The sequence below is a fragment of the Lepidochelys kempii genome, chromosome 7 (genome assembly GCF_965140285.1).
Source record: "Lepidochelys kempii isolate rLepKem1 chromosome 7, rLepKem1.hap1, whole genome shotgun sequence".
Taxonomy (NCBI): Eukaryota; Metazoa; Chordata; order Testudines; family Cheloniidae; genus Lepidochelys; species Lepidochelys kempii.
In genome coordinates, this window is record NC_136386.1 from 23,929,800 (window position 1) to 23,990,747 (window position 60,948).

The following is a 60,948-nucleotide window of genomic DNA, read 5'->3' on the forward strand; positions in this document are numbered from 1 at the left end:
CAGATTTATGCTGGCAAAGGATAATGATTTATTCTTTGTACTACAGTGGTGCCTAAAGTGTGTTAAGCTCTACTCACAGAAGCAGTCTCTGTCCAAGTGTGTACAACTCAAGAACCTGAAAGCAAAATTTAGATCAAAGCAGAACCTGATCCTTTTTGAGTTTCAGTGGAGTTCTACTGATAATCTCTACTATTATTAAATCCCAACTGTATTTTTAAAGCATTAGGCTATTATTCTAATGCGTTGCCCTTTTATGGTATACACCAGGAAATTTCAAAGGCTTAACACTTACATTACAAGCTCTGAGGTAGGGCATTATTATTTATCCTTTATGGTAGGGGAAAATGAGGCAGAGTGGTGAAGTGACTTTGCAGAAGGTGATACAGTAAGTCAGTCGCAGAGCTGGAATCAAAGCCCAAAAATCCTAGCTCCCAGCTCCTTGAACTAACAGCTGCTTTTCAGAATCACTCACCACTAAATACTGTAAGTGGTTCAAGTGCTTGAAGAAGATTATAAGTGGATGAAGGGCTAGGCAGCCATCTGACAGTTGCCCATTCAGACTCAGGGCCCAGCTTGTATTTATATCTTTCACTCTCCCATTTATATGGGATCTCCTTCTAAACTTAAAGCCACACCAAGCTGAACCAAAGAACTGCAAGGAAATGAATGTTAACTGTCAAATCACTCACCAACCTACCCAGGGCATAACAAAACCACCCTCTGCCAAAAATAAAAACTTAAATCTACACTATAAGAGCAGGCGGGGTCCCTACTACTAAAGGCATCCAGAAAGGGCAGAGAAATAATAAGGTTTCAGAAGCTGGATGGATCTCATGCAGGTGGCCTGCAATAGCTAGCATTATGCCTTAGGGAACACCCATGTAGAGGTTCCTACTAAGACACCCCTCGGATTTCTCCCTCTCCCCCACGGTGTGGTTAGTGGTTGCATTGCAACGCCTCCGGCACTTTTGCTTACGTGTCAGTATCTGCCAGGCAGGGAAGTAGCTGTCACGGCACCATCAGGTCAGAGTCAAAAGCGGGAGAAAAATCCACGGCCACCCGAGGGGAAAGAAAGAAGCGCGGGGCTGGGGCCGGCCGGGCGCTGCCCTAGCTTGGCAGGACGGCCCGCAAGGCCGCTTGCCCGCCCCGGAGGTTTCCATGCCTGCAATGAGTGACCCAGCCCCGAACCGCTCACACGCGAGGGGGGCCCATGCAGGGGCGGGGGCCCCGCCGCGCGCAAGGGGGAGCCAGGGGGCTCCCGCCACGCAGAGGCCGCGCCGCGGAACGGGCCAGGCCGAGGGTCGCCGGGGGGATGGGGACGGGGACGGGGCCGCTGCGGAGGAGCGGGCGAAGCGCAGCCGGGGCGCGCACTCACCTGCACCCCGAGGTAGGCCAGGTGGCTCTCCAGGCCGGGGTCCAGCGCCAGCAGGAAGGAGCTGGCGCCCCCGGAGCCCCCCGCCGGGTTAGCCAGGCTCAGCTCGGCCGTCACCTTGGCCAGGTGGGTGCTGAGATCCACCGTCCGCTTCACCTCCTCATTGAGCAGCTCGGGGGCCGCTAGGGCACAGCCCAGGCAGAGAAGCAGGCGGCAGGCGAGGCCCTCCATGGCCGGCCAGGCAGCGGATGAAACCGGATGGACTCTCACAGACAGCGGTGGGGGCGCCCATCCATCGGGGAGGGCACAAGATGGCGGCGCCCAGGCCGAGGGAGGGACAAGATGGCGGCGCCCAATCATGGACCAGGGCACAAGATGGCGGCGCGCACGACAGGCAGGACCCCGTCAGGCTCCGCAACCAAGGGGGCTACGCCGATGCCTAACTAAAAATGCTGTGACCAAAGGCAGCGCTGAGCATGACAATATTCCTGTAGGATCAGAATCCTAAGTTAGTGAGAGCTCAGACCTCATTGCAGAGAGCAGAGATTGTCCATATATTGTGCAGGGGGTGGATACTGAGTCTGTTCTTCACAGCTCCCAGCTTCCTCTGGGAACCTGGATAGATCTGGGCAGAGCCTGGCCATGAGGCTTACAGTGATGCCAACCCTCAGAAACCACAGACCAGGCTCCAGTATCATGAGAGTTCATTCAAACAATACATGTGGGTATTTCCCCATTTACCATCTAGTTTCTGAGCCATCTTTAGGGTACACTGGGGTCAAGCTTTTCAACCATGAGGGCTAGAGACTTTTGTTTAAATTGAAAGATGAGCCTCTCATCATCATGACTCCAAGAACTGGGGCTTTAAGAAAACCACCAAATATCATAAGAGGTATGATAAAATCATAAGAACAGGCAACACTGCTGTCAATATCACTAACCCTTAGCTGCAAATTAATTAGTTGGGCCCAAAAATAAGATTGGCTTTAAAATAATGAGATTTTTAAAATATCTTTTTGTTTTCCAGTTTCTGAGCTATTTTGGATGCCACTGGGTCATGTTTTCAAGCTCTTTTCTCTATAATCATGGGAGCTAGAAACTTGGAAGGACAAGAAAAAGACAGCTGAGATTCTCATGTAATGGCAGGATTCCAGGAGCTGGGGCTTTACGAAAAGCACCAAATAATGCAGGCCTTGTAACAATATTGTGAAAGTTGACAAAAAGCTAAAATAGAATAGCTAAAATAGACTGATGAGCCCAGCTGGAGAGCTGAGACAACTCAACGGCCTTTGCCAGATTTTGGCTGGAAACCGTCCCCAGAGATTTGACCCTAAATCAGCCATGAAGCTGTAAGCATTGTGTTTTAGGGCTGAAGCAGGGGAATGGGCTGTTATGTTTTCCAGGAGTCAGGGAAGATGTGTTTTGGGGCTGGTGCAGGAAATCGGGTGTTTGTTCTGTGGCTATCAGGGAGGGCAAGGAATGGAAAGTAGTGTTGAAGGTGTTTCTGGAGGGCTCTGAGCACTGTTCCCTCTAAGCTGTGTGCGCGCACACAGATCCTAAACCCCGCACGCACAGCGAAACACAGCGCGCACAAAAATTTGCACAGAAGCACAATTTGCCCAGAAGAAATTTTTTGTGCACACAGCCTGTCAAAAATTAGAGGGAACGTTGGCTCTGAGTAGGGGTTTTAGTTGTCGGGTGTGGATATGATTATGATGCTCTTTACATGGGGTTCTGGTGCTTGTTTCACTGTATCTTCCATTCTGAATTTATGAGCTGTACCTGTTGAGAATTGCCTTGTTTTTTTGGCATGTGACATTTTGTTTATCCAGGAGAAAGAGAATACCAAAGGAAAGTTTAAACTGAATCAAAATATATGTTCTTTAAAGGGAGCAAAATTGCCTAGTGCTAGTGCTTAAAAAAGAAGCCAATAACTTAACCAATGGTGAAATAAAGCTGAAGTTTGAAAGATCCAAGACAGTCAAAGACATAGTAACCACAGCTGTCTTAACCCAGGCAAAGAGAAGTTCTAACAGTAAATTTTTTACTGCTTTAACAGTGCACTGGGGTGACTGGCACCTTATATAATAAGCACCTAAAATAGGTAATGGCAAGAGACTAGCATTTTTTACTGTGATTGCAGGATTGGGGCCTTAGACTGCAATTTCTATGGAGCAACAATCATCTTTTTGTTCTGTTGGTACAGCACTAACAGAGTGGGGCCCCTACGTGCTACCATAATACAAATAATAAATCCTAATTTATCTGAGCTGAGACTGCAAAATATGAGAAGGGTGTTAGCTAAAGATAGTCCTAAACTGCAACGTTTAGATCCGGAGGCAACTCTCCCGAAGTTTGGGGGAGATTAGATCAGATCCAGGATTCCAGGTGAGGCCCTTTCTAGTACAGAATAGGAGGGTGAGCCATTTTTAATTCTCCGCCACCTCCATGCTTTTGATCCCTAAACAATGTTTTTTCTTACCAAACATGCTACCTCAATATTTTTACTTTACTTTGATATTAGTGCTGTTGAAACTTATAAGATTGACAGCCTTGGATACTGAATACATTGAACACCAGAACAAGTATAGGATTGGCCAGCTTCCCTCACCCAGGCCAGCCAATGTGCCTCAGACATGCAGCCCGGACAGACCACACCTTTGTCACTGTGTCTCGTGACATTTCTGGACAATACCAGCAACAAAAACGTGACATAATTTGGGTTGGTCTCATATGCAGTCTCAGGCTCCCCTCTTGTGCTCTGGGGAGCAGGCCAGATAAGGAAATACATAAGGTTCCCTAAACAATTCAGATGAGTTTTGCTTACCATGCCCCTGTTCTCCAGAGCCATCCGAGAGCAGTAATTTTGTAAATGGGATCATCCTTCCTGCTTTGGGAAAGCAAGAACAGAGCAGGAGGATCATGGGGTGCAGAAATGTGATGTATGGGATCCAAAACAAAGTTGCTGTTGGGTCTAATTTAAGGCCTGTCAGCCTGGCTGATGTTCTTGGGAGTTGCGGATGATTTATGGTGATATTATATGCATGCAGTTTATTTTCCTCTGAAAGTTAATCTGCTCAAGATTCTCATTTCACCTTTCTGGCCCTCAGCCCAAATCTCTGTTTTTTGCTTCCGTTTCAACTGAAATAAATCCGCTCTTAACTGTGGATTCAGTGACTCCAGCTCCAGTCACTATCCACCCGGCTTCCGAGGAACAATTCATCCTTCCAACATAGGACCTTCACTGCTACAAAAGCAAATTAACATTTCTATGTATATTAGAGATGGATGGGCCCAAACAAAACCCCATCTTTAATCTTTGGATCCAGAGCCAAAGTTCTCTCTCTTGAATGGGCACAATCCAAACCCCAGATCAACCCTACTGAATTTGGAGATTCAAATTCCGAATCCAAATTTGAACTATCCCAAAGTCTGACGTGTTCAGAATCAGATGTTACGTACTATAGCTTCAAGGTGCTACTCAGATCGGACTCCATTGTTCGGATCCTGGCCTTTGGCCCATCTCTAATTTAAATCACTAAGTCACACTTTAATATTAGTATTAATGCTGCCTCTGATGCAAATTAAAAAGATTAAATCCTGCCGATATGGACCTAATTCATTCTTAGTGTGACCGAGTTGTTTTCAGAGATCTTGCATCAAGGATCAGTGTGGCCCTGTCGGCCCAATTCACTATTGCTCTGCACTTTGTGTAGTCATTTACACCTGTGCAGCATTGACTTAAAATGACACCTTTCTGGCATTGGAACCTCTTGCACATATGTAAATTAATACACAAAATGCAGGGCATCAGAGAATGGGGTTTACTCACTGTGTCTGTGAGTAATTTACATACTGCACTTGCACAGGAAGGGAGAGGCTGTTTTTTTAAAATAAAAAACATTATACGTCACTTGCCAAATAGTGCATCAGATAAGTTTTCCTTGCTAGAGCATGTTTGCATAGTTGCAGATTTCTCAGCCTTACTATCCCTGACCAGACACTGCCCTGCTTCCCCCTCTTTCTTTCTTGTACTATGGGAGTCACCTTAAAATCATCTGTTTTGGATTAAAATTTATGAAATAAAGTCAAGGAGCAAAGAAAAGAGTCCCAGCAGATGTGCTGATAATATGCACTGAGTGGGAGGTTAGTTGCTTGTTAAAAGTGCTTTGAAAATCAGATGGCTGGTGACAAAGCATTACAGAAAGGCCAGGCGCAGGCATGCATCATCAGTGCTGTCCTCTCTCTGAGTGATGTTAGATTAATAAGGGGGTTTTGGCTGTACTTCTGAGTGACCCTAGGACCCAAGTCTCCCCCCAAGGGACTTGAATGGAAGCAGGATTAATCCCTAAGAATAAATCTCCTCCATGTTACCATAGCAAAAATTCCAATTTTATTCATGGACTAGAGACAGCAGCTGTACCCTGCTGTCACGAGGGAGCCTTTCAGAAGCCTGTGTACTACAAGTGGCCTGTGGCCAGAATTATAAATCCTGCATGCAGCCAGAAGAGTGCCAGAGTTTAGCAAACGACTTCAGAGTCCACACATCAGAATCAGGACAAGACACTATCTCGTTGTGGATGTCACATCCTAATCCCCTTTGAGCCCCTGACTGGCCTTTCTTTGGCCAGAGAAATGCCCAGTGGCAAGGCATCACTACACTTTAAATGCTGAATATTGAGCACTCTGTCCCTCTCATCTCCAGGTGTGTGCGTAGCCTGGATCACTCTGGATTTCCCACCTGTCCTGGAATTATGTCAGTTCATTGTTTTTAAAGTTTTGTTTCATTCAAAATAGGAGCTGGATTTTGTAAAAACAATGCAACGCATAAGAAGTGTCTTGTCCAAAAACCCCAACGCTGATGACAATGTAGCGATGATGCTAATACTCTGCCCTTCTCTGGCACCTTTTAGCCAAGGCTCTCAAACTGCTCTGTAGTAACTATACTTGACTACACCACAGAAGATCCAATAGGTCCACATGCTATTGAAATAAAGGCAACCCTAGGGTAGAATAAGGCACTTGTTTAACAGTCACACAAGAGTGCTACAAAGGTATTGGACAGGAAGTGAAGAAGAATCCTGTATCCCGATGAAACTGCAGGGGGAATTTTGATCAGCCCATAGTAATTACCTGAGATGGAGTATGATTAGGATGTATAATAATACAGCTACTCCTTAGCACTTCTAGATCAGTAACATTTTACAGCTGCATAAACGAATTCTCACAATGCTTTTCTGCAGTAGGTAGGATCCCTTATTTTACAGAATCTGTTTTGAAGAGATGCAGCGACTTGCCCAAGATCACGCAGGAAGTGAGTGACAGCCAGGATTAGACCCTTGGATATCCAGCGTTATAACAGTTAATGCTAACAAAGTAGCAGCAAACAGATAAAACCTCCTCTTTCAGGATTTCACTCAGACTATTAGGGATTAGGATGAGACCTTGTGGGGGTCAGAAACCCCTCATCTGCCTATGGTGGGATTTCTTGCAACTTGCTCTGAAGATTGATTCTGCCCACTGTCAGAGACAGGTTACTGGATTAAATGGGCCATGGGTGTGATTGGGCATGGCAGTTCCTATATTCATGTAGCTTCTCTATAGTTAACACCCATATTTTGGTGCAAAATGACATGAGAGCTTAGTGACTATCACAAGACTTGACATTTTTAAGCTTCAAAAGTCAGTACAAGCATTAGCTCATTGATCCTCCCAAAGCCCCTGAGAGAGAGAGAGAGAGAGTTTAGAGAATAAGTGGCCTGGCTTCTCTTTCATATCATATTTGCATAGATGATGACCAATCTAGCAATACAGTGGTCCCTCACACCAGGCTGGGGCATCAGTTTCTTGCAGAGATGGAAGAGCACCACGTGGTGTGTTACCCATATTACTTCAAAGTGCTCCTGGGCTATCCTTGGAAATCTCCCATCTAAGTGATAAAATTTCTTAGATTGTGGCATGTGATCAATAATCCTGGGTGGTGGGGCGCAGGTGCTGTGATATACTGAGAAAAAATGAATTGATGGACTTAGCATTATCATGGGCCTCATTTTATTCCCATTGGCGACAAATAATCCTGCTGGTGATGAAATTGGACTAAGTACTACCCCATCCAGAATATTAAAGAACCAAAATCGTACTGTACCCCCAGTGTAACTGTGCCCTTTACCCTTTTAGGAGAGATGACTCAAAAACTGGAGGACTGTGTTGAAGTCCACAAATATTAAACATACAGGACCAAATTTGTCCCTTGTGTAAGCCCACTGACTGCAGTGAAGTTACACCAGAAATACCCATGGCTCGTTGCATAATGTTTTGTTCTTTCAACAGTCTAGGTAAGGAGGACACACTAAATAGTAGCACAGTATACTGGATCAGTGGTGATCAACATTTTAAAACTGGGCCCAATCCTACACCTAAGAAGTCATTGGGAGTGTTGCTATTGGTTTGCTACTTGTGAATGGCACTTTGAAATATTTTTTACTCTGTGATGTTGGCAATACCAGTAATTGTATTGCTCTCTGAGCTAATAATATAGTCTGCTTTAGACTTTAATAGTTTACTGTATGTACAGTGTTATACTGCAAAGCAGCCTTTGGGATCTGTCAGTAGCAGTTAGCAATAAACATCTCCTTGCTTCTAGCCCATATTAAGGCCTTCTGAGGTTTTGAAATATCCACCAATGAGAATGTAGGTAAGACTTGGTCAACCAATGGCAAAGTTTGTTTGGTAACTTACTGAAAATCAACAGGAAGACAAGACCTTTGAAAAGCTGCTGAAAACCCCAGTCTCTGAGTTTCAATATTTTCACAGCCCTAGTTTTCAGCCAGTCAGCAAATCCAGTTGTCGAGTCTTAGCCAATCAAAACATCATGTAGGTTTTTGGTTTGGCTTAGTCACTGATTTTCATGAGAAATGCACAGGAGTGGCAGGCATGGAGTGTGATTGTTGAGGATTTCATATACAGTGCTTTCTTCTGTATCCTGAAAATTCATGCTGAAATCACACAAGGATATTGTTAAAGGGACATCATCAACTTGAGCTCTAGTCAGTTTCAAAACAAAACAAAAAAGGTAAAGTTGATTCAGGTACCTATCCCCGAGTCTCCCTCACAATTTTTGTAGTTTTAAAAGCACATTTTCCTGGAGTATTTAAAAATGTTTTTCCCTCCCCGTTGCTATGTGAAAGATCCAAACTGAAGGGGGGGGATTATTTTTCTGTAATCTTTTTCTGTCGCAGTACTAGGCACAAACAATATTTTACAGGGACTATAACAATGGTAGGTAAAAACTTACAGCAAGAAGTGTGGGGTTTATGTTGACAGTATCCTTTTAACTCACTGTATAGACTAGAGCTCAGGGAACTGCCATTTATGCAGTGGAAAGAGCTCTAGAGAGACGTTGCCTGGGATGTTGCTGTTGGAAGCATGAGGAGGGTGGTGAAGCACTGGAATGGGTTACCTAGGGAGGTGGTGGAATCTCCATCTTTAGAGGTTTTTAAGACCTGGCTTGACAAAACCCTGGCTGGGATGATTTAGTTGGTGTTGGTCCTGCTTTGAGCAGGGGATTGGACTAAATGACCTCCTGAGGTCTCTTCCAACCCTAATATTCTATGATTATATATATAATACAGTTAAAACACTGGCACCAATCCTGCAATTTGATCTGCATAGCATTGTGCATGCAAGGAGCCCCACTTCAGTTAAAGCTAGGAGGAATCCAATTGTAGAATCAGGCCAAAGTTTATTTTTTCTGGGTAGAGGGGCCTGAATAGAGTTCTGATTGTGTCATGGGATTACAACAGGCTGCAGCACTGAGGGGTGAGGAAGGGAGCATAGTGGGACCACTTTTTGGCTGGGCCAAACCAGAGTAGTGTGGCAACACTGTGCACTAGATTGCAACACCACTCACTCAAATTTGGAGGGGAAAGGTGTAGGGGCTCATGGGCTCTGTATGTGTGTGTGTCAGACTGCTACTATGTGTATGTTGAGGGGTGCCTGAGAGGGGAAGAGGAGTGTCAGGTGTTTGGGGGTCAAATCTTTGGCCACCTCATTCTTTTGTAGCGTGAATAGCGTAGCTGCAGGAAGGAGGCTGTGATTATTACTGGCACTTTGACACCTGAAAATACTCTGCAAACAATCACTGTCACATCACACATTCCATTTTACAGAAGGGGGAACTGAAGCAGAGAGAGATGCAGAGCAGGGGCATAGCCACCTATATCCTAGCCAGAGGGTATGTCAGAGAGATACTCCTGCTAGCTCACTAAAAATAGAATGTGGCCCTGGCAGTGCCTGTGGCTAGCCACACTGAATGCATGCCCAGCAAGGACACTAGGTACATACTCAGGGCGGTACACTAGGTATATGCTGCCGTGGCTACAATTCTGATTTTAGGCACCAGCTTAAGCAGAACTAGCATGGGTATGTCTACACAAGCTGGGGATCACACCCTTGCAGCTCAAATGCAAACATACCCAAGGGCGTGTCTACACTGCACCTGGGAGTGTGCTTCCCAAGCTTAGGGAGACAGACACATCCCTGAGCTAGCCTGCCTGAGAGTAGCATGGGCAGCAGTTCGGGCTAGCCACCTGAGTACCTACCAGGGGGTCTGAGTGGGTTTGTACTCAGGAGGAGGTTGCCCAAGCTGCCATCTGGGCTACTCCAGGCTATAGTGCACGGCTGTTTTTATAGCACTAGCTGGAGCAGAGCTAGCATGTCTGTTTATTCCCATAGGGAAGCAGAATCACACTTCCAGCTACAGTGTAGACATACCCCAGGGCTCTGGTCCCGTCCTAGTGCCAGACTCCCGCCGTGGCAGATGTCCCTGCCCTGCTCTGCAGTATGGCTGGAGGGGAAGATGTGGAGCAAAGACAGGAAGGAGCATCTGTCCGACTTCTGGGACTGAACGGATCCTACGACTAGCTCCTGAGTGAGTCCTGTCCATGAGTTTGGGGGTGGGAGAAAAGGGCAACATCCTCTTAACCACAACGTGCAGGGTGCAGCCTGGCCAGGGTGTCAGTCTGCACGTCCCCAGACTTGCCCCAGGGACAGAGCAGGGATTTACTCCGGGACAGACACTTCCCAGCCATTTCCAGAAACAGTAATGCCACCCAGAACATGTCCCTTCCCCATGTCCACCCCATTCCCCTCCCCTCCCCACTTCCCACCAAGATGCACCACCTCATGCAGGACTTGTTCGGTCTCCCCCACATCTACAGATAGGTCATTGCCTTTTCACCATACTTTGGGGCCCACCCACATTTCCACCCCTCTCTGGCCCTGCTGCAGAGCCTTGCCCAAAACGCACAGGACTCGGGTTGGAGCAGGAGCATGCCTGGCTCCCGAGTGCTCAACCTGCCCAGCACAGACCCATGTCCCCTGCCCATGGGGCCCACATGTGTCACCCACAGATCTCTCTGCCAGGAGCCTCTGCCCCCTGGGCTGTGGGGCTGCCAGTTGCCGAGCGCCACCACCAGCGGCAGCAGGGCTCCCTTGCAGCCTGGCCGGCAGTTGCTGCCTGGCTCAGCCCCTAGCCCAGGAGGGCAGAGAGAAGCTGTGATGCCAGATAATGGACCCTGGCATACACCAGCCTCTTGGGCCCCCTCCCTGCCAGGAATTCAGTGGCCCCAGGCTGGTTCCCCTGCCCTAGGCAAGGACACTTGGGCTGCCCCTGGTGCATCTCAAACCCCCCACATCCCTGCCAGCTATGCTAAGCAGTGACTCACCCCTGCTCCTGTGGAATAACAAGCCCTGAGGGCCAGGGCACCAGCCCTATCTCCGCTGGAGGCCAGGCTCCAATTTGGCAGGGGACCAAACTCAAACTCTGGGTCCAAGTTGGCCTGGCAAACTCATCTCTGTAACGAGCCCAGCCCAAGAACCTCTGCACTCCAGGCTGGGGCTGGCTTTAGAGCCAGTTCCTGTGATCTGAGTTCAGAGCCAAGTTTCGGTTTGGGCTCCTCGGAAGCTCAAATCCTCACTCAAGCTGTAAGTGAAAATGTGTCGGGGATGCATTGCTAAATCACTGCATGGGTTGCCCTGGACTGGGCTAGCTGAAGGGCTGCAGATCAGGGTTGAGGGGCATCCACAGAACTGAATGAGGGTTCCAAGACTGGCATAGCAGGGAGTGCTGCAGGTCTGGCCTCAGGTGCATTGGCTAAGCTGGGGTCTAGGAGTGGAATAATCAGAGGTGATGCACATCAGGATTGTGCTGAAAGCTTGCTCAGTACCAATCCAGTCCACTGCTATTTAGTCCTTCGCTTTTATAAATTAATGCAAAAAAGAGAAATTATTAATCATGGTTCACTTCTAATATCTGGCTTCAATTTCATCCTCGTTTTGTCAGATCTATAAATATCAGATGCTGAAGATGGACAAGGGGGGTGAGGTAATATCTTCATAGAATCTTAGGACTGGAAGGGACTTGAGATGTCATCTAGTCCAGTCCCTTGCACATGTGGCAGGACTAAGTATTAGACCATCCCTGGCAGGTGTTTGTCTAACCAACTCTTAAAAATCTCCAGTGATGGAGATTCCAAAACCTCCCTAGTCAATTTATTCCAGTGATTAACTACCTTAACAGTTAGGAAGATTTTCCTAATGTCCAACTTAAACCACCCTTGCTGCAATTTAAGCCCATTGCTTCTTGTCCTATTAAGAAGAACAATTTTTCTCCCTCCTCCTTGTAACAACCTTTTACGTATTTGAAAACTGTTATGTCCCCCCTTAATCTTCTCTTTTCCAGACTAAAGAAACCCATTTTTTTCAATTTTCCCTCATAGGTCATGTTTTCTAGACCTTAACTCATTTTTGTTGCTCTTTCTCCAGTTTTGCACATCTTTCCTGAAATGTGGTGCCCAGAACTGGATACAATATTCCAGTTGAAGCCTAATCAGCGCAGAGTAGAGCGGAAGAATTACTTCTCATGTCTTGCTTACTACACTCCTGCTAATACATCCCAGAATGATGTTCAGTTTTTTTGCAACAGTGTTACACTGTTGACTCATATTTAGCTTCTGATCCACTGTGACCCCCAGAATCCCTTTCCACAGTACTCCTTCCTATGTGTGTATGTGTGCAGCTAATTGTTCCTTCCTAAGTGGAGTACTTTTCATTTGTCCTTATTGAATTTCATCCTATTTACTTCTGACCATTTCTCCAGTTTGTCCAGATCGTTTTGAATTTTAATCCTATACTCCAAACCACTTGTAACCCCTCCTAGCTTGGTATCATCTGCAAACTTTATAAGTGTACTCTTTATGCCATTATCTAAATCATTGATGCAGATATTGAACAGAACCAGATCCAGAACTGACCCCTGTGAGACCCCACTCATTATGCCCTTCCAGCATGACTGTGAACCACTGATAACTACTCTCTGGGAACATCTCTGGGAACGGTTTTCCAGTTATGCACCCATCTTATAGTAGCTCCATCTAGATTGCATTTCCCTAGTTTGTTTATGAGAAGATCATGTGAGACAGTATCAGAAGCCTTTCTAAAGTCAAGATATACCACTTCTACTGCTTCCCCCCATCCACAAGGCTTGTTATCGTATCAAAGAAAGCTATTAAGTTGGTTTGATGTGATTTGTTCTTGACAAATCCATGGTGACTGTTACTTATCACCTTGTTATCTTCTAGATGTTTGCAAATTGATTGGTTAATTATTTGCTCCATTATCTTTTCAGGTACTGAAGTTAAGATGACTGGTCTGTAATTCCCTGGGTTGTCCTTATTTCCCTTTTTAGAGATTGGCACTATATTTCCCCTTTTCCAGTCCTCTGAATCTCTCCTGTCTTCCATGACTTTTTGAAAATAATCGCTAATGGATCAGATATCTCCTCAGTCTGCTCCTTGAGTATTTTAGGATGTATTTCATCAGGCCCTGGTGACAAAGACATCTAACTTGACTAAGTAATTTTAACTAGTTTTTTCCCTATTTTAGCCTCTGATTCTACCTCATTTCCACTGACATTCACTATGTTAGACGTCCAATTGCTACTAAACTTTTTGGTGAAAAACTAAACAAAAAAATCATGTAGTACTTCTGACATTTCCACATTTGTTTCCCCGCCTCATTGAGTAATGGGCCTACCCTGTCCCTGATTTTCCTCTTGCTTCTAATGTAGTTGTAGAATGTTTTCTTGTTACCCTTTATGTCTCTGGCTAGTTTAATCTGGTTTTGTGTCTTGGCTTTTCTAATTTTGTCCCTACATGCCGTGTTATTTGTTTATATTCATCCTTTATAATTTGACCTAGTTTGCACTTTTTGTAGGACTCTTTTTTGAGTTTCAGATAATTGAAGATCTCCTGGTTAAGCCAGGCCATACTTCCTATCTTTCCTACGCAGTGGGATAGTTTGCTCTTGTGCCCTTAATAATGTCTCTTTGAAAAACTGACAATTCTCTTGAACTGTTTTTCCCTTTAGACTTGCTTCCCATGGGATCTTACCTACCAACTCTCTGAGTTTGCTAAAGTCTGCCTTCTTGAGATCCATTATCTTTATTGTGCTGTTTTTCCTTCTACTATTCCTTAGAATTATGAATTCTAATATTTCATGATCACTTTCACCTAAAGCTGCCTTGCACTTTCAAATTCTCAACAAGTTACTCCCTATTTGTCAAAATCAAATCTAGAAAAGCCTCTCCCCTAGTCGCTTTCTCCACCTTCTGACATAAAAAATGGTCTCCAATACATTTCAAGAACTTGTTGTCATAGGCGCTGATTCCATGAGTGCTCTGAGGCTGGAGCACCCATGGAAAAAAATAGTGGATGTTCAGAACCTACCCCCCACAACTGTTTGGCAGCACTCCTGGTCAGCTAATCGGGGGCACTGCCAAACAGCCCTTCCGCAACACTGCCAAACAGCTGATCGGTGGCTTGGGAGGGAGTTTGAGGGAGGGCAGAGGGCAGTGAGCAGGCAGGGGCCTCGGGGAGTGGGTGGAGCGGGAGTGGGAAGAGGTGGAGTGAGGGTGGGACTTTGGGGATGGAGCAGGCGCAGGAATTGGTGGAGCAAGTACAGGGCCTTGGGGGGAGGGGGTGGATCACCCCCTGGGAAAACGAAAAGTTGGCACATAGGCTTGTTGGACCATCTGTGCCCTGCTGTATTATTTTCCCAACAGATGTCTGGGTACTTGAGGTCCCCCATCACCACCAAGTCCTTTTATTGGACCAATTTCTCTTGGTGAAAGAAACAAGCTTTTGAGTTACACAGAGCTCTTCTTCAGGTCTGGTGCTGAAGGGTAAGCTGTTCTAAGCCTTCTGTAATTAGAAATGAAAACTAAAGTCTTTTAAAGCCAACAAAAGTCACACTTAAACCGCTACAGTCACACAGTTGCACTGCTGCAGCACTGTAGTGTTTCAATGTAGACACTACCTGTGCCGACGGGAGGGGTGCTCCCACTGACGTAAGTAATCCACCTTCCCAAGAGTCAGTAGCTAGGCTGACGGAATAATTTTTCCGTCGAGCTAGCACTGTCTACACCAGGGGGATGTAAGTTTCCAGTGTAGACCAGCCCTTAGTCTGATAAGGTTGATTCCCCGCCTTTCGCTCCTCCCATCCTTATGGTTTACAAATCTCAATACAATCTAACCCTCAATTGCCCACTTCATTTTTAAGTGGTTTCCTACAGCACGTTTGAACCCTTTATGCTTAACAATGTGTCCCAGTTTGTCATTAGCTTGGACACTCTGGCTCGTAGTTACCTACCCTCCCCAGACCTGAAGAAGAGCTCTGTGGCGCTTGAAAGCTTGTCCTTTCCCCCAACCAAAGTTGGTCCAAAAAAATAGTGTTAGCACACCTACTTTGTCTTTCTCATATCCTGTGGCCAACTGGCTACAGCAACACTGCAAACACTAATTACTATTGTGCTTTTGAAAAGTTGAGGTGAACTGCAGGTATTTTGTTCTAAACAAGTGGTATGTGAATTACCAGTTTTCAGTGCATTCACTCATAAATTATAATATGTATATACACATAGTCAATCTGGCTCTAAACATACGCAACTTCCCACTACACATGCAAAACAGGAGCAGGAAATTGGGCTGGGCAGGGGAACTATTTACTTCCTAAATACACACCCCTTGCTCATTAAATGGTTCAAATTTTGGGTCCAAGTACACTGTTCTGAATTTTGCAGAGCAGTACTGATTTCACAGGTCTTCGGAACAGCCAGACTTTCAGGATGTTTGGAGAGCCCAATGTGACTTCAGGTTAGATTCAACATCATTGTGTTACAACATTGCAAGGGAAAGATTTTGGCTCAGATCCTCAGAGATATTAGGCTCCTAACTTCCACTGAAATCAATCAAGTTAGATGGCCAAATATATTTTGAAGATTTGGGCCCTTGTTCCTTAGAGAAAGGGCAGAGCAAAAATGCCTCTATCAAGAGGAGAAGTAATGAGGGTTGCCACTTTTCCCTGCTTGACAAGACAAACTCCTGTATAACAACATGACAACTTAATGTAAGAATGTGGTGTGCCAAACATTGCTGTGTTTATTTTGCTTGATGGCTCAAATTGGTTATTTTCTGATCCTTTAACATCCTGCAAATTAGGATGCCAGATCACAGTTCACAGCTAATGCAGTCCCAGAAATGCAACCCTTCCTTGTTAGTAAAGCCTGTGGAACAATTGCTACACTATTCTGTTTTTCTGTGGAATATGTGAGTTTCCATTTTCTAATGGAATCTTTTTCATTGAGAGAACAACTCTCATCTGTCATAGTTTTATATTTGTTGAAGGACAAGAGGTTGCTGTTGTATTTACCTTGGAACACAGCATATGCATGTAAAGCAGTGGTTTTCAAAGTTTTGTACTTTCACACAGCAAGCCTCTGAGTGCAACTCCCCCTTATAAATTAAAAACACTTTTTTATATATTTAACACTATTGTAAATACTGGAGGCAAAGCAAGATTTGGAGTGGAGGCTGACAGCTCGTGACCCCCCATGTAATAACCTCGCGACCGCCTGTGGGGTCCCGATCCCCAGTTTGATAACCCCTGATATAAAGAGGGTGGCAAACCTGTGCTGTTAATGCATTACAGTAGGCTATAGTTGTTGGCAAGGACTGTGCCTAACCAGAATGTTGTAAGGGATGCTCAAGCTTGCAAAACCTACTCTGGACTGCATAGAAAGTTGTGGGTTTCTTTACAGCAGGAAAGAGAGGGTGTAGTTAACTCACTTACAGTTATTGACTTGCTTTGGGTCTCATTAAGGAAAATTGTGGCTGTACTGTTTTAAGTCTGACTGAGATAATGTGAAATTCATGCCAGATTATTAAGTAGTGTGTTGTTCGTTATTTGGAAGCAACAAACAGTGGATTTATTAGATAGTACCATTCAAATTATTTATATTTCGCTAGGAAAGGGAGACCTAGTTCCTATGAAGGTATACAATTAAAACCTCTGGACTGAGCCTGGCTATTTGCCAAGAAGACCTCTTCATGGTCCTATCAATATGTTTGTCCTTCGTGATCTGCAATAACCCTTCTCCTGGGGGAGACTTGGCTGAGTCATGTCAAATGTCTGATAAGGATTCCATAGAGACTATCAAACAGGAGAGCAAAAAGAAAAGGAGTACTTGTGGCACCTTAGAGACTAACCAATTTATTTGAGCATAAGCTTTCGTGAGCTACAGCTCACTTCGTCGGATGCATACTGTGGAAAGTTACTCTGAAACAGGAGAGTGTTAACTCTCTGTGTACACAAGCCACCTTTCAGTGTTGTCTGGCACTGGCAGAGTGTCGTATACCATTTCCTGATTACAGAAACTGTTGATGGGCTGTGAAAATCAAAACTGAGTGCCAGAAAAAGGTCTTCTTTTTTTGTCTTTGCAGGTGTGGAGATCATCATGGACAACTCACCTATACCACTGCCACATTGATAACAGATGTATTTCGTGAAGTTTGTGTTGTCCTTTTCTGAAGCATTTGGTATTGGTCAATGGACTGATCCAAGGTAACAGAAGGGCTGTTAGGATAACCCCATTGTTTGCAACAATGAGACAGTAGGCAGGACTCCACAGAAGATGCTCCCATGTGGCATGTTCCCCATATTCTGCATTCTTTGGGCTGTCCTTTGGGCGATGTGGGCTGGATGTGGCACTTTTCAGAGCCTAATTGCTCTTGGATTGACAGCAGGAAAGGAAAGGAAAACAAGGAGAAAATCCCAGGGGATATCTTTCCACCCAAACAAACAGGGAGAACAAAGAAGTATAATTTTCAATGTATTTTATTGATTTTGTCAGCAATTTGGAACCATAAACTACAGTTTTGACATGTAGTAACTGAAGCCTTACAGATCACCTTTAACAGATATGTTTAATAAGTCAGCAGCTTTTCAAAGAGCATCACTTCAACTTGGTAGATCAGTGTTTCTGAAGCAGTGGGTCATGACCTCAAAGAGGGATAGAAAAGGCAATCAGGGAGCAATAAGGCACTGAAAAATGTATTACAAACTAAAGCAAAGAATATCTCACCCACACCCCCACAGTCCCCGTACACTCTTGAGTTACCTTCAATACTGAGTTACCTTCAAGACCAAGTAATCTCTTTCAACCGTTCGAAACACACACACAAATAAATGACACAAGCGTATCATTATTACCACCGACACCTTATTTGCTCTTACTTTTATAGCAAATGTAAGGGGGTTGTGAACATTTTTGACTTCGTATAAGTAGTCAACAACCTGAAAAGGTTGAGAAACACTGCAGTGTAACAATGGCAGATAGGTATTGGACACGTATGCATGGCCAATGGCATGTAATTGCAGCCTCTCTCTCCTTGCTGAACCTGTCAGGAAGGTATTTTGAGTATGGGAGGTTAAATTGTGCCTTCAGATTTGCTAGCAATTCCCACTGACTTCAACAGGACTTGCATGTGTGTATCTAAGGACAGAGTTTGTTCCATATAGTGCACCTCTGGGAATCTCCAAGGTACTTTTTTTCAGCTCATAGTCTCTGAAAGGATGCCTTTCAGCACTGAGACTGTGATCTCACATGACAAAATCAATACTGTTATTAAGGAATAGCAACATGACAAAGTCCACCTGTCCCATGAAAGATTCAATTTACAGTGGTCACATAGCACAATGCACCTGTCACATGAAGCATTCTGGGTATAACAGCACCATGACACAATCCACCTGGTTCAGGAAACATTCCAATTAAGAGTGGTGATGCGACTATTCCACCTGCCACACAAAACATTTTGGGTGCAATAGCAACATGACACAATCCACCCATCACACAAAGCATTCCAGTTACAATGGCCACATGCTTTTCTTATTTTCCAGTATGTACTATCTAACCATATTACCTTGGGCTGTCTTGTACCCATTTGAGCTGTTGGACTGTAAGTTATTTGGGGCAAGGACTTGGTACATTATCTCTGTGTTATCTGTCTACTTATCTGGCCCCCATCATGTAGAATTTGAACAAATATGTACACCCCTACCTTGTAAATATCATGTCTGCTTACAGTGCTATATAACAATAACAGGCAGAATCTACTACATAGGTTACCTGCGGCAATAGCAAACACTTTACTGAAAAAGAATGCCCTTTACTATGTTTATAAAAGCATCACCTACTTACATGTTTATTGCATACACATTTGGTAATAATGTCTACAAATACACCATATCAAATACCTCCCTGTGTACTTATCTGGATGACTTCCTGTATTCATATACAAGTTTTTCAAAGTGTCTATATTTAGACAGATGTGGCCTAGGAACTCCAAGGTTCTAATTCTGACTTTGCCACTGACTCACTGTGTGACCTCAGGCAAGTTACTTCACCTCTCTGTGACTTTGTTTCCCCATTTGTAAAGTAGCTCCTAGGCACTTGTAAAGATTAATTATCTAATATTCAGCATGGGGTGTAAAGGAAGGGTGTAATTCTTTCACCCTAATTTGCTGTATTACTAAAACCTCTGGCACACAAGAGAGTGTAAGACAGGAAACCATCACAATGTGTTGCACTGGGAAATCTAAACCTAATAATTTCACTATATGCTGATGTATATATATATGATCTATATGATGATAGACTCTTATATGTTAAATGCTCTCTTTTAGATACTACACATACTCCTAAAAATCATTTACTCCAGTCAGTGGTGACTCTTCTATGTAAATGTGTCTCAAAAACCTTTGGAGAGACTTCCACTGAGATGAATGTCAGGTAAGTATAACTGTTTGGGTATTTGGTTTGCTCAGAGAAATTTAGAGTTGACAGGCAAGATCTTCAAAAGGAGGAGCCTAAATTTAGGTTTCTAAGTCCATATTTAGGGCCCTGAATAAGTAGCCTGATTTTGATACACTGAGCAGCCAGCAGCTCCCCTTAGGAAAGTATGTTCTTTCCCCTTTCTATCAGCTAATAATTGCTTCCTCACCCTATCACACTTCCACTACATTAACAGAAACATGAATAAAAGATCTGACATGAGATAAGGTGATTAGAACTGCTGTCAGTATTTGGTGTCAAGTGCTCAAGCACTATACATTATTAATAATATAATACAATTTTCTCAAATTTTCCAGGGAAATTTTTTTAGACAGTGGAAAGATTTTAGGATTCAAACTTTGTCAATGTAATGTTATTGGAGAACAATTTAATATCCCCAAAACTCACTTCTTTAAGTTCTTTCTGTTAGGACATTTCCTAGAAGAAGAAACTAAATTGAGAATGTCTGATGTGCCAAATTTTCAATCTTTTGGAGTAGATACTCTCCAGAGTAACCATCACCCAGCAGTAATTCATTTCTGATAGGGAAACATTAAGGGTTAGGATGAAAAAATATTAAGTGAGTGAGGGATTTAAGAACAGTATATACTTATTCGCAAAAAGAAAAGGAGTACTTGTGGCACCTTAGAGACTTTTTACTTGGATTTAAACTTGGAGAGTGGTCAGTTTGGATGAGCTATTACCAGCAGGAGAGTGAGTTTGTGTGTGTATGGGGGTGGGGGGTGTGTGAGAAAACCTGGATTTGTGCTGGAAATGGCCCACCTTGATTATCATGCACATTGTAGGGAGAGTGGTCACTTTGGATGAGCTATTACCAGCAGGATAGTGAGTTTGTGTGTGTGGTTTTTGGGAGGGGGGTGAGGGGGTTAGAGAACCTGGATTTGTGCAGGAAATGGCCCAACTTGATTATCATGCACATTGTGTAAAGAGTTGTCACTTTGGATGGGCTATCACCAGCAGGAGAGTGAATTTGTGTGGGGGGGTGGAGGGTGAGAAAACCTGGATTTGTGCTGGAAATGGCCCAACCTGATGATCACTTTAGATAAGCTATTACCAGCAGGACAGTGGGGTGGGAGGAGGTATTGTTTCATATTCTCTGTGTGTATATAAAGTCTGCTGCAGTTTCCACGGTATGCATCCGATGAAGTGAACTGTAGCTCACGAAAGCTCATGCTCAAATAAATTGGTTAGTCTCTTAAAAAAAAAATAATAAGATGCTCAAATAAATTGGTTAGTCTCTAAGGTGCCACAAGTACTCCTTTTCTTTTTGCGAATACAGACTAACACGGCTGTTACTCTGAAACCTATATACTTATTACAAGTGGTCAGATACCTATGAACAAGTCCAGAGATCTTCCATGAATAAAGGATACGTGTATTAACAGAACATATGACACAAACAATAAAGACCGCAATGAGAAATGTAACAAGCATCAAGCTGAGACCAGAAGGGAGGATATTCTGTTATTATTAGTATCCGTACAGCAGGATAGATGGTCATGACTTTTACAGACAAATCGAGAAGACAGGAACTGAGGTGTACAGGTTGTAAGGAGCCCCTATGAGGTACTCAGAACTCTCACTGCTATAGAAGTCAATTGGAATTGAGGGCATTGTACACCTTGCAATAAGTACTCAAAACCACACTAGCCCAGATCCTAAAACCTTATGTCCACAGGCATTTCACTTAAATCTGCCATTGTTGTTGTAGCCCAGTGTAGATCCATTGATGGTAGCCACACTGAAAGCACTAGTGCTGACTACTAGCTCTGCATTCATACGGCAAGCAGGGATTGGACAATATGGTGGTGAAAAGGAAGGTGACGAACCTACAGTAGGTTCCACCAGTGGAATTGCATAAGTGGTAATGCAACATTGGAAGATTTTTAAGAAATATGCTAGTGAGGTCACAGCTTCGATTAGCCAAAATGAATCAAAGGATGACAAATAAAGGATTGTGTTGGGAGAAAACTAGACGACTCCAGAGTTACAAAAGTAAGAGATCTTGTGTTCATATCTTGTTGGTTCCTCTTTTTTTTTTTTAGAAAGTTAAAATATTATAATGTTAGTTTGAGGAAGTCAGTCAGAGGGTAGAGGTTGTGGAATTGAGATTAGCATTGGAAAGCTAGTCAAGAGAAGTGAGTCGTGAGGAGGGATTTGGAGGAGGGGAGTGAGGTTTCATTGAGAAAGGTTAAATCTTTTTTTAGCTGGTGCTGAATATTTCCAATAGTCACAATCCACAAGTCTGTCTCTTCCTTCTCGGTGGGTCAGGCTAAACATCCAGGGAAGTTCTTGAGAAGCTATTCAGTGATGTACTGAAGCAAAGGATTGCAGCCATCTGAAGGAAGGCAGATTAGTGTGTTCTGGAGAAAAAAAATGAAAATGAGCAGAATTAATCCAGTCTTTTGATAAAATATGTAGCATGTGCCCAGACATGGGCTAACTGTAGGCCAGCATCTTTGTAATCCTCAGAATTTTGTACATTCAGACTGTGTTATAGAACTAGGGTCCAGAATTGGACTCTTAATCTGCACTCCCTGTTTAAGGTCAGATCTTAACTGTGGAATGCCCCTAAACTGTAGCTTCATGCTATCTAGCATTGCCTGAGTATCTAGTTGTAGTTTTTTGTAGAGATCTATTTTAAAGTTAATAAACAATTTATACAAACAATAATTATTTAGTATTTGTAAAGTGAATATTATGATGAAAAGTGCATTATAAATATTAGGGGGCTTATTCCTTCACCCACTTACTTCCCTGGTCCTTCTCGCATGAACAGAGAGCAACAATACCCAAAGTCCAAAGGTGCAAACAATTCAATGTTTATTGGGGTGAACTTCCAGCAAGCATGATTCCAGTTTCCTTCCTTAGTGTCCCCCTTCCCAGCTCTGACACCACAGAGCCTTACACCTGTGTCCCTGTTCCCATTCCTGCCCTTAGCCAAACATGATTCTAATTTCCTTGCTCCCATTCCCTGTTCCCATCACCCCACCCCGCCCCCACCCACTTCCTGATTGACTGCAGACTATATAGTAAAACTTGAGTTCTGCTTAGCTATACCTTAACCAATCATTTTCCTGAAATTTAACTAACCAATCCTAACATATTGTAACATGATTATGTAACCAATTATATCTCACCACCTTAATTAGTTTACACCCAGCAAAATTAATTATACAGCAGACAGAAACAATCACAGAACCAGACAGAGATTATACAGACAAACAATAGCAAAGTGACAAAACAATACAGAAGTGAGGATTTCACATCCCAGCTATTGATAACTGCGTTCTTGCCAGACAGGATGCTATCAAACTAAGTTTCCTTTTACATTTTCTAGGCACTTCCCTTTCTCTGGAGGTGAAAGGCACTATCAGGACAGTATTGTATTCCTAACAGCCCAATAGCACCTTATTTCAATGTGACTAGTTTGGAATGTGAGGATGTGACTGGTCGCTTCCCAGTTTATGGCTGCCTCAGTTGCTTAGCCAAAGGCCTTAGCCTAAGAACAGGGCCGCAGACTGTCACAGTAAGAGAAGGCCCTTACACCGGCAGACAGTGATTTTGATTCTTTCTTTTATATCTCTATAACTAGCCAAGTGATAAGAATACATCTAAATTCTTAGAGTACAGGCCTTTACAGACAGGCCTGAATATCTATATCCTAACACTAAATGCAGGCACCACTGAGAATTTAACAGATTTACAGCCAAAAGCACCAACTGAATGTCTAATACCATGTCATGAATTGGAATTCAAGATACAACAGGGACTGGTCCATTATATTGAGATAAGATTAGATTTAGATGGACTTTTCTTCTGATTCTTCTATTAAAACGTTGAATATGTTCTAATATGCTATGACATTCCAGGGTGCAATCCAGACCAGTGGGGGGGGGGGGGGCTGTCACCATCTGCCCTGTAACCTGTGGTGCCTCACAATGCTTTACTGCAGTAGATCCCACCTGGGTAGCTCATAAACAGCCTGCCAGCATGCAGGTAATACTCTGAGTGTCTATCTATAGTTGCAGCCTGTCCAATACATGCCCATCACACTCTGGCTTTCACCAGTCTCGATTACCACCTGCAGGATGACCCCAACACACTCCCAGTCCTGGATTTTCCCCCAAAAACATATGTTCTGCACTGTCCAGACCTGTGGTGGACAGAGCATATATATTCTGTCTCTTGCTCCTCTACAAGGATCAAGATACAACTTGCTCTTTTAAATGGACTTACCTACACAGTTCACAACACTGGAATTGTTTTGATTAAAGAATAAAATAAGTTTATTTAACAAAAGAAGATAAGATTTTAAGTGAGTACAAGTAATGAGGCTTTGAGGTCAGAAATGGTTACAAGAAAAATACAGATAAAATACTTCCTATTACTAAACTTAACAAACTAGACTTGGGTCAGGGTGGCATTCTTACCACAAGTTTTTCAGTAGCATTGATGACCAAATTTTACGTCTGGATCTACTCCCAAGGCCCAATGGCTGTTTCTTTTGTCTTCTTAGTTGCAAAAAGAGAAATGGACAGGGAGAAATAACTCAAGGTGTTTTTGCCCTTCACTTTTATAGTTCAGTCACCCTTTGAAAATGCATTTTCCTGAGAGTGACCCCTAGATAAAATTCTTTTCAGCTGAGAGCAAGGAGATATGGAGTCTGGTGGGAGAAGAGATGTTATGCAGTTGCTGTTCACCTCTGTTTGCTAAGCTGCAGATCTGTTTGTCTCTTGCCTTACCCCCCTTAAATGCCAAAGAATGGCCACTTGATAGGTGACGGCCCATAAGCTTTGATGACATCCAACTAGACAAACTTGTCCTTTGTCTTTGAGAAACAGGTGAACCTACTTCCCAGACTTGTCTGGTAAACACACTTCAGTCGTGATTTCATCTTATGTTCATAACTTTACATGTAATGATGTTACATACATTTTGCCATATTATTGACCAACAAGTTATTCAGTTTTCAAAGTATACTTTACAAGGCATATTTTGTACAAAGATTAGTGTGCAGGGTATGAATACATGGTGCATTCCATCACATATGCATTCCTCCAAGAAAAAATAGCACATTGTCTACATTGTCTGGTTTACATAAATTGGATTGTATTGATACATTTACTCTTATTTGCATTGCTAAAATGGAGAGAATGAACTATCTTGTATAGCATGAAAAAGGAGGAGCCATATTGAAACAAAAGGCATGGAAGGAGGCATTATAAGGGATCTCACATACTATTATATTTAGTTGGAGTAGGAAGTTGGATTGTTTGTCACATGAGGAACAGGACAATGGTGGAGGAATTCTTATTTCCTAATGTGGAGGGATTTAGTGTATGGAGTGTGTTGATGTGTGAAATTGACAACCAGATGTCAGGCAATTATTAAAAGGGACACAAATCCACTAACCCCTGTGAGACCACTGATTTCCCCAATAACATTTTTACCTGGAAACAACTGACATTTGGTTTCAAAATGATCCACTTTTTAAGGTTTTGATTTTGTTTATTCTCAAACAAACTGGTCTGTCAAGAAACACTGACTTCCTAATAGGCTATGAAAACTATTTGTGCTGACCAGTCACCTTATCAGGATTTCCACTGCATTGCACTTTTTATTTTAACCTACACTTGTTTTCATTTTCATTGACAGGTGGTGTCAATATGATGCACATAGAATAATCATGAGGCTTCAATCCATACCTGCATCTGACTTTATAGTTGCATCTTTCTTCTTTGATTTTTCTATCTTTCAATGTAACTGTGATGTTTGCAGCAAGCTGTGGCCCTTACATATACAGCTCCATATCCTACTCAATGACAAAATTCCCATTCACTTCAATGGGAGCAGGATTGGGCCATGTTAGTCTGATGAGGGAAAGCATTACCTGCAGGGATTAGCAAAACATGATAAGAGAATATTGCATGGCAGAGCTGCTGATCATACAAAGGAAGAAATAAAGCAACATCCCAGCCTTGTGTTAGGTTTTCTCTAACGATGCATAAGAAAAATATCCCATTTAAAATAAATGTGTTGCACTTTTGCCAGAACTCTTGTGCTCCACAGAAGGCAGAATTTTCAAACACTGAATCTAGCTCCTCTGAGTACTGTATAGAAAAAAAGGAACCTTTAGAACTGGGCGAGCAGCACCTTATAGCCTGTCAGTAATGTCTGTTCTTTGCACACCCAGCATTTTATGGTCTTTTTTCAGGAAACATACAGGTGGAGATGTTGAATGCTGTGCCCCAGTTTAATGCTGTAGCCACTGCATGTCTGGACTCTGTGATAATTCGGCTGCACAGAGAGGATGGCACGAGTACCACAGCCAAAGCAGTGATGCACCTTCATGAGTTCTGTCCTTGAGCTTTTCCCTAAGTCTTTCTTCTTTTGTTCTATGAAGCATCATCATAATAAACAACACATTGTCCAGCACTTTCCATCCAATAATTTCAATGCAGTTTATAAGCATGAATAAATTAAACAATGCAATCCCCCTGTGTGAAGGGTCAGTATAATTAATACCATTCAATAGATGGAGAAATTGAGGCACAGAGGAGGTGAAGATCTTGCACAATCTCACACGTCAGGGATAGAACCTAGTGTCCTGACTCCCCATCCTCTGCTCTAAAAAGCTGATCCAGCTCCTGTTGCAGTCAACATTAAGACTTGCATAAACTGCAGTGGGCTAGATCAGGCTGTGAGATCCCATTCTCACATAAACCTAGATCTGAGCCTATATAGAGAACTGCATACAAATGATGAGAGATGGGATGTAATGAAAAGCAAGTGATCACAGTGACATTTTGCACATATCTTGTTAGTTGTATGATTTTTGTTTGGATGAGATTTTGAAGGGGATAATTCTCAATTACCCAACTTGTTCACACTTCCCTGAAAAAGGTGAGATTTGAGGAGACTGAATGTGGTTGCATGCAGGCTTGGAGGAGTTTCAGTAGTTGGGGGCCCCTGTGGAGGAAAGCCTAGAGCTGATGAGGGTGGGAGACAAGCATAATGATGAGAGATGGTCATGTGGCTTGGGTGGAGTGAAAAGGGTAAAAAGGGAACAAAAAGAGCAAGTGATAGAATGAGGGGCATACAATGTATTATTGCAGAATATAATTGTATTGCTGATGCATACATGAGACTTTCAAAGGACTGTATAAACATCAGCTAATTAACAGTGTGGATGTATCTATTTTATCCATCATATCTGTCCTTATCCATCTTTTCTATCCCACTAATCTGCCTGGTCACTCATCTATCCATGGTAGGATGACCAGACAGCAAGTGTAGAAAATCGAGACGGGGGTGGGGAGTAATAGGAGCCTAAACCATGGTATTTCTAGTGTGCCCTTAACCCCAATGACTAAAGGCTTGGTGACATAGGGAAATTCACCAGCATGCTGGTACTGCCCTAGTTATGCAGTGTAACTACCCCTGGGCGGACACATTTCGGGGTGCATCCACGTGGGCAGGGATACCACTATAGCTATGGTGGTGCGACTGCACCCCTGTAGCTGGGCCCTCAACTTCCCCCAGGCCCTTGCAAAAGCTGCAGTGGTTGCTCTTCCCGGAGGGCCAAACCCCCCCACCGCCGGAGAAGGGACGAGGAACCCCGTGCCGGGCAGGCCTGCCACAGCGGGCTGAGCCGTGCGGGGCACTGGGCCGGGACCATGCCCTCGGGCGGGCGGCTCCAGGGCACCGCGGGAACCCACGTGCCTCTCGCCGAGGGCCCAGGCCCCAGGATGTGCACGTGACACGGAGAAGGCGGGGCTGACTCTGACGCTCCACTCAAGGGCCTGGAATCCAAGATGGCCACCCAGGTGACGCCAAGACGACCGTGCTTGGACATGTGACGCGGGTCCAGCGGGCGACTGCCCCACGCCCTATCCCGTGCGTGCTGACGTCGCAGCGCTGGATGGTCCCGTGACCGGAAGCTGGCCAGGGAGAGGCGGAAGTGAAAGCGGAGAGGCTGTTGGCCCCATTAAAGCGGAGCCGAAGGGAGCGGAGGAGGAAGCGAGGCTTGGAGCAGGTGTCGCGGGGCTATTGAGTGCGGTGAGTGGCCGAGTTGGCAGGGCTGTGCGGCTCTCTTCCCTCCGGGGCAGGGAGGTGGGCCTAGGACCGTGGCCTACGGGCTGCTTCCCCCCTCGCTCGCACTGGGGCTTTGTGCGGGGGGACGACGGAGGCTGGAGGGGGTCCTCTTGGGAGGGGCTGGCGGGGAGGCTGTGACTGGGCAGAGGCAGCGGGCTCTCGCCGGGGTTTGTGTTGGGGGCAGTGTGTTGCTGGCGCCGGGAGCGTCGGCCCGGCGCTGCGAGCGAAGGAGGTAGCGGAGCTCGCTCCCCGAATCGGAGCGGGCGGGGGGGGGGGCAGCTGCTCTCTCCCCCTTCTCTCTCCTCCCCTTCCCCCCCCCCCACGTCTTCTCAGCCTCGGGGAAGGCAGCCGGCTCCACCCTACTCTCTCTGAGGACGGAGAGGCAGAAGGTCCCGGTATCTAGCTCTAAAGCGAGAGGAGGGGCTCTGGGAGGCGGTGGCAGCGGGGCTCCTCCCTTGTTGGAGTAGGAGGGGGAGCGGGCCTGTGAGGGGGGGCTTTCTCTTCCCAGCTGCGGGGACTAATGGGTGGGAGTTGATGGACCCGGAAGCTTATTCCTTTGTGTCTCATGCTGTGCCAGAGGAAGGGGCTCTTCCCTGATACTGGGATTTGCGTGATTGAGAACTCACTGAGCTCGGCGTTGTGGGGCTGACAGAAGTGGCATGTATGAGGACTGAGACAGGCTTAAGAATTTCTTTCTCTCAGTCCTCCTGTGTAACAATGAAGCTTTCTTAATGCTTCAGAATCACTAATAAGAAAACTGATGTTTTGGATATAAACCTTTCCTGATCAATATGGATGCTGTAGCTAAGTTTAGTTCTTTTTTGTGGAAGAGGCTATCCCTTCAGCCTTTCTAGCTGTCTGTATTGTTCATGTGTATTGTGGTCTCCATGAAAATCAGTAAGAGCTCAATTAGGATTCAGGATGAAATTTATGATAGGAAAGGTGTGTTTGTTTTTTTCCCCCCTCTTTGGTCACACATAGCTACCATATTTTGTCATCAGATTCCTGCAAAGATTCTGGAGAGAAGAGGGGGACAGCTAGAGGCTAAGAATATGTGATCTTCATAAAGAAATACTATAATTTGCTTGAAATATTACTCAGTGGACATAATTATCTTACTAGCAGACTGCCCTTAGTATAATTAATAACAGGACAACACAGACAGCTGAATAGGCTGGCAGTTATTGTGCAAGTAACTTCTTTGCATGTGTAAAGACTGATCCAATGATAGAAAGAATTAAACTAGATGCTAAAGTGCTGTAGACTGCAATAGTATCTTATGGGGGTAAATTAAGCATGATGCAATGCTAAACTTTTTAAAATATATAGAAGTTAAGTTAATGAGGGACTTAAATATGAATGAATACCTAACTACTAGCATAATGTATTGGTTTAGCTGTATCTTAAAACAAATTCTGATCATACTGACTTGTTACTAGCTTTTTAGCTCAAGGCTAGTTAGTTGGAGTGTGTGTATACACACACACATGTCTAAAACTCTTTAAGACAAAGTGCCTTGGTAAGACATAAAAACTTGAGTCAAACAAAGGCCAGCATGTTTAACTGTCTCCCTTGCATAACTTTTTGAAAACTTTTCCTGGTGGAACAAAGCTGCTATAACATAAGGGACTGTGTGCAAACATGTCAACTGAAAACAAGGTGTCACAAATTCCTCCCGAACAAGAAGGAAGCTTTTTGTATGAGAATTATAAGGGTTAAAGACTTAAATAAGACTGAAATATCCGTTTTTATGTCACTAACAACTCTATTGCCATAATGTGTCTATAGTGAACTGCTACCAAACACTAACAACTCTTCTGTGCTATGCAAATTGCAACTCAATCTCTTACTTGATAAAGAAATGTAGATGGGGTAATAAAAAAAAGTACATAACCCAACCCGCTCTACTAGAGTATCTGAATTCATTTGTCAGGTTATGGCTTTAAGTAATTTTAGAACTAGGAGTCTTTAAGGTGCCACCAGACTCCTTGGTGTTTTTGTGGATACAGACTAACACGGCTACCCCTGATACTTAACATAGAACTCTTGTTTACAGCCAAGACAGCTAGTATTTGATTTAAATGCTTTACATCTCAGCTTGGCCTGTGCACTTTAAGCATGGCTGTCTGGAGTGTACTAACTCTTGTTTATAATCTGTTGGAGTGAAGTTTGGTTAAAGTAGGTAGGCTACTGTGTATTCACTGTTTAAATCAGTAGTTCTGCCATGCCCTCATAGGAAGAACGCATATTCTGTCTTTCCCTTGTGACTTCAGCAGCTGACTAAACACATGACTTGCTATCAACAAACTAATAATACTTTGTCTAGATTTGGTGGATACTTTGCATTCTGAACTTTTCCTAATAAAGTATAATGCTTAAGCACTTAAAATGTAATCCCAAACTTCTCTTCCACATGCACTGTTATAGTCTAATGCCATTCCAGGCTTCTAGTTCAGAAAGGTACAAGATTGGATTAAGTTGTAAAGCCATACAACAGTCTTTAGCTTTGTCAACAAGTAATCTACTGCAACTGCGGAATCTAATATATGAAGATCTTCAGAAATTGTAATCAATTAGGATGATCAAGAAACACTTCTCAAATTCTTAAAGTACAATATAACAGATTGTTATTTCTAGAGTACTAATCTACAAAGATGCTTAAGGCAGAACACTAGATATTGTGAAGCATGGCTTAAAAATACACTAATGTAACTGGTCACACTGGAACAGCTCTGAAATAAATCTAACTAGATTCTCCACAGCTGTTGGGGTTTTTGGTGTGTTTGGTAAGTCAAAGTGGGTTCTGTAGCTCAATGCCTATTTGCTTTTGGACCATACTCAAATGTCCAAGGACAAGAGTGCTTTTGGACTCTGAACTTCAGTAGCAATTTTTATTACATCGTCTTGTGTGGACGTCTCATGTGACTACCTGTCGGGAACAAATTTATGGACAAAACTTCTTTGGGGAGAGCCCATTGTTGTGTGACACGATATAGATAGCTTCAGTTTCTAACTTGTATTAGACTCTATCTCTCCTCCTGGGGTAGAGGAGAATGTCTCTTCCTAGAAAATTAAGTTGCAGAATATTTGCAAATGTCATGCTGTGAAACTTTACCAGTCCAAAGGTAAGACACTGTAAGATGCAATTAAGTGGGGTGTACACAAGACTGCCTACTTAACTGCTATTGGAAGCAGTTGTTCTGACAGACCCAAATTGTTTTGATGTAGGTGGCCTACAAAGCCTGGTCTAAAACTAAAGATTAAGGAATAAGGCAAAGGATGCCACCATACTACTAAGATGCAAGGAAAAAAAAACTACTGATCCTCTAGAATGGTGGTGGATTACTGTGTAGCAGGATGCCAAGAAACTTTAGCCTATAGTCAAAGCCCAAACTATACAAAAGTGCATCAGTTTAATTAAACTATTTTGGAATCTGTTAAAAGGTGAAGTTTACACTCAATGTTAAAGTCCAACATAGCTATGCTGGTTATTTCCTCCTACCCAGTCATACCCCTGGCTGATAGAGCTATGCTGATCTAACCTCCAGGGTAGAGACCGATAAGAATGCCTCCACTAACCTAACTACTTTTGCTCAAGGATGGTGTTTTTACACCAACTGGAAAACCTCCCTTCAGTCAGCATAGATAGCTACGCTGCCGTAATATAGACAGTCTATACTGGCATAGTGTCTGTAGTACAGACATAACTTTTAGTCTATAACCTACAGTATATAGACTCTGGTCTAGCTCAGGCTTTTTTGCCAAAACTTTGTGTTTATCACTGGGTCCCATTACCAGTGGTAGAATTCTTTCCTAGGTCAAAAAGCTCAGGGCTGTGACTTGCAGAAAGTAACACTCTTCCCACCTCTCCCTAAAAAGCTTGTTTTCATTATGCAGCCAAAGTAGGAAACATCAAGTGCAGCTTAAATTCAGTAGCCTGTACCAAGGAAAGCATGGTGCAGACAAACACTGGAGCAGTTGCAGTTCAGGTACAAGACTCTGAATTGACATGACTGGCAGAAGCCATAGAGCATTAATGGCTGTGCACAATAAACAACCTAGCATGCATTTTGGTGGTGGTGGTAGTAGTGATCTTCCGGCGCTGGCTTTACAGTTAAAAACTGTGCCCTAATCTGCTATCCAATGGCAAAGCTTCCTGAGGAACAGGCACTTAGCATATGAAGAATACACTACTTGTAAAAACATTGACTTCAAACACAACAATATATTGGTAATCACTACTGTCAACTATTGTTTAGTGCTTTCTTTCCATCTGTGGTCTTCTAAAACAATGATCTCTTAGCCACCTGCCTCTATTGTCAAGGCTAAACTTAATTTTTTCCTGTTTAGAGAATAGCCATTTTAAATTTAGCCTGGTCAACTTAAAGATTTTCTGTCTGGTCCTGTTAATTGCATAGTTAAAACTGACAGTTGATAAAATACTACTATCTTGCAGCTAAATGCTGGAATAGGGCATCTTTAAACAGTTGGAAGCATGACTTATTGGAAGCTGAAACCTGTCATAGAGGAACAAGTACATTTCTAAACTCTGGCTAAGAAAACCTAGTCAAGACAACATACAAGCACAGGAACCAGTAGGTTTCTAAGAAATACAGACAGCATGTTTTTGTCACATGTTGGATTTTCTTCCCTGATGTTCCCTAATTCAGACATCCTTGCTGATCTTGTGCTTTTTTGAGCAAGCAGCTCTTAAGGTTCACTTTGCTGCTACATTTTCTGCTCAGCACAGATCTGCCTCAGTGATGTCATTGTTGCTGTTAGCCTAGTGTTCCTGTGAGACTGCTCTATCGCTTCTACAGCCAGGAATGAAAAGTTCTATACATGAGGCAAGCTGTTTCTCAAACAGTGCTTTTGCTAATGCATACTTGCAGTGATGGTGAGGAAAGCAAGACTTTGTCAAGGCTACAGAAATGTCAGTTTATAGCTAATCTCATGACCTTGGGTTTTGTCACTGGGGAACCTTTTCTTAGGGAGCACTAGCTATTCTCTCAGTATAATCTTCATAAATGCAGCTTTCGGTGAGACAAGATTAAAGTAAACCTTGTACAAAACTACAACATAAATCCCCCCCTACAAACTATTTGGGGATGGTAAATGAGGTCTTTTTTCCGTACATTTTTATAAGGGATGTTTTTACATTGATTACCTCTTTATGGCAACAGTTTGCCTCAAAGACGATGTAGGGATCAAAGCAGTTGAGTTCCTGTCTCACTGCAGCAGTTTGAGTAGCTACAGGCCAAGTTTCAAGTAACAGGCCTCACCATGGATAATGGAGCCACAGGGCCAGAAGATGAAACTGGCACGCTACTAGCACTGCACTTTGTGTGCGCACACTACCTGTCTTCAGCCTCTCGGACTCCCTGATGGAGTGCAGCCCTCCATGTAGCCCGATAGTGGCATCTGCCCATGCTGCTTGAAAGTTTTCAAGTCCTTCTTGCAAATGTGTTTGAACCAGAGCTTAGTCAGCCCGGTGGTCTTGGAGCATCTGCAAGTCTCCATGCAAAAGATCCTTTGGAGTGACTAATACAATATTTTATGTAGCTACACTTGTAGCTTTCTCTAGGGTTTGGGTTATATGACCCATATTTAATTAGCTATTAATACTAATAGCTGAAATATTCATCTGATTTGAGATGGGCATGCATGTTTTTTGTGAGGTTTTTTAACATTACTGACAAATGGTGGCTGTTTTCCTAGGAAAACATTACAAATTCCTTGTGGTACCAGATTTGAGTGATTAAGCTTGAGGGAGCTGATTTGGGCCTGTAAATATAAGCAGTAAGAAACTGAACTGACAAACACCAAGGCTTAATTTGGCTAGTTTAAAATAAGCATTCCTGGTAGTCTGTGTTATATAGCAGAAAGTGTTAATGAAGGTTCTGTTACAGAATATCTTACAATTTTTAAGCAGTACATTTTATACTTGTGTACTAGGCTTTAGACAGGCTGGTTTATTTGGCTTTGGAAGGGACCGGATAACAATATTTCCATTCTTATTTTTTATTGTACAAGTTCTTAGATGCAGTTAATAAATATATCTTAGTACTGTTTGACTTAGAAGGAAAAAAATCAAATGAAGAAATGGGTAGCTGCTAGTTACCTAAGAACAAGATGCCTTCTGTTATGGCTGGGTCTCAATCATTCTCATTTAGCTAAATTGAATGCTTGGTTTTGGCTTTTTGCCAGTGTCTTGCATTGGAGCACACTTCTGCTGCACCTGAGCTAGTGGGGTGAGATTAGTAAAGCTGCATAGAATTAAATTGATTTACAAAGTAAATGACTCTGAAGCTAAAGATTTCTTTTCAGTAAGAAGTTACAGCTGTCCTTGTTCTGATATGTTAATCTTATGTCACTGGACCATTTCACATTAAGTTGCCGTGGCTTGCTCCAAACCTGACTACTTTCAGGAAAAATAAGTAGGACAAATAACCTTAACTGTCAGTGTAGTAACTCTTCTGGTGTAGCTGCAGGTTCAGTTCTGTATAGCTGGCCTCCAGATCCCTTGAAGGATACAAGATTACTCTTCTGAATAAATATAGTGTCCATGTCTTCCTCTGTGGCTTCATACTGCAGTAACTCCCCTGGTTCAAGTGACCCAGAGCAGGGCTTCTCTAGAATATACACAATGCAGCAAGGGTAGACCATTTAATATCAGGGTGTGGTATCTTACTCCACAGACTGGTAGAATGAGAGGTAGACACCCAAGTAAAAAAAGCCACTGCTGCTTAATTATACATTTGTTTCCCAGACAAACTCCTTCCTCTTCTAATTAAAAAGGGTTAGAGGGAGGGGAGAACAGTGAGTAACTTGAAGGTGATGTGAAGAGGAGTCAGTGCCCTCACTTTTGTCTAGGTGTACCATGCTCATCACTGTGGATCTGAGTACCTTATTTGCTTTGGAAACACTGATCAGATCTTCTATTTCCTACCATTAGAAACCTCAGTGTTTTGTAATGCTATCTTTGAGGCTTTCTTGAAATACTCATATGTATTTGCAGCCGTCTCTTCCCTTGAAGACTCATTGGATATGCCTTTGCTAACAATAGCTTGCTTAACTCAAAGGCCTGAGTCATAAATGGAAGGAATCACCTTTATTTCTCTCTCCAGTCAGGTTTCACTTCTTAGTTGGATTCTAGTCTTTAAGATAGAGGTAGACAACCCATGCATGTCATTGGTAGGCAGGCCAGCACAGTTTTAAGACCCTCTAGGGCCTCCTTTGTAGCATAGAGGTTAAATAGAAATTTCTTCTGTCATACTTCCACTCTTAAGGTACTATGCAGTGTTGGAAATCTAGAGGCTAAACTGGAAAGAAATCCAATTCCTTTGCAATAGATAAACACCTGTTAAACATCTCAGCAACTTTAATTCTCTGTAGTGTGAGCCTTCAACTCATAAAACTTTCCCACTGATGCTACCAGTTAATTTCTTCTAGTGAAGAAACTAGTGTTGACATGGCAGGTGGTGGTGAACACTCTATTGTCTAACACCACCTAAACACCAGGTTTTAACCCTCATGTTGGCACTCCTGCAGCCTTGTCTAATCTAGAAAGGGATATCCTATTTTCCATGGTGGTAATACCAACTGGTATAGGCAAGACCCTAGTGATGCTCTGAGGACAACTCTAATCTAGCCTTAAGGATGGATAGGGGCTCAGTCTCAGTCATTTTAGTGTTTGGTCCTGATTCGGCCTTCCTTAGGGCTTGTCCATCTGGGCAAGTGATATTAGAATATGCTAAGGTGTGAATTTAAACCAATATAGCTTTACCTGCATAATTCTCATGTAAGTACTTATTCCAGTATGACTTTTTTGTCTCTGGGGAAGGTGTTTAAGCTGAACCAAAAAAGGCCACTCTTGTACTAGAATAAGTGCCCACATGGGAGTGATGCTGGTAAATCTTCCTGCATAGAGAACACCATTAGCAGTAAACTTGACTCACTGCTTGGTCTCAAGATCCAGAAATGCATTCAGGAAACACTTTTACAAGATGTGGGAGAAGACTTGTGGGAAGTGGAGTCACCTCAGGTACTAAGGTGAGGGGTTTTGTAGAATACCCATTGAAGCAAAAAGCAGGTATTGGGTGCATTGTGAATGGAAGATTCCACTGGCACCTGATCTCTTTAAGCGTTCTGCAGGAGGAGGAGAAAAATGCCACCACCTGGTGGCATGGCAATGTACTGAGCAAGAACACTGCTGGTGAGGCTGACACTTAACCTAAAACTTCCTAGCAGTTTATTCTGGGAACAAGGATAGGGATGGGGACTTATTTAAAATTAGCTTCCCCACTAGTTCAAGGACCTGGAGAATGGGGAAGATAATCTCTTCTCACTAGAGGTAATCCAGGAGAAGGCGCTATCAAGGACTAGGAATAACATTGGAGGAGGGGGTGGAATCCTAGCACCTTTTCCTTCTAAGCAGCTGGGGCTAGGCTTCTCATTGGGTGTTCCTCATAGGGAGAGGCAAGGGTGGGGATGGGGTATGGCAACCCTTATCTAATATCAGAGTTTGTGCGTAGCCTTGCTAAAATTGCTCATTCTGTGTACCCATCCTAAAATTGCAAAGACTCTCCCTCACCCTTGTAAGATTCTTCTCCCATCAGGGAATGTCTACGCTGCAATTGGAAAAAAAAAAAAAAAAAAAAGCACTGAGGCTTGGAGCCAAGATCAGCTGGCTTGGGCTAAGGCTGCAGGGCTAAAAATTGCAGTGTAAACATTTGGGCTTAGGCTGGATCCAGGCTTGAGACCCTTCTCTCTTCTCTTCCCTTCTCCCCCCCCCCCTTGTGGGGTCTCAGAGTCTGGGCTCCAGACCAAGTCCAAACCTCCACGCTGCAATGTTTATCCCTGGAAGTCTGAGTCAGCTGACCTGGGCAATGGGTCTCTTACTGCAGTGTAGAAGTACTCTATCTTTTTGCCTCTGGCATATTCCATCTCATTGACTGAGACCTTTGAAATCTTGTTTGAAAACCCCCTGTAAAAGTTGTGCTGATAGACATCCCTTGCTGAAGAAAATCTTATATGGTGGCTTTCTTCAAAAGGAGTAGCTTTTATTGGTATTAACAAACCTAAGGATAGCAGTTGTAAATTTTTTGGATATCAGGCAAGGCTGACTTACAGCATTTGCTTTCACAGCGAGGGAGTTTCAGGTGATTAAACATGCTGAGCCCACACATGATGCTGTAATTTCAGGCTGTGCAACAGCCTGAGACAAGTACTGCTTCTATGGACACCAAAGAGAGGGAGCAATGGCAGTAGGGGAAAACACAAGGCCAGGAGGAAATAAAAATGTAATTGGCGATCTGAGTCAACATGTACAGAAACCAATCTGACAAAGGGACATCAACTTACATTATCCTGTAAACCAGCAAATTTCCCTGTTTAACTCAGTTTTTGTTTTTTTAATCTAATGTCTCAAGATTTAGTTTTTTGGGTTGGACAAGTCTGTCTAGTCAATTTCACTTCCAGGTTCAATGTTGAAATGTTTACAGTATCTCCAGTTTTTTTTTCCCCCTGTCCTTTTGGATTGCAAACACTCTTATTGGACTTGAGCCTTTAGGCTCAATTTTAGATTTAATGTCCCTAAAACTGCCAAATGCTTCATTCAAGCTTTCACTTTTACACTTGTCCATAATCCATAAGGTTATGATTTTGTCACTTTTTTTAGTAAGTCACAGGCAATAACCAGAGGTTCACAGAAGCCCATGATCTGTCTGACTTTTACTAAAAATAATGAGAGGGGGCACAGCTGATTTTTTTGCGGGGAGGAATGACTAAAGCCCAAGCAGAAGGGGGGGCACAATTCCCAGCACCCTCAGTGGCTGGGCACAGAAAATGTCATGGAGATCTCTGAAGACACAGTCCATGACCTCAGACATAATCTTATCCTTAATCCACAATTTTAACAAACATGCTCTGTGGTGCAGTTTTATATTTGACTCTAAAATAACTCAGACTTTTGTGCACAGCTAATATTGACCCCCCGCCCACACTGTATTTGGAGGGCAGCAGAAAGTATAATTGAGCCATGATATAATTTTGTTTCTAAACTTTCACAACTTTGAGACTAATCACAGGTGCCACGTCCTCAAGAATTCTGTAACCTTCAAATCCTGGGTGTCAGTTACAGGGTTAACTGCACCTCTTCTCTTCTGGTTTCTTCAAGTACATCCCCCTGGGGCCTCACACTGAAGTCTCTCGATATGTAGTCACCTGATTTCCACACCAGGCTGCAGCTGCAGTCCCCTATGCATCAATGATTTTTATCTTGGCAGGTCTGACTTGTGTCTAGGACCTAGGATTCTAGTCCCCTGTGACAGTGGTGTGTAGTAATGAAACGGACTTCTTAAAGCATAGTATTTAGAAGCAAAGCATTTTGGAGAAAGTGGATCTTAAGTCAGCCTGTATGCAGGGATACTTTATCTACTTACTGTCGACCACTCCTTGATGGTCACCTGATAGGCCAACAGCCTAAAGCAGAGGTGGGCAAACTTCTTGGGCTGAGGGCCACATCTGGGTGGGGAAATTGTATGCAGGGCCAGGGCAGGGGAGTGTGGGGTGTGGGAGGGGGTGCAGCAGGGGGCTCAGGAGGTTGGGGTGCAGACTGCAGGAGGGAGCTCAGGGCAGGGAATGTGCAGGAGGGGTTCAGGCTCCAGCCTGTCACCACTTACCTAAAGCAGCTCCAGGGTGGCAGCAGCAGCACCACTCTCAGAAGTAGCCGGCATCATGTCCCTGCGTGGCCCCTGGGGGAGGAAGGGGCACAGGGCTCCATGTGCTGCCCTTGCCATGCCTAAGTACCTCCCCCAAAGCTCCCATTGGCCATGGTTCCCCATTCCTGGCCAGTAGGAGCTGCAGGGGTGGTGCCTGGAGGCAAGGGCAATGCACTAAGACCTCTGGTTCTCCCCCCCCCCCATGGTGCCAGCCACTTCTGAGAGCAGCAGGAGGCCTATGGCAGCATGGGGGGGGCAATCCCGTGAGGCAGATCCAAAGCTCTGAGGGGCCAGATCTGGACTGCAGGCCATAGTTTGCCCACCCCAGTCTAAAGTCAGGTTTGTGTCTCTCCCCACAACCTATGCCATCTGTCTCCTCCTGAGATGGTGCTTTGACTGCTTTGTCCTCTTGATCTCTAGTCTCCTGGCCTGGCAAAGCAGCCTTGCAGCTTCTGACTGGAGCCTGGAAGTTAAGCCATTGTCCTGTAGCTCCCCCCAGTGTAAGTTGATTTTTCTATCACTATTGTGTTGTCATGCTTGCCTTTTTCTGTCAGTCCCCTGTCCCACCCCCTTCCCCCATTAAGCTAGTTTAATGTTTGTATGGGAAAGTCTAAATGTAATTTTATGAATACTATTTGTATATTTGGTATTAGATGGAACTGCTATGTATCTCTAACTTGTACACAAACATCAGTACTTGATATTTGGTATCTGGCAAATAACTATCAAAACAGAATAGTGAATAAAGTCTCTTCCTAGTAAAGCAGGAAATTAAAGTTAAATGTGTTGAGTACTAGATAAGACACCCTGCCTCAAGGAACTTACTAGATACTTGCAAGTAATTCTCTTGGGACCCTTGAAAAAGCTACGCTTTAGCATGCCTTACCCATGATGTACAGACAAACTGACACAAGTAGTTGTCCAAAGTGAAAAACCTAGTCCTGGCTCCCATCCTGGCCTCTAACTACTGGACTCCATGATCTCTTCAGGATATAATCTACTGAGAAATAACATCTTAAAGTAATGTTGTAGCCATGTTGAAAACTTGTCCCTTCCACTCACAGAAGTATCAGCTCACCCACATTGACTAAGATGACATTCCTTTAAATGTCCACAAGAAACTGGCCACTGGATTGACTTAAGATAGTGTGGCTGAATCATAAGTTACAATGGCTTCATTGCTGCATCTTTTCTGAGTATTGGCTTCTGAAACCTGGTTGGTGGAACCCTGAAGGATGTTTTACCCTCTGTAAAACAAAGCACTCCAGCAGCATGTCTTGCTATCAGCATTTCAAAAGCTGATAGGAAACTGAGGCTCTAGACTAACTGAAAATTGCAGTAATTTTAACCTTTCTCCCAAAACAAGTCCACTGATCACTTGTTGACCCATGAGGAGGAGCTGACTGGTCACATGGTGCTAGCTGCTCATTTTCAGCTGTATCTATGGGTGTCTAATCTGCAAAGAGGCTGGCTGCTCCTTGTTTCCAATTTCCTCTTTTTGGGACTGGAGCTGCCAGCTACCAATGGGCAGGGGGGGAAGAGCACACTAAAGGGAACAAAACAGATGGGTAGTAATATTTGAGGGGAGGTAGTCTTTGAAACACTGAATTAAAATGTGGCCCATATCAAATCTTAAACCCAACTTGGTGAAGCTTCTCAAATTATCAGCTTTCTCAAAACATGCTTGATTCATATTTTTGTGCTCCTGCTCATCAAGAGGTCTATCTTTGAAGTCCTAACTGGCAAAAGGACACTCAATTCTACAGAAACACACAGTCCACTTAAAATGCCATTAACACTTCCTGTAATTTGGGAGACTTAATTACTTTCATATACATCTGACAGGAAGCTGCCATCTGTTACTGCTACTATACAGATACATCTGAATGCATAGGCACCATCTGAGGTGCTGTACAAGCATAGTGAGTTCCTCAAGGATGGTACTAAATACTTAAGTGTTTGAAGAAAAGCTCAAAGTGAAGTAGTTTTGTGGTAACCATGACATAGTAAACACTTTGCTTGTTTAAGTTTAAGGAGCACTTCTGCATCCAAACAGTAGCTGTTGTTAACTGACTTAAATGTAAACTCAGGAGCCTCCGAAAGAAAGCTCTATCTTTTGGCTTTAGTTAAATGTGTAATTGTAATGGCATAACTTGTTCCATAAGGGAAACTAAGTCTAACTGTTGTAAATGATGCCTGAAGGGTACTTGCAGATGAACAGAAGGCATTTCCTTAACATGCCTGCAAGAAGTGTGTTTTGCTCTGTGGACCTCTGGACAACGTTCTCAAGGTAGCTTATAATCCATTTAAAAGTACTCTGTATGCACAGTGACTCAATAGGGTCAAGGAATGTTTGCCTGGCCAGAGATCTCTAATGCCTGAGTCATAACAGAATAAGCAAGGCTGTACCTAATGCTTAACTATGACATGCTATTCTGGGCTGCCAATTAACTGCATCCCTTACTGCATCAAATCATGTCATGTGGATCTGCTCATTCAGTTAGATTTCTTGTATTGGGCTCTCCACTTAATGGCATCAAAACTGGATTGATCATAATGGATACCACATCCTCCCCAAAACCTCTAAATGCATGGGTCAGACTAGCTGCTGTCGTCTTAACAAACAACCAGTTAATTAGTTCAATCACTAAATTTGCTTCATCTCTAAACCTTGTCTGGTTTAAGTCACACTAACCACCTAACATTGTTGCCGCAGAATTTAACCATGTGTAGTGGTAAAGGTTTGTCCTTTGACTGAACAGCTACCATCAAGTCTAGTTCTGATATCTAGTGTCAAATGAGCATCTGAACTTCAGATGTAATTTTTATTCACCAAAAGGTCACAATTTGCATTGGTTGGTATATGTTGAACCCATGGTGGACTTCACTTCCGACAGCACATTTCAGAATAGAAAAAGGCACTTCAGTTAACCCACCAAGTAGAAGTATTAAATTCCTGAGAAATTGCTTTCTTAGCTACCCAGTTAGCAGCAAAGTTATGCTGTTCTCTTGAAGTATTATAAATAGACCTCTTTCATGGGGGGAGGTGACCAGGCCTCTGGATATCTTGCCACTTCTAGGATGGAGTAGTGGGAAGTTGTCACATTTCAAGCTGAAAGAATGCTTCAGGACAATGGGTGTCTACTTAACTTAGATCTTTTATTCACAAAATCCATATGTACTCTTTCCACTTTAATTTCTCTTAAACTACTTTCCTTCATGCAGAATGTCATGACTGGTGAGTAATAGAAATCTCTTGAAGTGGATACCATCCTCTAAATGTTTAGCTCAACTTCTGAGAGGGAAAACAAAGACATTTCCCTACACTAGCCCTGGAGTGGAAGAGTTTCAGTATAAGCCTTGACTGCAAACATTTGCTTGTGAGGTTTTATTGGATCACTTACTGAAATACTAACTTCAAATAACCTGGCATAATTCCCAATTACTCTGCTACCAGGATATCTGCTGGGTCAAAGATCCCATAGTATTCCTCTACAAGAGCAGAGGTGTTCTGCTGGGCTGTTCTGGCCACATCAGCCAGGATGAATACCTGTACTGCTGTGCTTCCTAGCTAACAGCACTAATTAAATAGTGACTACCTATTACACTAGTTTCCTCTTAACTCTGTCCATTTTATTCAGAGGTATCAAAGAACACTTGTACTGTTCCATCTGCCCCACACATTATGATGGTCCTTTTTTCCTCTGCTGTTTAACACTTGCTCACCCACTATTTTGTGCATCCTAGCCACACACCTAGAACTTAAAATTTACCAGAAGATTCATAGTCAGATGGCTTAAATGCTCTTTGCCACCACTGAAGATATAGTTGGGGAGCAACTACCTTCCCTCTTTCTGTTGGCTGGCAGGGGGAGGTAAGGGTTCAAACTGCTCTGGTTCTCACCCTTGTATGATCATCTCTACTAGTAATGCCCAAGGCTATCTTTTCCACACTCTGCAGAAGGGACAAGCACTGTCCCACTTTCAACCTCAGAGCTTCCTAGCTATTGTCATGAATGTCCCTGCTACCCTGCCCTCCATTTTTGGGCTGTTCTTGGCAGTATTTTCAGTTTCTCCACACTTCTACTGCTTGGAGTGGAAAACTGACAAACTGGTAACTTTGCAGGTTGGCAACACTACAAGCAACAAAATCCCTGGGACTCTTTTCAGACCTTAAGACAACAGCAGTGCATTACTTACACAGGTCCCAATTGAAAGCTTAGACTTGGCTGGAGCTGATAGCTTTCCCAGGAGAGTGCTTATTCCTTGCCCTGAAGATGAACTTTTCAAGCCCCCTCATATTCTAGGGCTGAGGCTCTCAACCATTCCAGATTACTGGACCCCTTTCAGAAGTCTGTCTTACATACCCCAAGTTTCACCTCACTTAAACTAGTTGCTTATAAAAATATGAAAGTGTTACAGCACACTATTACTGAAAAATTGCTCTCATTTTTATCATAGAATCAACTTGAATATAAATATTGTGTGCAGCAGAATCAACAAAGTAATTGTATGAAATTTTAGTTTGCACTGACTTCACTAGTGCTTTTTAAGTAGCCTGTTCTAAAACTAGACAAATACCTAGATGAGTTGATGTACCATCTGGAAGACTTCTGCTTACCCCCGAGTGTATACATACCTCTTGGTGAGAACCACTGTTCTGGGGGAAACAGCCTCCTCACAGTAGTACAAGGCAGACTCATCAAACATCAGTGTGCACTACACCTGTTTGACAGTAGACTACTGTAAAGGTAACTGATTTGGATGTTTTGGGGCACTGCCATGTCTCAGCTTGTGCATCCATCCAGTTGATTATCAAGTAACTTAAGAGTGTTAAGTGAAAGTTAGAGAGGTTGTGAGCATCTCTAGGGCATCTTTTTAATTTGTAGAGATGCATGTTTAAACAGCTGGTCCTGTCCCTGAGGACTGGAAACAAAAGGGCATAGTCACAATGGTATCGTCTCATGCTGCCTCTTGACAATTGCAGAAGAATTTCTAATAAGTTGCACTTTAAATAAGCACTTATATTTCCTCTAATGACTATTACTACAGAATGGTATATACTGATTGGAGTTGGAAGAACACAACTTCCTAGGTAACTTCTGACTCTTCTTGGGAACTATCCAACAGTTTTAGCTATAAAGCTCATCTGGCTTTTCTGAAATCAGAACTGGTAAAGACACAGCTCTGCTCCTTGCCTGGCTAGTAGGTTTGAGCTATGGGGTTTTGTTTTTTGAAGAGGGAGCACTGGGAGACTGAGAATGTAGATGCCTGGATTATGCACATTTCAGTGAAGTTTTTAGATTTAGCCTCCAAGGCTGCTGGATCAACCTGTGCTCTTGGGAGGAGGGAGAACTTCCTAAGTCATGAATAAGGCAAAGGACTCTTGTTTAGAGAGTACCTAGTTTCCCTAGCAAAGATTAAGCCACCAGAAAGGAATGCTGCTGACTGGTTTAGTGACTGACAGGAGTTTTCAGATGGTCTCCAAGAATGGCTGGCTGGAGCCAGTGCAAGAAATGTGAATATGCTCTCCTACAAGATAGTAACACTATTAGACTTTCTTCTAATGAGTCATTTAGCTCTAATTCCTCACTAGGAGGGTCTACACATTTGGTATAAAACAATTGGTATTCAACTTTTCACAACTATCAAGCTAGAAATGTTATCTAGACTGGATAAATAGTCCAATTGCCCAATATAAGAATCTCTCTTCTTTGGCCTGCATAGCTATTCTGAAACTAACTTGCTTATCTGGCCAGCAGTCATCTTATAGAACAAGACTTGCAGACAAAGTTTTCAGGAAGCTGCTTTAGAATAGCAATTGATAGTTCTTCCATTTCTACTAGAAACATACAGCAGACTGTCTCTTGTATGCTCTAGTTCTCTAAAGGTAGACTTTAGAGACTTGTTTTACCAATCTTACATAGTGGTACACCTAATCTGAACTGGTTTAGGTTTAACAGGTTCCCTTTAGTAAAGGGACTAGTTCATACTATGCTTACCTTTGCTTTGACTAAACAAACACCAATTCATCTGATTTGGGTAACTGGCTGACCAACATGGAGCACAGGCTGAGATGATCTTCTGGAGAGGAAGAGAATCCCTAAGGATTTGCCACTATAGCTGAATTGGCACTCTCTCCTTGCACAGATGCAGCTTATGCTGGCTTTTAGTGGTGTAGATTATACCAGTTCCCCAAACAACAAAAGCTTCTACCAGCAAGAGTGCTTATGCTAGTATAACTGAGTCTCCATCAGGGCTCTTCCCAACATAGTTATATCTGTGGGGTGGCTCTTCACTAGTAAGTGCACTCTCCTTCTCTTCCCCCTCCCCACACCACACCTGCTAGACCAGCAAAACTAAGCCTAGACAAGGCCTAAACTAGAGCAAGTCTGCAAAACTACTCTCCAAATGAACATGCTCTTGACAATACCCTCAACAACCTTCCTGCATTTTTGAATACAAAAAACCTACTTGTCTTTGAGGCTATTTCTACACTGGCAATTGAACAACCTCTCCTCTTTAAGAGGTGCTAAACCTCTTCTCTTCCCCCACCCCAAAAGACATTTTGATAATGCACTGTTCACATTGGCACTTATCAGGAGCATGCTCCTACTGACAACACACCCTGCTTGTTGTGGGAGGGGTTGTTTGTCAGCTCTGGCAGGAGAGCTGGCAAACAGCAGCTACACTTCCTGACTTGTAGCAGCACAACCATGTCGCTAAAAGCTGTGTAGTGTAGACCTACCCAGTGGGAGAGACTGCACTGTTTTTTGGGTTTTGGTTGTCCTTGGGTGGAGGGGCACTTTGCTGCTTGAAGTGCTTTAACAAAAAAGCTTTGGTTCTGAGGCTCTCCATAGCTTTGAGTAGATTAATGATTGATGGTGAAAGTCTATTTGAATGCATGTTTCACTAAAGTGAAGGTAGTTTAAGAAGCTGCACCTTCACAGTCTGCCACAGATTTAAAAGATAACACAAATATCCTAAAGCCTATGTTAATACTAAAGGCACAATATCAAATTTAGCTTGGAATAGCCTTTGTAAAATCTCTCAAACGTTTTGGAAGAATGAATGTCCCATAGAAGGCTTTCCATAATAGCATAGTATGAGAATCTGCTTAAGCATGCAACTCCTTCCATATGAGGATGTCTTGCAATGGGACAAACTCAGTAAATTTGTGAAACCACAACTGGAGAAGAGAATTGAGGTTAATTGCCCAGTATTGTACAAGAAGTCTGTAGCAGAGCCAGTAAATAGAACTTGGTCCTATGCATTAATTCTACAACATTCCCTTGTAATAAAACAAACTAGCCCATACTTACCCAACACCACAGGATACAAGGGAGCATCCCTCATAGACCAAGGGTCTCTACTGACCTGCCCACAAACTGCTTAAGGCAGGGTGGCCAGCCTGAGAAGGAGCCAGGATTTACCAATGTACATTGCCAAAGAGCCACCATAATAAATCAGCAGCCCTGCTGATCAGCACCTCCCTGCTCCCTCCCCACACTTCCCAATCAGCTGTTGCATGGTGTGCAGGAGGCTCTTGGGGGAGGAGGGAGGGAACACCAGGCTCATGGGAAGGGGGGTAGGGCATGTAGCCAAGCCAGGGGTTGAGCAGTGAGCACCCCTCAGCACAATGGAAAGTTGGTGCCTAGACAAGGAGCTGCATATTAACTTCTGAACTATATGTGGATCTGGAGTCGCAGGTTAGCCACCTCTGGCTTAAGAGGCTTCACAAACTAGATTCAATCAGCCAGATGGCTTGTGAAAGGCAGCATGAGCTCAGTTTAGCCTACTGAAAAAAGGCTTTTGTAATTAGCTTGGAAAGTAGGGATAGTAGTTCTGGATCAATGGACACCAGCCTGGAAACAAAGGTTGCTGATAAGAGATCAGGGCAGCAGAAAAAGTTGCTCCCTAGACAGCAGGCTGTCTAACCTGAGGGCCTTGCTTTCAAGAGATCTAAGCTAGTCACACTTTCTCTGGGCTAAGCCAGAAGTCATCTTAAGTTTAAATTCAGATGTTTAAAGTGGAACTGAAACAAGGATTATTGTATTAACAGTCTCACAGGTATCCCCAAAGACAAGAGAACTTCCTCCTAAGGTGCAGAAGGGTGAAGTTTCTAGAAGCTATGCCTCTTCAGTCTTGGGCATAGACAGGTGTCTGTTCCAAGTGAATTGTATCCCCATTAGGCTGTGGCCCAAGCAAGGGGAGAAACAGACTGAGGAAGACAGCACAGTTGGGAGGGGCTGTCAAGATCATCTACACCAGTGTTTAAAATCTCCTTTCATACACCATGGCAGCTCCACCAATCATTCTGTAGAAACTGCAAAGCAAATCTGGTGTAACCCAAATAAGGTAGAGCCACCTGTTACTGCCATGAACAATAAATGGAGCACAGGAATTTTGATGATCAAGGCAATAAAGCCACAGTTCTGTACCCTCGTCGTGCTCTCCTGGCCTGCTTGTAGCAATCAAACACCAAACCTGGTCAAAGGCTGAAATTCAGTGCACCAGGCACTGACTACATCTGAGTTCAGATGGGTTTTGTATGGCTTAGCTATAGCTTTCTAAAGCTGTCAGTTCATGTTTATGAATAAAGGACCCAGCTGCTCAGGCACAAGTAGCAATGATGAGTGCAGTCTTCAAAGAATGGAGACTGGCTTAATGTCCTGATCAGAATATAGCAGGACTGTGTCCATGCACAGGGTACTCAGAACTGTCATTTTCTTAGAAAGATGAAGCACATCTTAATCTTTTTTTTTTTCTCCCACCAAGCAAGAGGGATTTGTCAGTTGTGAAACTCAGTGCTACAGATCTCAAAACTCACTGTTCCATATAGCTTGCTACCTTCCTGGGCACCAGAGCCATAATACTCAGCAGTTACTTCAGACTGGTGTAGATGAAGTTTGAATGGAAACATTCTAGAATATGCAACTAAACTTGATACCCTGTTGAGTCTAGCATTCTAGATGGTCAGTCCCTTAAAATGTCAATTTCAGTTTGGCAGTTGATATTAAAACACTTTGCATCAGAACTTCACATTGCCACTTTGAGCAATACAGCCTCCTGATCATTGAAATGCCAATCCTGACTAGTACTTAATTTCTGAAGGTGAGGTGTCAGCCTAGCAGTTCCTATGTTGTCCGAAGCAATTCATAACATCTTCAATAGCAGAACTGGAGGGCTCCTAATGGAGCAGTAAGTCAAGTCACTCTACAGCTAGAGTGTATACATAACTTTCTAAGTTACTGGGAGCTCTACAAACTAATACATTTGAAGTGGCAAAAGCTGCCTCTAAATGCCAGGAAAAAGTGTATTGGCAGTGATGCTGAACTTTCCAGTAGGAGTGAAACTAACTGTATAAATTTGTTTACTTGTAGAATTTACTTTCAATTTTTTGAAAACTCTTTACTTTTCCTAGAGAAGTGAGACTCAACAGTAATTGAGAGCACACCAGTAAGACTACTTTGTACATGAATCTTTACAGAGATTAAAGTGCCTTTAGAAACCAAAATTGGCTTTAGCCTAAACTGTGCCATACAGTTGGTTGTCTGCAAGCTGGTACTTCAGGGTACTGTCACCATTCTGAGGTGAAGAAAGTTGGGTGGACTATAAGGCTTGAAAAATCAAATTTAAAAATCAGTATCATGACTGAAAGTTCAGATTTCACATGGCTGCCAACTGCTGCAGTTTTCCAATGAAGGGAGGTGGAAGCCAGCATCCCAGCTTCCACCTCCCTGATGCGGCTGTTTTGGGGGGCACAGCAGCCAGCCCTATCCTTGGGGTGGAGCAATAATTAATCTCCAGGCTGACTTGTCTGACCTCGTTTGGGCAAGGGATCAAGTCCTAGCTCACTCAATGTTTAGCTCCAGCCCAGCGGCTGCTGTCAAGCCAGCAGGGGGGGGGGGGGGGTGGGCTGGGAATGGTGCCACGCAGCAGCACCCATGAGACCCAAAGACACCACAGGAGCTGAGCCTGAGCTCCATTGTTACTAGTCTGCGCAATAGCAAGCACCACTGCCATTTGTAACATAAGTAGGTGTCATGGGGGATGGCTCCTGGTCTTAACTCCTTGCCAGCTGTTGTAGCAGTGTCTTCCTGGGTGTGACCAGGGGTAGGGGCAGCAACTCCTAACAGTCACACTGTCAGGGCTACTGGACAGCGCTGTATAGTGAGGTACCCCCTGGCCTGCAGCCCCTTTCTCCCTCAGGATTGGACCAACCAAATCCATGACTGGCCCCCACCCCACAAGTAGCTGGGGCCTCATGGGGAGGTGGAAGCAGGAATGCCTGCTTGTCTCCTTGCTGGGCACGGAGGAAATGACAGTATTGGGCTAACATTTTCTTGCAGTCCATGAAATTGTTACTTACACAGGGCCTTGATTGTAAGGCACACAAGTCTGTTTGCATAGTGCTGCTGAGTGGTGTCAACAAGAGTAAACGTCTGTGTATCCCTCTCTTGCTAAGAGTATTAAGCAGTTGACTGCTGGTCAATGGCAAATGACATCAATGACTGCTCTTCAAACTCTTCTTCCAAATAAACTCTAAAAATCACTCCTGTCACTTGTGAGGAGTCCAAATCTCAGGTCCATCCCACATTTGTCTCTAATGAATTATACCATGACCTGTTCCCTACATTGAGAACTCTGATTAAGACTGGATCAGAATCTGCTGTGACACTTACTAGAATGATTGATTCAATGCAAGCAGTTAACCCCAACAGAGCATCCTTGCCCTGAAAAGGGCATAATTGGATGAGGGGGAAAGGAGCTCTAAAACTGGATGAAACATGAAGATGAGTAACTTTAAAGTTTAGCTTAAAGTACTCCTTTTTTTCCCTCTCTAGAAAACCTTTTGAGAAATGTATAGGCCTTGGCAGAATGCTGAAATGGTGAATTATGGGGTGCCCTCTGGCTTTGTGGAACCAATAAACATGTGATTGTTCTGCAGCAGTTAGACTTTCTATAAACACAAAGCAGTACTGAATCTGCTTAAACTGGTTTAACCCAGACTTCTTTATATTGTGCTAGGCCCTACTAAGCCTATAATCTAGATGAGAAAACAGGTGGATGTAGACAGATGGGGAGCACAAGGAACTGTGGTATACAGACAAGCTCAAAATGGCAACAGTGAGCATGCCCCCATCTGTGCTGTGCTGAGAGCAACATTAAAAATGCCATTAAGGCCCCTATACTAAATATATAGTACAATCCCATCGATACTGGGCAACCAAATGAACCAATGCTGGCCAACCAATGAGAGCAGTGGAGCTAGAGCAGTATCTAAACTTGGGTCCTCAAACTTCTTCTAGCCTAGTGAAGAGGACCTCAGAAGCAGAAATTCTATCAACTGTTCAGCTCAACAGTCAGTTCTCCAAGTACACTATAGTGTATTAAAAACATGATGCCACAGCTGACTCTTCTAAGAAGCTTACAGTGGGGGGGGGGGGGGAGTCCCTTTCAGTAAATTGACCCTTAGCAACCATTTTTGCTAAAACTTTTTTAAACATATTTTAAATGAAATTGAAACATTCTTGCATGGTAGGATTTGGTTTTTAATTGCATTGGATTCTCATTGTGGGTGAGGGGATGGGTGTGTTTTGGTTTTTTGCAGAGCGGTTTGTAACCACTTTTCCTAGCCTTAGCATAGGCTGCTCCTATTGAGTTCCATTGCTCAGTGCCCCACACATCCTAGTGATCTAGACTACTAGTACTATTTCTATCAGGATGGTCAACTGGAAAGTTCACCATCTCAGTTCTCTTGCTATTGCGTGTGTCCTCTAACCTTACTCCAAACACCTAATACTTCCCTCTTTGCATGACTTACCTAGAAATAGAACTCTAATCTGTACTGTCTGTGGTCTCTCAAGGAGACTTGACAGGGACAAGAAGCCCCCCTCTAACTGGTGCCATTAGGCTACACTAGCTAAGCTCAGTACTACCAGGTGAGTCAGTTTGGGCCAACATGTCCAAAAGAAGCCAGACTGGATAGTCTTATAAAACATAGTGGGGGCTGTAGCTCAGGCTACTAGCAGAGGTGGGCAGATGGTCTATGCCTCACCATTTATACAAAGTTTATGGCAATCAAAGAGGCCTAAACCAATGAGCAACCACTAATTAGTAACTTGGTGGCCAAGTATTAATTGTACTCTAAAGCTCCAGAAGTCTCTGGTTGCATTTAAAACTTTCAGGGATATAGGATGTTTAAGCTTGGAGAGTTTCAATTCCAGGTTAACTACTTGACTTAGTTTGATAACAATGTGCAGTCATTTCCTCATCAGAATGATGAGAACTCTTCTCTTTCCTTTTTAGTTTGAAAGATGACTTCTAGGAAGAAAGTGTTACTGAAAGTCATTATCCTTGGAGACTCTGGGTAAGTGGAGGAGCCTTTATTAACTTAATGTAAACAACTTGTGTCCAGCTGAAGTGTCCCATAATGTGGCTTGCAAATGCTTGTCCTTCCCTAGGTTGGACCAGTGAAGTATTAGAGTGAGATGGAAATTTGAGTTGTGGAAAGCAGCTGACTACTATACTGCCTTTATGGCTTTAAGGACACTTGACAGCCCCTTGTTCCCAGTGTTTGTCCCCAATTCCATATTTAGAAATACTGGCAATCTACCGTATTGCCAAAGTTTCTATGGTGACTCAACTTGGTAAAAATCTTCTAAATCTGCATTTAGAAATTTGAAGTCTTATTCCTGGGAGTCTCCTAAAGCTTTTACCATCTCATTGGACAATGAGGAATTGGGTCCTAAAACAATTAATACTAAATATACTGTGCTAGCCACTCGCTTGTTATCTGGGAGTAATGAACAATACACAAGTGATACCTTGAGCAAAGATGTTAACTTCAGCTTCCTGTTAATCAGTGAAGCAGACGCTTCTTTGTTCTTGGATTTACTGCACAAACAGTAATTCAACCCTGAGTCTCATCAGATAAACAAATCTGTCATGCCACCACATACAGCAAGTTGCTGAACAGAGAGCACTTGGTAGCCTTGAGGGAGTGGTGGTAACCTCTAAGCTGGTATATCTAGCAGAATCTCCACTCCCAGGCTACTTCACTATGCAAAGTATGTTAAGGTCTTATGTCTCCACTGGACATGATGAAGTTATTTGGCTACTGTAGCAATACCATTCAAACTGCTTTGTTCATCATGTTAGATTCCATTAGCTGTTTTCACTTCATAACCTGAAGGGACTTGAGGTGTGAGAGCAGTATAGCTAATTTCTATTGAAAGCCAATCCCTGCCCCTTGTCTGAAGGCCTAAAATCATGTCTGGGGGGGTCCCTTTGTGCTGGGTACTATCTCAACATCCAGTGCACTCCTTTCTGAAGAATAGAATCTTCAAACTGGCACACCTTCCCAGGGCAGGGGAGAGGTACAACAAGCCTATGGGGGGTGGCTGCAGCATGGGGCTGTCTGGGCCAGGGTGGCAGAATCCACAGGAGTCTCCAGTGGACACGGATGGGACAACTGCCCTGCTCCAGTTGCAGTCTGCTAGATTTCATACATACACTCCCTGCTGCTGCCCTCACTTGGACACCTGTGGTCACAGCTCTGAATATTTCCATTCTGCTGCATGGGGCTAAAGAGCCCTGGTCTGCCCCAAGTGGTTCTTTGGGGATGGGCACCAGCCAAGTCCTGCTGCTGCTGCTCCAGGCATGAGCTACCACTCCCCAGTGTTTCTCTGTCCCTGGGAAAACTTTCCCTGTGAAGGGAGGGGATGATGCAGCAAAAGTTTAGCAGTGTCTGTCCTAAAGGAAAGAAAAGGAGTACTTGTGGCACCTTAGAGACTAACCAATTTATTTGAGCATGAGCTTTCGTGAGCTACAGCTCACTTTATCGGATGCATACCGTGGAAACTGCAGTAGACATATACACACAGACCATGAAACAATACCCCCTCCCACCCCACTGTCCTGCTGGTATTATTTCATGGTCTGTGTGTATATAATGTCTACTGCAGTTTCCACAGTGTGCATCTGATGAAGTGAGCTGTAGCTCACGAAAGCTCATGCTCAAATAAATTGGTTAGTCTCTAAGGTGCCACAAGTACTCCTTTTTCTTTTTGCAAAGACAGACTAACACGGCTGTTACTCTGAAACCTGTCCTAAAGGAACACTTCCAAAAGTGCTTGCAATTATTCCCTTTCCTCATCAGAACCAAATGGGCTGGTTGAGCTTACACAGCCTGAGAACATCTCTCTAGCTCAAGGAGCTTCATAGTCACTTCTCCCATCCACAATAATGCAAGTGTCTTCTAAATGTCCTGCTCACTGTGATCAGGCATTTGGTCAACATACTTCAGAGTGAAGGTCCTGGTGCCTTAATCCTGATATTAAATAAAGCAAAAACGCTTGGACTGAATCGCTTATGGGTATCAAAATGCTGTCTGCAGAAATTACTTCTTGATTAGTCTTGCCTCATTTTCTCTTCCTACAGGGTGGGGAAAACCTCACTCATGAACCAGTATGTGAACAAGAAATTCAGTAACCAATACAAAGCTACAATAGGAGCGGACTTCCTGACAAAGGAGGTGATGGTGGATGATAGATTAGTCACAATGCAGGTAAGGATAGCGACTGAGCTGCTAGCATCTCATCTCTTGTTTACTTGCCTATTTTAAGAGGCTTTCACAGCTCAGATGTAAAGTGCTCAGGAGTGGGCAGAAGTACACATTCATGCCAAATATAAGCAGCTGAGGTCCAGCATTTCTGTGCCCAACTTCACAGTAATTCCCTGCATGTTGGCTCAGGATTGAATTAACTGCAGGTGACCCTTAACCATAATCCTACAAATATCTATGCTGGCTCCTTGGATCTTTGCATTTCTTAGCTACTCTTCTCCCTTTGGCCATCAGTTTCTAACCACCTCAGATATTAAATGCAGCTCCTCAGTTGCGTTTAAGGGACAGAGGGAGAAGCCTTTCTCTACATCTTGTCCCTTGAGAAAGTACAAACCAGGGGAAGGCCTCAAGCTGAGGCCTTCACATGGTGGGGAGTTCTGAAGGCTGGCTACAGCCAGCCAAAACAGAAGGCTTAGTGGCCAAGCAGAGTACAAGGGTGGCATGAAGAAGGCACTATCCTGGGCTAAGATCCAAGAACTTTAGTTCAAGATACAGTTAGCCCTCTTAAATGGGAGGTATCCAACTTATCCAGTTATCAATTAATAAATCTTTCCCTCATGGGAGGGAGGAGAAGGCAGAGTACTTGTAGAGCCAGGCATGAAAGGCCCTTTGAAGGAATTACTCCTTTCTCTAGCAGACTGCAGATTAGTCACAAGTCTAACCTTCTGATTGTAAGGCCCTGTCTTCAGTGGCCTAGAAAGTAAATTGAGGAGACTTATTTACCAGCAGTTCAAGCCAAAATAGCTTCCCATCCTACATGGAGCAGTGTAAGCAGGACTATCTATGCAGCCTAATAACACCAGTGCTTAGTTGCTTTGGGTGTTCAAACACTGCTTTATTTGTGTCTGGGACACTTATAGAGCTGTTGGGTAGTATTACCACCAGGTCCTGGGCTGGAACACTATCCACTTGGTTCCTTAAACACACTAATACAAGGATGCCCCAAGAATAGGATAGCATGTCTAGCCTTCTAGTGTATGCAGACCCTTAATGTTCTAGGCTAGAACACTACTGTGGTCAGAGTGACTGGCCATGACATGTTTGCTTTTTTCATACACACAACCTAGGCCAGTGGTGCACAAACTTTTCCAGTCTTCCTTCTCCCCCTCCCCCTGTACCACCACCAACATTAACAGAATCTGTCTGTACCCCTCCTCCACTACTGCACAGCCAAGGCTTCCTCAGCAGCAGAGCTTGGGCTGAAGGCAGAGCTGGGGATGGGGGAGGAGCAAGACTGGAGGTGAAGCATGACTAGAAGCCTGGCACTCCCTCCCCACTCCCTGTGAAGGTTGGCCCAGGCCCTGCTTCCTGTCTTCCAAATGTTCCTCTGCACCTCCCTAAGGAGGCCTACCCCCACAGTTTGAGGATTATTGACCTGGGCCCCTGACAGGGGGTGGGGGCTAAGAGGGAGTGTGCAGTAGATTTTGAACCAATCGGGGTGATGGGTGGACTATCTTCTAGACTAGAACACAACTGGCTTAACTATTCCCATACCCACTGATCAGGAATATTGATATCTGGTAACAGAATTGCTAGGTCACTAGTCCAGTCTCTAATACTGGTAACTAAACTGGATCTTCTGTAGGAAGATTCAGTAAATCCCCCCCACCCTTTTGCTGAGGGGAAGGCCTTCCCTAGTGTCAGCTAGTGATTGGCTTACACTCTGAAGCATGAAGACTTGTACCCCTCAACTTCCTATTCTGATGATTTTTATTGACTTTGGGTAAGCTTCTCCAATTCTAATCTCTTCTTCAGATCTAAAGAGCTATCAAAGGGAAATATCTACTGGAAACTCTAGTGTTCTGTTGAAATACTCCAGGGGGTAGCCCTCTAGTATGGCTGCTCTGCTGTGGACAACCTGGCCACCCAACTTCAAATGGGCTAAAGCACAGAACTGCCATCATGCTTGACTTTTCTCAACTTTGCTGCAGATTTTGCTCTGCTTCTTACACAAAAGGGAGTGGGGCAGGGAAGAGACTTCCCAGGACTCACTTTAACAAACTGCTGTTGAACTTCAGCTTGCAATTAAACTCAAACCAGCTGCAGACAGGAATTCTAAATGATCAGAACTTCCAGCTGTCTTGGGGAAACAAGAAATTGATTGAGTCTGACTGGAAATCACTCTGGGAGCAGGGGGGGAGGAATTGAATGGTAGGATATTAGTGCATAGAATTCCTGACCACATCACATTGGCTTGTAGGGAAACTACTAGCTTGTAGAGTTGTCTTAGCTTGTTTTTTGCTGGTTGCTTACCTATTGGTAGGGTTGAGGTACATGGTGAAACTTGTAAAAGATATACATGAACATATGAAAGCACTACTGCATTCTCAAACCTAACACATCTGTCTGAAAAGCCTCAGGGGAAACTTGTCTTCCAAATAGGATTCAATGTTGCTCAGATCTAGACTCACTGTGGCTGCCTACTCCTGTATCTCTTGTAACAGTGTGATACAGATGGCTTTTGAAAGCCAGGATATGTATAATCTCTTGACTATCCAATCCCAAAGTGTCACTTATTTTAAACTTTCTTGATGCACTGGTCTAAATTTGACAGGATTCAGAAGTTTGATACAATTCTGAAACTGCAGTAGTCTTGCCTCCTACAAGGAGCTAAGGGCCTTTAGGAAGGGCCAGTTTTGCTCAGCTTATAGTGACTTCTTGCACATGCCATATGTGCAGGAGATGTAAGGGAAAGTCCCTAATTTCTCTCAACCAGCCTCATGGCAGTGTTGAGGACTGCAGAATTCCAAGGGGCATTGGATAAACAAATATGCTAGATCCCTCAATTTAAATGGCACTAGAGCTGCCCCCAAGACCCATGTCAAGTCCAGTAAGTAACTTCTGTACTAACTTGTCCCTCTGCTTTTTCTATAGATATGGGATACAGCAGGACAGGAACGGTTTCAGTCTCTGGGGGTGGCCTTCTACAGAGGAGCAGACTGCTGCGTGCTGGTATTCGATGTGACAGCTCCAAATACATTTAAAACCCTAGACAGCTGGAGGGACGAGTTTCTCATTCAGGCCAGTCCAAGAGATCCTGAGAACTTCCCTTTTGTTGTGTTGGGAAACAAGATTGACCTAGAAAACAGACAAGTAAGTCTCAGTAGCTTTCAAGAAAGGCACTGTATCAGAGAGCTTGTCGGGATAATTCTAAGAGGCAGCTTAGTCTTGTCCAAAGCATCAGGGCAGCTTAGAGAGTCACCGCTAACACTGTTTAACCTGGGCCCTTGTGAAGAGGGCTACCCATCTGTCCTCTACAGAGCCATGCATACATTCCCTTGGAGAGAAGGGGCATAACATTAGAGGAAACATGAGGCAGTGGTTCAAGAAGTGCAGCACAGATGCTAGTTGAGTCTTATTTAGCTGCGCCAAGCCATCTCAAAGACTTACTCCATGCAGTTCCTGGTCACCTCTGGCTTGGTGAAAATGTTGCTGGTCTGTCTTGCGTGCTGTGTGGAGGAAAGGGGTGTCCATTGTGACTGTAGGGTTCATAACATACCTAAAGCGGAGGCTTCCTCTGAGGAATCTGGGGCAGGAGGGGATGGGCAAACATCCTTCAGAATACCTCAAGCAAAAGTTCAATCTCTGCACTAAAATCCCAGCCATTATCAAGCAACTCACTGGGTTTTCTAAAGCAGTTCTCTTGTATGTTGCCCATGCAGTGACAGTTAGGACGTACATTGTAACATCCAGCATATACCTGACTCTTTGAGTCCCAAGGGTTGGGGGCAGTTGGACTGTGCAGATGACTCCATAGTTATTGGAGAACTGATGCCAAAGTGCTAGACAGTGGAGTTAATCTAGCTGCATTCTAGACAAAATATCTCACTTGCTCCAGCTGTAGCAAAATCTTACTGCAGTTAGGATTCAAACTGTACCATGTTCGCCTTCCACCTAAGGCAGCAACTTTAGCTGATCAAACTGGATGCTAGCTTTCTGTCCATACATGTGGTAGGTGTTTTCTTAATTTAAAAAAAAAATTCTCCACTTGAGGACCAACACTGGCAGAGTGCTCTTTGCATAGATCAGGGGTGGCCAGCCTGAGAAGGAGCCAGAATTTACCAATGGACATTGCCAGAGACAGTAATATGTTAGCAGCACCCACATCAGCTCTCCCCCCCCCCCCCCCCGCACCTCCTGAGCATCTGTTTTGTGGTGTGCAGGAGGCTTGGGGGGGGGAGTAGCAAGGGCATGGCAGCCTCGGGGAAGGGGTGGAGTGGGGGCAGGGCCTTTGGCAGAGCCAAGGGTTGAGCAATGAGCGCACATTGGCACCTGTAGCTCCAGCCCCAGAGTCGGCGCCTAGACAAGGAGCCACATATTAACTTGTGAAGAGCCGCGTGTGGCCTTGGAGCCACAGGTTGGCCACCCTGCCATAGATGAAGGTGGTGATTGTTCCCTGTTCCTCATACAGGTTACCACAAAACGAGCACAGGCCTGGTGCTACAGCAAAAATAACATCCCTTACTTTGAAACCAGTGCCAAGGAGGCCATTAACGTGGAACAAGCTTTCCAGACAATTGCACGAAATGCACTTAAACAGGTATGATATGAAGAAATATCTAGCACCCTCTAGTGGCTTTCCAGTCAACTCTGCAACCAGAATCTAAGCTGGTCATGTTGCATTTAAGCTAATGACACTTGCAGGAGACGTGCTGAATTTGACTTCTCTGCATCAGTATCTGCCCCTTCCCAAAGGAGTGTGCCAAGCCAGCACTTGCCATCTTTGATGTCTTCCAGACTTGGTGTCCTTTCCCTACTCCTCCTTTGGGCAATCCTCTTCCCAGCAGAAAGCTTCCTTCCCCAATAGCAGTCTGTAACACTGTACACTACCCGCTTCCCTCAGTGGTGCAGACCTAGCTGAGAACAAGTAAAATCTATAACTAGTGACTCTCTTCTCTCTCTTCTTAGGAAACGGAGGTGGAGCTTTACAACGAATTCCCTGAACCCATCAAACTAGACAAGAATGACCGAGCAAAGGCCACTGCAGAGTCCTGCAGCTGCTGAGATGGAGATGGAGGGGTTGAGCACAGTCCTTCACAAACAGATCACACTTAGGCCTTCAAACACACAGCCCCTCTTCTGTGTAAAAACAAATGAAATAAACTCCCATCTCCAGCTGCCAAAATCCTCCCCATCTACCATGAGCAACTGTAAGCCCATTCCCTTACACACAACTCATCCATGTCCCTACATCCTTCCACATCACTTCATGGTAACAGGCCTTTCTCTTAGTTTAAAATGGAAATTCTTATGTAAGTTTGGAACGTAAGCTAATTCAGGTGTCCAATGGAAAGACTGTTTACAGGTAATCTGTGTAACAATTGACATACATTTTTAACTGTCTTGTGTTCCCCTGTGAAGGCTGCAACTGGAAAGGCTGATTACCCATAGTTCATCGCAAGCTCAGCACTCAGTCTAATTAGGTTGAGTTTTGTATGTATCTGTTAATGCTTGTTACTTTTAACTAATCAGATCTTTTTACAGTATCCATGTATTATGTAATGCTTCTTTAGGAAAAATCTTATAGTACATGTTAATATATGCAACCAATTAAAAATGTATAAATTAGTGTAAAATTCTTGAATTACATGTTTAAGTACTGAAACACAGATCCACTAGAAAGTGAGGAGGACTCTGAAATGCAGTGTGCTAGCAACAAAGTCTAGATAGAGGCAGTATTCTGTACAGTAGAAGCAAGAATTATGTAAACCTTTTTATTGACTTTGAGAGCAGAAAAAAGCTTCATCTCCTGGAAAATCTGTCTGGCTTCCTTGTCTCTAAATTTTCAGAGGATGTGCATACTGGATTATTGGATGCAAAAAATTAAATACAGCTATCAAATGTTCATCTTGTTTGTTCACCTTCCCTGTCCACTAACTTTTTTGCATTCTTTGCAGAACATTAAAGTCTGAGGTGTTCCAGTAACTCCCACCTTTGTGGAAGGAGCTCATCTTTCCCTTTCCTGGGTTGAGGTGGTAATCCCTTGACAAATGACCTGGAATATAAATCTTTCCTCCCCTTGTGCCAACCACTAATCTGGAATTTTTGGTATGGGAAAAACTTGGTTGTCCCCTCCATTTCCTCCTCTTTTCCCTAGTCTTTGTTCTTGCATTTGTAGCTTGCTTCAATGGAACACTTCTTCTACCCGTTTTCCAGAGGTCTACATTCTAGTACGTAGGCTAAGCGGTTGTGACAAACATGATGCCAATAAACTTAACAAGAACAAAACTTGGTGGTGGTTTTCCTCCCGGTTTCTGATTATCTTCCCTATTAAACTGTCTCCCATGCTCTGTAATGGGAACTCATGGAACTAAATTAAAGTGAGCCCTTCCTAAATGAAGGGCCTTGTCTCCCACCCTTTATTTCCTCTATAGAGAAGAAAAATCCAGCAGTGATCTCAGTAGCTTTAAACTCTTAAATAATGGAAATGAGCAAGCCTTCTAACTGCTTGATAAAACTCCTAGAAAAGGCTTGAGAGGCACTGTTGTCTAGAGACTTCAGCAAATGATGGAACAGGTTACAGGGAAGCTCCAGCTCTAATTGTCCACTTGCTGTACAGCAGATGAAGCAGAGTTCACTTCATTGTACCCCTGGTGTCCAGTCCTCTTGGAGCCCTAGGCAGTTCCTGTAAGATCATGTTTGCATTAACATAACATGATTGGCTGATATGCAATCCCTGCATGATGGTGGTGCTCTGCAGAGCAAGTGGTGTCTAACTGCTACACCCAGGCACTTTTCTGTCTGCAGGAAGAAGTGTTGCACTACACTTCAGTGCTGTGGAATCTCCTTGACACTCCCCTCTCCTGCCATCTTTGCATGGACTGTTAACCACAGTACTAGCCTACTGTTAAAGACAGATGACCCAAGTCAAGGTCTTGGGAGTGGGGGGGAATAGGGAAGGGCAACCCAGATCTACTACCAGCTCCAACTGACTTTTCTCTGCTTCAATATCTACAAGGTCTCAAATGCCACCATTGGCTTTTTACACTGACTAATAAGAGAACCCACACTAGGGTTAAAGTGAACGTTCTAAGCTTTGGCAGCTGGTCACAATTCTCAAGTTGCAGAGGGAGGACTATGGCTTAATATAGCAAGCAAATGTAGTGTGGTGGAAGAACTCTTTTTGTTGGGGAGAGGGAAGGCTATATCCCTTTTCCCCCTGCTTTACAGATAAAGTCTGGACCAAATAAAACTCTGTGTGGTGAGGAGAGAGGCCAGTGTCAAGGCACCCTTAGTTAATCCTAAACAGACCAGAGCACACCCCTGCCTCCTGTAGCTAGCAGCATTTAAAGCAAAGCTGCTGGCTAGAGCTCACTTCTGGTGTAGGAAGCCTCTTAACCCTACATCCAACTCATCTGCACAGTGAGACAGCATCCCCCCTCCACAACTTTGCCTGCTGGTGCACTATTTTTAACTTGGAGACTGAGGGACTCCTTCAGAACTCTAAGCATCTTCTCCTTTCTAGGATGGCTCCGTAGTGCTACAGGCCACTCCACAATTCCTCTTAATCCATTACAGTACTTAAATTCTCTGAGAGCCTGTGATGGTGCACGGCTCTCTCCTGCTGCTCTTTTCCATAGTGCTGAGTGCTGCAGTGGCAGCACCCGTGCCCACCTTACTTGGTAGAACAACAAGGATTCTGGTGGCACCTAAAAGACTAACATTTATTTGGGCATAAGCCTTTGGGTTTAAAAAACCCATTTCAGATGTGTGGTGTGAAAATGACAGATGCAGGTGTAAATATACTGGCACACAAAGAGAAGGGTACAGGCTAACATGCTACCTCTTTGATACTTTACTTGGTAGTGTAGACTGCACTGGCTACATACAAGGGCCATCTGTTCTATGTCCTCTACAGCAGGCACCTTATGTGCTAAAGA

General features: G+C 43.7%; 2 protein-coding genes and 1 long non-coding RNA gene across 5 annotated transcripts in view; 2 read left to right on the forward strand and 1 right to left on the reverse strand.

Annotated features, from left to right (window-relative positions):
- The window catches only part of RPN1 (ribophorin I), a 13,499-nt gene extending 11,767 nt beyond the window's left edge, over positions 1–1,732 (reverse strand). The window contains exon 1 of one of the 2 annotated variants that reach the window (XM_073351394.1): positions 1,376–1,732. In XM_073351394.1, coding sequence (XP_073207495.1) covers positions 1,376–1,732 — 357 coding nt within the window. The remainder of the gene's footprint in view (positions 1–1,375) is intronic. The other variant, XM_073351396.2, reaches the window with a different exon arrangement.
- A 15,483-nt stretch (positions 1,733–17,215) lies between these two features.
- On the forward strand, positions 17,216–26,054 carry LOC140914176 (uncharacterized). Its single transcript, XR_012159787.1, has 3 exons — positions 17,216–17,329; positions 19,454–19,559; positions 25,840–26,054. It is a non-coding gene; the product is annotated as an uncharacterized LOC140914176 (long non-coding RNA).
- A 1,491-nt stretch (positions 26,055–27,545) lies between these two features.
- On the forward strand, positions 27,546–59,296 carry RAB7A (RAB7A, member RAS oncogene family). Of its 2 annotated transcripts, XM_073351398.2 has the most exons (7): positions 27,546–27,683; positions 38,861–38,940; positions 50,752–50,812; positions 52,885–53,011; positions 55,943–56,161; positions 57,480–57,608; positions 57,977–59,296. In XM_073351398.2, the coding sequence occupies exons 3-7, from the start codon at positions 50,760–50,762 to the stop codon at positions 58,070–58,072; spliced, it is 624 nt and encodes a 207-aa protein (XP_073207499.1). In that variant the 5' UTR covers positions 27,546–27,683; positions 38,861–38,940; positions 50,752–50,759; the 3' UTR covers positions 58,073–59,296. The 2 variants fall into 2 exon arrangements, with proteins under 2 accessions (XP_073207499.1, XP_073207498.1); XM_073351397.2 differs by lacking the exon at positions 38,861–38,940 and having other exon boundaries at positions 27,547–27,683.
- Positions 59,297–60,948: the final 1,652 nt, after the last annotated feature.

What these genes read in the sequence shown, in the direction of transcription:
- RAB7A (XM_073351398.2), top strand. Translation starts at nt 50,760, where the DNA reads ATGACTTCTAGGAAGAAAGTGTTACTGAAAGTCATTATCCTTGGAGAC. An exon ending in ATTATCCTTGGAGACTCTGG is followed by an intron (nt 50,813 to 52,884) that starts GTAAGTGGAGGA and finishes CTCTTCCTACAG; the next exon opens with GGTGGGGAAAACCTCACTCA. An exon ending in CACGAAATGCACTTAAACAG is followed by an intron (nt 57,609 to 57,976) that starts GTATGATATGAA and finishes CTCTCTTCTTAG; the next exon opens with GAAACGGAGGTGGAGCTTTA.